The sequence below is a fragment of the Crinia signifera genome, chromosome 9, assembly GCF_055691185.1.
Source record: "Crinia signifera chromosome 9, ASM5569118v1, whole genome shotgun sequence".
Classification (NCBI taxonomy): Eukaryota; Metazoa; Chordata; class Amphibia; order Anura; family Myobatrachidae; genus Crinia; species Crinia signifera.
The window spans coordinates 34,455,497-34,527,585 of record NC_139225.1 but is presented as its reverse complement, the minus strand read 5'-3'; the positions used below and the strand labels follow the sequence as shown (position 1 = coordinate 34,527,585).

The window sequence follows — 72,089 nt, the reverse complement described above, 5'->3', positions numbered from 1 at the left end:
GTAAACACCTAGCAAACGGACCCAAACCTATCAGAGAGGACCAATTTGCATACTACCTCCCTCTGAAACACAGGACCAATACCTTCATGGGAAAAGCAACCAATCAACTGCAACCAGAGCCTTAAAACCCAGACCAGCAATCACTGACATTATCCTTGAAAAAGGCCTACTGGCCGAAACGCGTTGGGCACAAGGCATTCAGCGAAAAAGATAGAATTATCTCCCAGCACCTAAGCGCCTCAACCTTTCCACATGTATTATGCACACAAAGATAATGCAGAAATTCTTATCTTAATATGTTCAAATTGATGGGGCAAGGTTCCTCCTTCAAATCTCTCCAATTAAGGCTTTAGAACATTCCTAAAGCCTTGAAAAAGACCACGGACGTGGTCGAAACGCGTTGGCCCTTGAAGGAGATTCGGAGGAAGCCCACCCTGGATGTAGAAGTGAAGGAAGAGATTTGCTGCCCGGTGACCAGCTGCAGAGGTCCAGGATCAGCACAGAGTCGTGCATATTGCTCATGTGAGATTTCAGTGGCCCACTGAGTCTCCACACCATCTGGTAACTTGCATTTGACTTTACCTTCTCTTTATGGGATATATCTGGAGTGGATTTCCTTTTATGTTTCATGCTTTTATGAGAACTGTTTGAGTATAGTTCTCTATCTTTTATGGTACTTGTAAAATCCTATGTTAAGGATTCTTTTTTAAAGTGTGCATTGTATGTGAATAAATTTGTTTGCGCTATGATGGTTTCTTTGTATCTCCCATTCGCATGATACTAATTGGAGAGATTTGAAGGAGGAACCTTGCCCCATCAATTTGAACATATTAAGATAAGAATTTCTGCATTATCTTTGTGTGCATAATACATGTGGAAAGGTTGAGGCGCTTAGGTGCTGGGAGATAATTCTATCTTTTTCACTGCATTCTGGGAGGATTGTGGAATACCTCCAATTTATCTCACTAGCAGACTTGCTGCCCACCTGAGAGCGCACTATCTGTGATTCTGAAACCTTTTGAAATACAAGGCATTCAGCACCTCACATCAAGCGACATCCCCTGCAGACCAAAGAACGACGGCGAAGTCTCCTCCGGCGTGAGTCGAGCGCACTGGAACTGTCTGACGTCACTCTGGGGATCAACGCTGATCTCGTGAGATCTGAGACCCGGAAGTCGCGTCCAGACTGACGCCAGTGGAGCCGGGCAGGCACACATCAACAAACGGGGACCTGAGCGCTGCGGCTGCAGCGTCGCCCCAGACCCACAGACAGGCTCCCCCATCTAGCGTGGCTGCGCATACAGAGGGGTAGAGCCCAACTCAGCAGGAGCTACAGGACACACAGGGTAAGAAGCGAGCAAGCGGGACGCCGCACCTCGCTGAATCCCAGTACGTACCTACCCCACACTCCTGCATACCCAAAGCACTTTGTGTAAGACTATACCACACTTCTGCAAACTTAAGCAACTTTGTGCCAGACTATACCACCTTTGACCCAGAAAACTGTTATTACTTAACTGCCTAAAGAGACATAAGCCCAGTTGGGCTTATGTTTTAAAGGGGTCCATTGACACCCTCATTCCCCTCGGGGCTCTTAAACAGTGACAGACGGACGGGTATTCACCTTGGAGAAAAGACATTCCAGTTACGACTGGGAACAGCCTTTTCCCATCACACATGCCATTTTTACAGTGATTATTTGCACATTTTCAAATAAAAGCATTTATTTATCTTACAAATCACCTCTCCTCATTATTACACTATTATACATAGAGGCAGCGCTTCAGCCCAACCCATCTTTGTTTCCATTTATGACCCACAGGGGAAGCGGGTAACCCCTGAGGCTAAGCAGCGCCCAAAACATCAGCCATTCTAAGCGAGCGCAGTGTACACCCCCAAACCAATACATAAAAAAATGTTTAAACACATTTTAAACATGCCAAGTGCCCACTTTCCTGTAAAGAATGATGGCTTAGCAGCACAGGGATTAAACCTTTCAGTGCCGTGACGTCCATGTAGGACGGGGCTCCGGCCACAATCGGCAAAGGGGGGGGGGGGGATCGGCAACAGGGGGGATGATGGTGCGCCAGTGTGTTACTGCTGGAGGCGCCACTGGCGCACCCTTTCTTCTGCAGCACGGGTCAGCATATGAAATTTCCGGCCATACCACCAAAGGGGTTAAAGACCCTTAAGGGTCCATTAAATGAAAACATTTTCACTTTACAAAACTTTTGAGAAATGCATAAGCATACACTTTCGCCCATCCGTCAGACAGTCCTTAAGACTAGTCATTATCACAGACAATTTTTCTTATGTCAACAACATTTGCCACGCCCCAATTGTATGACTAGAGCATAAAACTCTGGGAATTGACGTCTGCGATATGTAATTGTTCTTGTCTTGGAATTCCTGATGTGCTGTGCATGACTTTGCTGCACTGTGTTACTGATAAGCTGATTATTATTATACATTTATTGACTACATGACTTAGGGGCGCATTTATCATTAGAGAGAGATGCCGGCATAGTGACATCGCTGGACATCGCATTGCGGTACCCTGCAATACCGCTGGGATTTATCAACTGGCAGGCACAGGGACAGGGCTCCGAAAAGAGCCCGTCACTGCGATGCCCAGAGCCGGAAGCCGGGGGGTCTGCGCATGCTGACCCCCTCGCAACCCCGCTGACCGCACTGCCGCTCAGGCAGTGCAATGTGTAGCCATAGGCTACAATGGGCTATCACCATATCAGAATGGCGATAGCCCAGGGGTGCGAAGCCGGCCTGCCCGATGTTGATACATCGGGCAGCTTCGCATCCCCCATAGAAACCTATGGGGGATGTGGCCGGCGGCGCTGCAGGGGGGGATCGCAGCAGGGATCGGAGATTCCTGCTGCAGTCCCCTTTTAAAACATTTAGGTGATACTTAATATTTGTGGTTAACCCCCGAAAACACCCGATTTAGCCACATATATTACTTGATAAATGGGCCACAATGCACTTATACCTGGACCAAGCTCACGTGTGGTGTAATTCGGCTGCAGTGCACCAGGGGGCACCCTTGTTTCATTGTTGTATTTCAAAATCATTTCTGATCTCACCAGCTTTCCTTCAAAGGTCGACATTAACTAGCTCAACGGTGACAAAAGGTTGATGCAGGCAAATTGTGGACATGAAAAATGTTGCCATGAGGAGGTGGGAGGAGCACTGTGATTTATGGTCCGGCTCTGGGGACTGGTGGGGTAAATATGGGGTAAGCAGGAAAGGTGCTGGCTGCAGACCCTGCACATCGGGCGAAATGTAATAGGGGCAAATTTTTTTTTTTGCGTTTTTTTTTTGCAAAAACTTCCGTTTTCGGGAATTTCCCGAAAATTGCATATTTTATAGGGTGCTATTCACGGTAAAAAATTGGCGATTTTAAGTCACACTTCAATTCACATCCAGATGTTTTCCCATTGGAAAGCATCTAACTCGCACATGTAATAGGGTGCAAATTTTGGTAAAGGTTACCAAAAATCGCAAAAAAATTAGACCAGGTTCTGGCTGGCGAATTTGACAGAACCATGCACAGATCATTGTGATCTGTGCATGGTTCTGTCCAAAAAAAGGGTTAAAAAAAAACGGGGAAAAAACGGCGTGGGGTCCCCCCTCCTGAGCATAACCAGCCCTGGGCTCAAAGAGCCGGTCCTGGTTTCATAAAATCACAGGAACGAACAAGTTGGGGTTCCCTGGATTTTATAAAAATTAAGTTAAAAAAAATTAAGTTAAATAAATACACATACACACACACACACACACACGTACAGTACAACTTTATTACACACGGAGCCCATTCATCCTTACTCACCTACTGTATGTTGATAGTAGATCGGTCCCCTTGTCCTGTAGAATCAATAGAAGGGTACCTGTGGAGATAAAACATACTTACCAGACGTCTTCAGCACTTCTCCAGGTGCCCAGCAGCACTGTAATCACGGTCCGGTCTTATGTTTACACCTGGGGCTCCGCCCCCAGACCGGGACTTAGGCCCGCCCACCAGCCAATGATGGTCCAGCATGGGGGTTTTCCCGGACCATCATTGGCTGGTGGGGGGCCTAAGTCCCGGTCTGTATAGGTGCCCACACACTAGAAAGATCTGCGATCATAAGATGTGTGCATAAATTAGCCTTCAAATCTTTTGTCCGATCTGGACAAAAGATTTCAGGCAAGTGCACATCTTTACCAAAGATTTTTCTTAAGATCCCGTGTGCGTTCCTATGGATCTTTTGTTAAATCTTCTGATCTTTTGTGCAGCACGTAAGATCAGAAGATTTAGCAAAAGATCCACGGGAGCGAGCATCGGCCGATTTTCGACCGATTATCGGTAAATATATTGTGGAAGAGCATACCATTTCATCTCGGATGTTATCAATCTTGACCTTAAAGTAAGAGGCAAGTTCTTGAGCACTGATGGTAGCCGGTGGGGGAGGAGGGGGAGGGTACAGAAGATACTTAAATGTGTTAAAAAGTCGCTTAGGGTTGATGGCATGAGAAGAGATGAGAGATTGGTAGTATGTTTGTTTGGCAGTGTTTGGCAGTGTCCAAAGCATTGCAGTAGGAGTGGTAGCTAGTCTTATATGTGAAGAAATCAGTCATAATACGAGATTTATGCCATTGGCGTTCTACTTTACGAGACTGATTTAATAGTTGTCGTGTTGTTTTGGTGTGCCACGGTTGGCATCTAAGCCTACGTGGGGTGTAATGGGTAGCTGGAGCCACTTCATCAAGGGCTGTTTTAAGACTCTGGTAGAGGTGGGAAACAGCAGAGTCAGGAGAGGTAATTGTAGAAATTAGTGAGAGCTGTTGTTTCAGGGAGGTGGAAAATTTATATCATTAGTATTTGTGCGGGTTAGAGTAGGCTTGCATGATTTCAGTGTCAGTGAGCTTGGGGTTATGGAGGATAGCGAAAAGGTAATGAGATTGTGATCAGAAAAAGGGAAAGGGAGTGTTATAAAATCAGTGACTGAGCACAGCCTGGTGAAAACAAGGTCAAGGCAGTGGCCTTCCTCATGAGTAGAGGCGTCGGACCACTGAGAGAGGAGGTTAGAGAGAGGAGTTTGGAAGTATGCAAAGATGGTGGACTGTCAATAGCAATCTTGAAGTCACCCAGGATGACAGTGGAGATCACAACACACAAGTGGTGAATACAGACAAAAGCGCACAGTATATAACCTTTAGAAATAAAAAAGATTTATATCACCTTTTCAAATATTTTCCAGTGAGTAGCAGACTCATATGTCTTAGCAGTCAGGCAGGCTTGAGATACACCTGTAAAAATATCCTCCGGTTCTCACAATATGTGTGATATGGGGAGATATAACAGAAAATACAAATAGTGCAAAATTATCTTTGATAAAATATCAGATTTAATACATGTCCACACTTACAATATGTAGACGATAAAAACAGCATTTGGTTAAGTTCCAACAGTGGCAAAGCAGCAAGCTCAGATGGAAAAGAGCAGTCAGGCCGCAGGTCCAAATACCCGTCCGGAACAGGGCAAGGGATCAGCACCAGGATACCTTCCTCCAGGAACCGTCCAAATAAACACTCAACGCGTTTCAAATAATCCTTCCTCAGGAGTGTTTAGTCCACAATGATAAAACGTCCGTTTATATACCTAAAAGTCAATTAGGCACACCTGTGCATAATGCGCTCCATGCACAGTATGTTGCGGCTGCCGGATATCCAGATGTCGTGAGCGGAAACAAGATGGCCGTGCGTGTCACAGTTCTTTCCGTGTTTGGAACGCAAAGGTGAAATCCGCCATGCGTATCACGGCGACTTCACCTAATAATCGGCAAAGTACTTGTTCATGTGCCGACAATATTAGTTACCGCAGAAATTGCTATGCCCATCCTGTTTCTGCCCTTACAATACTTTTATAAGCATATGCAATTCAATAAGACAATTTAAAAAAAAATCCAATTGGATAATGATCTAGAAAAAACACAACAATGTAAATATATAAAACAGCAAAATGATGTCAAAACATTTAAAAAAATAGGAAATAAGCAAGAATAGATGAGAAGTGATACAACCAGATCTATGTAAGGAATGGTTTGAGTTCGAATTCACCGTTGAGTCCCTGTGGAACCAGGGTCCTCAAACGATGAATCCACCTCATTTCAGTCCTTGACAATTTCATATCTAAATCAATGGAACGACAATTTGGGGATATCTGTTCGATTCCCCAAAAGTTAATTCATTTGTCTTAAAGTGAGAGGATACGGTGTGAGTGAGTAAACCTTTCTTTATATTATATACTGTATATGCTCTGCAGTCTGATCTTCAATTGGCGGGATGTCTTTCCGACACATGCCAACCCGCATTCACATTGCAGAACATAAATAATATTTTTTGAATGACACTTTATGAAATGTTGTATTTGAAATGATTTTCCACCAATTGTAAAGTCCACTAATTTTCTAACATCAGATTTGACAGTTCTGCACATTAAACATGTGCCGCATCGGTGGAAACCATTAGTCCGTGTGCTTTTACGTGTGGCTATTTCTGCAGAGCTTTTGACTAGATGGTTACGAAGAGACATTGCTCTCCTCTATATGAAGTTGGTTACTTCTGGCAGTAATTTACCAATAATCAGATCTTTTTGCAATAATTTCCAATTTGATTTAAAAACACCTTCCATTTCCTTATGTCTAGAATTGCAATGACTTACAAAAGCCCGCTTAAATTTATCCTCATTTTCTTTAATATTTTCACAGGTTTTTGCTTTTAAAAGATCAGATCTTTCTATTTGTGTTAATCTTAATCTAGATTCTTTTAAGGATTTTTCAGAGTAGCCTTTAGTAGTTAGCCGCTCTGTTACTTCCTCTAGTTGAAGTTCACATACTTCTACATCTGTACAATTACGCTTCACTCGAGTAAATTGGCCAAAAGGGATCACATTTAACCAATTACGATGATGTTCACTGTTGACATCAATAAAACTACTGGAGTCTGTTAATTTCCGATATGTTTTAGTTTTTATGATGTTATTCTGTATATAAATAACCAGATCAAGAAAAGATATCGATGTTTGGTCCCAAGTGAAACTAAAACTAATGGAAAATGTATTTAAGTTAGTGCTAAAAGAAACTAAATTAGATACATCCCCTCGCCAAATAAAGAAAATATCGTCAATAAAACAATGCTAGGACACCAGATCTGCCACCAGCTCGCCTCCCGGCCATATAGATTTGCGATGCTGAGGGGCGAATCTGGTGCCCATAGCTGTACCTACACACTGTAAATAATAAGCACCCTCGTGAAAAAAAAATAATTATTGGTAAGAATAAATAGAATACTGTCCAGGATGAATTCTTTCAAAAGTTCATCTAAATTACTTTTATTCAAAAAGAAAGATACTGCTTCCAAACCTTTATCATTAGTTATCACAGTATATAGGGTACTTACATCAGCTGTACCCAATATATAGTCATCCCGCCATACAATACCAGACGTTTTTCTTAAGATGTCACTTGTGTCTTTTAAATATGCCCTAGTTTCACTAACTAACGGTTGCAAAAAAAAAATCGACAAACGCTGAAAGATTACTGGTTATGCTGTTAATTGGGTGCCCTGGGGGATGGAGGGGGTCCTTATGAACCTTCGGTTATATATATAAAAGGGGTCAAAGGGTTTTTAATATTTAGAAATTCATGTTCTTTCTCAGTTATAATGTTATTTCTCAAAGCTTTGTTTGATAAATCCAATATTGCTTTCTTTATTTTTTTCCTGAGGGATCAGTTTTTTATTTTTCTTCCTCTTTATCTTATCTTACTATCCTTCTAAAATATTTCCGTGATCCAACAAAATTCTGTTAAATATAGGAACACAAAACTTGACACCAATATGGTCCTCACTATGACCAGGAAATAAATAAAGGATAGCTTTTAATTAACTGGCGTTAATGCCCCTTAAAGCCTGATAACATCCATCTCTGAACTATGGTTTGTCCTGCTGTTATCTGTGACACATACTTTTGTCAGGATAAAGTAATAATTTAATGTATTCACCAATAAGTTCACCACTGATATAGCGGTGGCATGTTCTCTCTCTCTCTAGAATATATATTAACACAGTACACAAGATTAATATCACTCCGTGACACTGAATATACACTGAATATTAAAACCCACATCACACAATATGTATTTAAAGTAATTTGTACCAGATGTTTATGTGATTTGATTATAAGTACTGTCTATACATTGATTTATTTGCCATTTCCAATCAGTCCGATCCCCGGAGCCGCCGGGTGATGAATGCCGGACATAGTTACCATAGGAAAGGCTAAACAGCTTGCGTTCCAACAAGTGAGGGGGACAGACTTCCGCCCCACAGACTGGCACTGGACTTCCGGTGACATCGCTTCCGGTACATGTCTCCCAGAGCCAGATTAAGGTCTAAATGGGCCTGGAGCTGAAAATGATCAAGGGCCTATTATGCACAATAATAGGGGTGGTGGCCAGCACCAGAACCAGTGTTCTGGTTGGGTGGTCTGCTCATGGGTGTGTCTCTATTTGTGTAAATACTTTCAACTAATTATATATGCCTGGAAAAGGAAGGGGGCTGGCATAGGAAAAATGCAGGGAGATATATTGGCGGGTGCCCTCCAAAGGTGCACCCACAGGATGCCAATGTCCTAAGATACTTGCGGGGTGAGGCGGCATTCAAGTCATAAAAAAAATACTGAAAGATAAAACTTGGTAGACAACATTTCAGCACCTTTTATATGGTCACCTAAGTTTACCACACCATATACCCCTTATACAAATCATCCAACACAATCGTAACCCCCTTATACTGTACTTGCCTCTTACACATTATGCCACATGGAATGAGCCAAAATTCACACCGATTGAGCCAAAATTCACATTATGCCACACAGATTAAGGCAAAATTCACATTTTGCCACATGGATCAAGCCAAAATACACACTATACGAGGCATGTCCAAACAGTGGCCCTCCAGCTGTTGTGAAACTACGTGTCCCAGCATGCCTTGACATAGTTTTAGCAATCCTTAATAGCAAAACTGTGGCAATGCATGATGAGACTTGTAGTTTCACAACAGCTTGAGGGACATCATTTGGACATGCCTGCACTATACTAAACAGATTGAGCAGTAATGCACAATATGCTTCATAAATAGGGGCATTGCGCGCCAAAGGCGCGCATTAAAAATTTACACCATAATGCCCATTACATGACAAGCCTCACACCATAATCTCCAATACATATTATGCCAAATACCATAATGCCTATTAAAAATTATGCTACATACAGTAAGGGTGGGATGTACTAAAGGGAAAATGCGGTAAAACCCCCATTTTACCGCATTTTTCTATGTACTATTACCCGGTCGCATCGTTATCGCAGGGCAAGGTATCGCCAACCTTGGGTGGCGATACCCTATAGAAAACTATGGGCTTCTTTTCGCCGCAACCCCACCACCTCGCCGACCCCCCCTCTCCCCCTCCCTTGGGCTTACCTACTTGCAGGTCCTCCTGGACCCCGGAAGGTAAGCCCTTCCTCCTCCTATCAATGCAGACGGACGTCCTTCCGGCTGCAGGGGGGAGGAGGAGGCGCCGGGGACAGCCTGCTTATCTGTCCCCGGCGTGTAGGCATCAGGAGCCGGCTGGGAGGTGACGGAGACCCCCCGCAGACCACAGTACAGGTATCGCGGGGGGTCTCCGTTACCGCACCGCGATGCCAGACGCATATGTTAGTACATATGCGCTGGCATCGCGGCGGACAGCCGGCGAAGGGCGGCGATGTATATTAATACATCCCGCCCTAAGTATTGCTTACCTACATGTTCATTGCCAGGGGTTCCATGCACATTGCCAGGGTTTCCATGATTGTTGCTATGTGGGATTACAAGCTCATTGCCAAGGGGAATAGATGCTCGCGGTAACTGGGGGACAGCCGCTGCAGGGCAGAAATGACAGCCATTGACAGCCGGGCAGAGAGCAGGGGGCTACCTGACTGTATTCAGAGCACTGCATGTCCTGGGTATTTTAAATAATACCCCTTTCACACCAGAAAATGCAGGGACTTACCTGGGAATATGGTCCCAGGATCATGCAGGGACTTTCCCGGTATGGCCGCTTTTACGCCAGCCTAGTCCCTGCATTTTCTGGTGTGAAGGGGAGAGAAAACTGCCCCCCTTTAAACAACCAGCTATATCTTCAGAACCAACTGACCCATTTACATGTAGGCTTTGAATGATTTTGGTCCCTTGAAACTGGGCCGTTTGGTTCCAGAGAAATCTCTCCTCAAACAACATGAACTGCCATGAAATTACATTTCAGAAATGCAAAAAAAAAAAATTGGTTTACCCGCAATATCTCTAGAACCAATGAACCCATATGGACCAGCCTGGTATTAGATTAAAGGCCCAGCGATATGGGTTAGACTGAGATCAACCTCGAGCTTCTGTGATGCCGGCGGAGGAACTGGCAGCCGTTGGAATCGGGTGGAGGTCTGAATTAGCGGGGCCCATGTTATCCTATGGGGAAAACGTTCCAGCTTTGCCTGGTGGTATCTCTTGTTCCCGAGGGGCTTGCGACGCGGGGCCGGGCTCGTTGGAAAGCCCTGGCCCTCAGCTACAAAATGGGCCTATTTGGGGAGTGGGCCTGGAGCTGTAGCTCCATCAGGCCCATTGTTAATCCGGCCCTGATGTCTCCCCGGCATAATTAATTTTATTGTTTCTTTCTCTCTTTTTTTCTTATTATTTTTATTAGATGTATTAGTTTGTTTTGGTTTATGTTGCTGTCCTAACATTTCCCAGTGTGCCAGTAGTGTGATGGTGGTTGAGACACACCATTATTACATGCTGCAGTGGTACACTGCTGACACCTTGTGGCGGATCCTATTAGTGCACCAAAGTTATATGAACACACTGCTAAATTGTCTATATTATACTGCTATGTAGAGGGGTGCATGGTGCGCCATATAGCATACCTCCCAACTGTCCCGCTTACCGCAGGAACGTCCCAATTACCGCGGGAACATCCCGATATTCGACCTACAACCCATTAATTGTCCCGCCATTGTCCCGCGGTAACAAAGGTGGGAGCCCCCCAGCCTGCCAAGAATAGACACTGTGCGCGACGAGCGTTGAAAATGGGGGCGTGGCCAGAGGACGCATCATCCTGCGAGGCCGCGCCCCCTTTTCAGGAGAAAAGTCCCGACCTCCCAGCTACAGAAGTTGGGAGGTATGATATAGGTGTACTGAGCATTTGTTTCAACTGGTTAGCTTTCAGATATAGTGGACGGTTCTGGAGGTTACTCCTTTCTTTAACTAGTGTATAGGTCTACCTTATTCAGAGAGTGACATCACTCAATTACATCCGTTCTGTTACTGCTATATCTACTGAGTTTTATTTGCATTGAGGGTCTCACGGACAGCGGTTCGTGAACTAGCAACCCATTAGCATCTTAGTTGGCTACAAGCACGCGGCCATTACTGTTATAACCTTGCTACTCTCTCTCATTGTCTGCATTAATAACATTGCACTCGAATAGTCACAACTGCACCAGCATATATCTCTCTACTTATCCCAAAATATCTCCCATCTCGGCCACTCTGCTCTGCACAAGATTTGCGTCTCTCTTCTGCACGGATCACTAGCTCCCATTCACTATTACAGGACTTTCATTGGGCTGCTCCCATCCTATGGAATGCCCTTCCACGCACAATAAGACTCTCCGCTAGCCTCCAGACTTTCAAGCGTTCCCTGAAAACTCACCTCCTCAGACAAGCCTATCATATTTAAGTTCTACACGCATAACCCTCTGACGCACTTATGTATTATATAGCTTCCCTTCTGGACTTGTAACTTGGTGGGACTGCTATGCTATTACTGGTGCCTGTCCTTGTGTTTCCCTCCTATAACCCTATAGATTGTAAGCTTGCAGCAGGGCCCTCTTACCTCCAAGTCTGTAAATGCCCCCACAGTGCCAAGTACATACAGTAAATGCCCCACAATGCCAATTACATAAATGCCCCCCACAGTGCCAAATACATAAATGCCCCCACAGTGCAGGTACATAAATGCTACTCAGTTGCACAGCATGCCCTACTCAGCCGCACAGCACACCCAGAGCATGCACATGCTGTCTGGCCCCAGTCCGCATATTACTCCGCGGATGGAATACACTCTTGCCGCCATCCTGGCATACTATTTGCCAGGTGGCGGGTCCGGCGATGCGAGTGCTGCAGCCGCAAATTACCAAGTTAATATGGCGGCCCAGCAGCAGGGCTCGGACCCGTGGGTGCTCATCAATTTCCATGGGTGCTCAGGCCCTTGAGCACCCACAGAATCAGGACCTATGGGGGCAGACATATGCCGGTTTAATGGGAATCGGGTATGATAGACTATTTGGGAATACGCCTTCCAAAGCATCCCTCCGACCTGTCCAGGGCCAACATCTCAGAGGCGGTGAATGCTACATCTAGGGAACACCTAAGACTTTCTTATGTTGGCAGGGCCAACCTCATTAAGATGGTGACCAATCAGAATAGAATCAGGCCCATCATTCCATACCATTGCCTTAGCCAAATCATTATGGACACCAGATACCAGGGGCGTATAACCAAAGGCTCATGTGCAACCTCCTCCTTATGGGACCCTCCTCTGTAGTCAGCACTTGGAAGCACAATACAGTCTTAGCTCTTACAGAGTGTATTGTGCTTGCGCAAATCTCTGAGGAAATAAAGCAGTGCAGGGAACAATTTTCTGCAGATTTCCTTGCTGAGCATTTACAAAATTCTGACAAAATCGCTACTGCACCATTTACACAGAGATTTGTGCAGAAATGCTGCTGCCATCAGGAAACTGCAGGGAAGATGAGTATTGAAAAAATTCGTCAAGGGTGTGCAGTGTGGGGCCCCTTAGACTCAGGGCTTATGTTCACAACACAGGCTGCAACTATTCTAGATACGCCAATACCGGATACTCTAATTAAAGAAAAAACAAAAACTCATAGCCTAAGTCAATAGCAGCAGCATGCTATGGATGAGAGCACACCAGCACAGATAAGAAGACCCTGTGTTTTATTATGTGCTGCTGTGTCACAATCCTGTCAGGAGTTCCTACAAGGGAATAAAATTAGAGGATCCAACTCGCCATTGATGGCAACCATTGATGGAGAGCACACCACTGGCCCTCCGGAGCTCCTATATATCTACTAGTTACATTAGTATGTGGCGCCACTCACTGGCTGAGAATAACACATATGTGGAATCTCTGTATGTTCTATGTATTTATCACGTGACCTTCTCATGAGTTCTCTTGGTTTTTTTCATCCTTAGCATCCAGATACAATGGCCACGATATCAAAGAAGAACCTGAAATATATATCTGTCTTACTGACTGCTTCCATTCTCCTGAGATTCTTCGCGGGCCCTTTGAACCTTATGTTGGATCGCCAGAGAACTCCATGTACCTGCTGTCATCGTAGACTAACCACAGATTCTATTACACCACTAGAAGACAACCGGACATTTATCATAGCTCCATATTTCGAACACCCAATACACAATAACCTTGCAGTCCGTATCATCAGCATTATTCACCATACAGAGGTGAAGGAGCTGTACTGCTGGTTTTGTTGTACATTATCTAAATCAGTGGAGGTATCCCAGGCTCATATAGACATACTTAGTGATCGGTTCGGCTTTCCCTATGGTACTACGAACCTTGTCTGCATGGAGCCACCAGGTTGCTATGCCAAGTACCTATCTGTCCATACGTCTTCTACGGGGAACATGATGCAGTTACCCCTGTTCCAAATACAAAATCAGGAAATTAAACCGTTCTCCGCCAACTTCACGGTCTGCATTTCCACCATGTATGGGAATTACAGTAACGTCTTACAGTTCATACAGGCGGTGGAGATGTACCGGATACTGGGTGCCCAACGGGTCATGATCTACCTTAATAACTGCAGCACCCATGTGGAAAAAGTTGTGCAATACTATGTAGCAGAAGGTATCATAGAACTGGTACCATGGCCAATCCAACGTTACTTGAACATATAAAAAAGATGGCACTATCGCTTTGAAGCCAAGGATATTGGGTATTACGGTCAAATGACAACACTCAATGACTGCATCTATCGGAACATGTACAGGAGTAAGTTTGTGATGCTTAATGATATTGATGAAATCATTCTGCCAATCAAACACCAGACATGGGACAGCCTAATGGAAAGTCTCCAGCAACAGCACCCAGGAGTTGGGGTTTTTATCATTCAAAATTTCATTTTACCTCGAACTGTCACCATTAACGGAAACTTCCCCAATGTTTCATCTTGGAAGAGCTTGCCAGGAATCGATATACTGGAGCACGTTCTTCGTGAGCCTGAAAAACTGGGCTATGTCAGTCCTAAAATTATTATGGATCCTAGGAAGGTCTATCAAACATGTGTACACAAAGTTCCAAAATTAATTGGGGGCCATAAAAAAGTCTCTGCGGAGACAGCCCTTCTTTACCATTGCAGAGACCCTCGCCAGAACAATTTACCCAAGACATCTCTAATAGAAGATACAACTATTTGGAGATATAATGCTTCGTTGATTCGAAATGTTAATAAGGTCCTGAGCCTAGTAGATTTATAGTCATAAGAACCCAAGAAACTGGTCATTAAAGTCAGATTTTTCTTTTGGGATCAGACAGATTTGGCATTGTCACCTTTTTTATAAAGGGATTAATTAAACGGATTTCAGGCATTACATTCTCAGATTTTCTATGAGGGCAAATACAATGGCCCTTATTCTGAATCGTGCGGTACGGCCCGCGTGCGGCCGTACCGCCGATGTTTTCAGTCTGCACATGCGCAGAGGTCAATCTGCGCATGTGCAGCCCAATTCGCCGCAGACGTAGTTCGTCCGCCGCAAAGGGGGCGTATAGGGGCGTGAGGGGCTTCATACCCTCATTTCCCTATGCATACGCCCCGCGTTTCATGGGCGTTCCCATGCAAACGCGGGGCGTATGCATGCTAATGAGGGTATGACGCCAGTGATGGGGGCGGGAAGCTGACGTCGCCGGATGTCAGCTCTCAGCCCCCATACAAGCTATCACACGGACGATTGTCCGTGTGGTCTCAGCTTGCGGGACCTGGTGGGGCGTGCGGCCCTGCCTTCGATGGTCGCCGACCATCGAATGCAGGGGGCAGCTCCCACCATGGTGGAGGCGTACGCCCCACCATTTTCTTGCGGATCGCCAGCCGTCCGTGTACGGACGGCCGTGGCGATCCGTATCGTGGGCGGGGATTGGTTTGTGCGGCCGGAGCACCGTGTGCGGCTCCGGCCGCACAGATCTGAATAAGGGCCAAAGTTCTGATTGTGGCCTTTAAGGGGTCTATCTACTAATGGGGCATACACATGTAACAATGGCCCTTATTCTGGTTGACTAGCTCGGATGTGAATTTGCATCCTTGCAAGTCACCCTAACCCCGCCTTGCAAATGGTTAGCCGGCGCCACCCATTCGCAAGCGGGATTCATTCGCAAGGCTTGCGAATGGATGTTTAACATGAACATCCATTTGCATGCCAGAGGGAACCTCCCCCATCTTTCGATGGCCGCCGACCATCGAATGATGGTGAAGGCACACAATATGTAAGGGTGGTCCAGAGCACCATTAAACATGCGTGTAGAATTCCAGGGATTTGGGTGGGCAACTGACACCTGGTTATGTCAGCTGTCCGCCTCATGCACGTAGCATGTGTATGCCCAGTGTTTTCATGGGAATGCCGGGCATTCACATATGCTAATGGTCCAGCCCTGCACCCCATGCCCTTCTCAATCCCCACATTCGCACGGCTGGGAACGTGCACCCGGGGAACAGACTTTAGCCAAGTTCGCAGGCACCCAGCATATACACGTGCACAGAAATGCTGCTGTGCATGCACATACCCAAAACATCGGTCCCCGTGTGAACGAACGGCCGCTGCGAATGAACCTAATAAGGGCCAATCTATGTAGATGAGCATTCTGAGCGATACTAGAATGCTCGGCACACTGCGCTGCACAGCGCTGTGTGCTGAGCGACCTCCGGTGAGAACACTGGCCCTGACACCCGGCAATTATAGATTTATCCAGCATGCTGGATATGAATTGCCGGGCAAGAAACATGCGGGCCACACATCACTATGGCCCCTACAGACATAGCGATGTAGGGGCATCAGAAAATGGCCAGATTTGGTGTAGGCCCCATATGCCTTGTAGAGAGATAAATTAGACAGAGATAAACTACAAACCAACCTGCTCCTGTCATTTTTGAAACCTGGCAGCTAGCACATGATTGGATGGTACTTTGGGCCTGATTCAGACCAGGTAACACTACCATTGAATGATCTCTCTCACTTTCGGTAATAAAAGTCAGTCTAGGTCAGAGCTGGCCAAATCAGTCCTCGAGATCTACCAACGGTCCATGTTTTCCAAATTACCTAGCTGGTGCACAGCTGTAGTCCAGGGTTGCTGACTTTTAAATGCTCCTCTCCGGGAGAAGCCCGGAGAGGAGACTTACCATACCCGAGGGGGGGGGGGCTTGACTGTGACGTCATTAAGCCCCGCCCCCATTACGGGAAATAGGAGAAATAACGGTACTCGCTCGCCCACGCTGCGGGCTCGGTGGCTCGCTACGCTCGCCACGCTATTTAAAATCAACTCCATGCCAACATGGATAGTGGAGGTATGAACTATCCATGTTGGCATGGAGTTAAGTTACTTCTTTTAACATAGTTTGTGGCGAGCGTAGAACCCGGAAGTAGCACGGAGCCATGCTGGCGCCGTGAAACTACACAAGTACCGAAATAACTTATCTCCATGGAGGGGGCGGGGCTAAAATGACATAATTGTGCCATTTTAGCTCCGCCCCCTCCTCTGAGACCCCCGGATTGCGGCATTTACATACCGCGATTCGGGGGGCTCAGGGTTGCCCACCCTTCCGGGGGGCCGGGTGGGGGACCCGATTTTCGGGAGACTCCCGGGAATTCCGGGAGGGTCGGCAACCCTGCTATAGTCAGGGCCCCCACTAGGAATCACAGGGCCCGGGACTGACCCTCAGTCTGGGTTCCAGCCCCCCCCCCCCCCCTCCCCCTTATTACTATTACTGCATGGATTAACCCATTCTCCGGCACTTCCGTTTCTCCCTCTCTTTCCCTCCACCCATTATTATACTCCTACATAATTATGGTAAAATATGAAACATCCCCCCATAAACCATCCAATGTGCGTTTTCTTTTATCTGGGCTTTTCCTATTTGTATGATCCATTTCTTACATGTAATAAATAAATAAATCGTGTTGTCCCAGCCCAATCAATAGAAGCTGCCATGTTTCTCCTCTCTAGGAATGTGCAATATTCAATATGGAATAACATATTGTGCTCGCTGTGTTACAATGCTAGTCGGTGCAGGGCTCAGTCATTCATAGTAATCAATAAACTAATCAAAAATGTATTATATAGAACATCAATACATTCAATAAATATTTTTAATACATTTTATGTGTGTGTGTATATAGATATATATATATATATATATATATATATATATATATATATATATATATATATAGCCACAAACTTTATCCAAGCCAGGACAAACGAACCAGCACACCACCGTTTTGTAAATATCAAAAAAATTTCTTTAGTGAGAAGAAGACATCAATTGGTCACAGGTTTAGCATATTCAAAAAAGTAATTCATGGATACTCATCAGAATTTTTCAGAGGGAGCTGTAAATGGAAGTCCAAGCAGCATATCCCTATCCATGAGCTAGATCCGCCTGACAGCTGTTTCGGAGTGCTACCTCCTTCATCAAGGGCATGCAGCATACTAAGCTGACCTGCGTATATGTAGGGGATGGGATGCCCGCCAAAATTAAACTACACCTTACCTCACCTGTGATCACCTGCGATGCCCAGCTCCCGATTCCCGGCTGTCCGTCTCCATACCCGGAGGTCGCGGCGTGACACGCACGCGTCATATCCTGTAGTGCGCTTCCGCTTTTACCTGGGTCTTACGGCGTCTCAGGATTGCCATAGCAACTGTCGGAGTGGACGGAGTCACCGCCCACCCGACGTCACTCGGCTCCGGGCAAAGCTGTAGCTGCAGCAAATGACAGACGAGTCACGTCTTAACAGTGCTGGCCGCTCGCCTGCTCCGGGTGTCCTATTAGCCAATACCCTTAATCAATATATTATACAAGCTAATGACAGCTAACTATTTGCGTTACCGCACTGTCTGCAGGACTATATGGCTGGAGTACGTGTAGCACACGGTAAGAAAGGGGATAATGCTGTTGGCATGCAGTTAGTGAATTTCTCTGGTGGGCATAGAAATGCAGTATGCCATCTGACAGGCACCCACATTCCCCTATCCAAATTAAATAAAAAGAAAAGATACAAGTGAACCCATAAGGGTATACAAAAAGACTAACAAACAACACGCTAGAGTAAGACAACTAGTGTCGCTAGACTATTCTGGTCAAAATAAGGAATACTGACCTCAACTTCCCCACAGCTCCCTCTTGTAACATAATATCATTCATATAAATAATAAGGCACATATATTATGCTGATCAGTTCAAGACCTATGGGAGAACTACTTTACATATGATACAGTTATGGGGGTCCGCCGATTATAGGTATTACCAAGGTAAGTAAACGAACTCAATGTCAGCAGCCCTCATTTCCCCTATCAAAATTACAAGAAAACGTTCATATTTAATTCTTCATTTAGGCCTGTTGGAAAAAGAGAGTTCAATTTGTAAATATATTCGCTCTCCTTTCTCAATAACAAAAGATGGCGATCACCACCTCTTTTGAGTGGTTTAATGGTGTCCAGTGGCATGAATTTAAAGTCCCGTACATTATGGCCTGCCTCAAAAAAGTGTCGGGCTACTGGTGGTGTGCTGGCATCCCTGGTGGTCAGGGCCTTTTTAATGCTGGAACGATGCATGGCTACTCTCTCCTTCACCATCCTTATCGTTTTGCCGACATATAGTTTTTGACACGGGCAAAGTAAAACATAAACGACGTACTTGCTCTCGCAGTTCAGCCTGTGCTTGATGGGGTATCTGGTACCAGTGATTGGATGCGTGAAATGCTCCCCTGTGATGATGTGGGAACAGTTTACACAACCGCTGCATCTGAAAGCTCCCGTTCTCATGGATAGCCAGTTCGCACTACTGCCTATAGGGCTAATGTCCGCAGTGGTAACTCGGTCCTTAAGGTTACTACTTCTCTTGTATGCGAACATAGGTCTTTCCTTGCAGAACTTCCCGATGATTGGATCAGACTCCAGGATATACCAATTTTTATTGATTACCTCCCTTAATTTAGGTGAGGAAATCGAAAATGTAGTCGGGAAGATTAAGCGTTCTTGTGAGTTAGTATCAATGGCTTTGGACAAAGTGCTCTCTCTCTCTAGGGTCAAGCATCTGTTAATTGACTCCTCTATTTCACCCTTGTGGTACCCTCTTTGTATGAAGTCCAGTCCCATTTTTTGTAGTGCTGGCATAAGATCTTCTTTATCTGAGGTAATTCTCACAATTCTAACCATCTGAGAAAATGGTAAACCCCGCTTGAGGGGTTTTGGGTGAAAGCTCTCTGCCAGTAAGACAGAGTTCTGGTCCGTAGGCTTTTTATAAATGGTTGTTTGAAAATGTCCATTATTAATAGATACACACACATCTAGGAAATTAACCGATATAGGGCTGCTGACAGATGTGAATCTAATGGTTCCTGTGATGCTGTTAAGCTGTTCTATAAATATATCAAGCTGCTGAACCACACCGGTCCACACAAAAAATAAATCATCGATAAATCGAACATAAAGAGAAATACTTTTTGAAAATCGTAAATTATGCAGAATATTGGTCAACTCATAATCATACATAAATAAATTAGCGTACGATGGGGCCATGTTCGACCCCATCGCCGTCCCTTGTAACTGTAAATAAAAAGAATTTTCAAATAAAAAATAATTTTTGTGTAAAATAAAGCTCATAAGTAAAAGAAGAAACTCAATTGGTGGGCCTGTATTCACTGTACTGTTACAAATCACTCTTTTAATCGCATCCAGGCCTGCCTGGTGTTGTATATTGGTGTAAAGACTTGTAATGTCACAGGTTACTAGTATACAACCTGTGGGGGGAGTACCATATTGCTTAATACGAGAAAATCTGTGGTATCCTTCAATACAGTGGGTACCTCACTGACAATAGTTTGTAAAAAGTAGTCTGCGTACTGAGAGAGAGTCTGACATAATGAACCCCTAGAGGAAATTATAGGCCTACCCGGGGCCTGTCTAAAGTTTTATGTATCTTGGGGAGGATGTAGAGCAATGGGGTGATAGGATGCTCCTGCGTAAGAAATTCCACAGTAGCCTCATCTATCCACCCATTGCTCCAGCCCATCTGCAAGATACCGTCAATCTCCTTTTTGTAGGGCATGGTGGGATCATAACGGAGCTGTTTGTAACAGTCGACATCTGCCAGTTGTCTTTGAACCTCCATTATATAATCTGCTCTATTAAGAACCACCACACCGCCCCCTTTGTCTGCTGCACGTATAATAATAGCTTTATTATTTTTAAGCTCTTGTATGGCAATTTTTTCTGCATTACTAACATTGGAGTATGACATTTTTTGTCTGCGCATAAAAGGAACGATCTCATTGCGTACCAGTCTCATGAATGTGGCGATTGATGGGTTCAAGCATTGGGGGTCAAACTCACTTTTTTTCTTAAAGGGATGTTTTTTAGGTATGAAAAAGTTGTTACACCTGCGCTGCTGAATAAATGTTGTTATGCCTATGAGCTTTGCTGAACAAATGGACAACCGGAGACACTCATTAATAATGTAGCAAAATTTTATGTATATAAAAAAAGGTTTGTAAAAAGATATATAATCTTAAATTCATACAAATAGATAATTAAAATCAAATACAATAAAGCATGCTCAATAGATATATAGGGCAGAAAACGCTCTCCACTTGGATCACAGATAAATGCTTAATAGCAAGGAGCAGAGGTTAATACAAGAATTGCAGCCAGTCTTGTTAGTTAGCAGAAATAAGCTGTTAAATAGCAGGGGGAGAAGATTGCGGGAAACACAAGCCAATGTCGATGGAAGCAGGCAGATAGATTATGCACAGAGGACAAGTAGCGTAGCACCTTTTTAGCGTGTGTAGCGCAGATGGAATATTCAGGAGACGCACTTGTGTCCTGGACCGTATGCTTACCCTCCTTGAGATGGATGGCTGGAGGGGCCGGGGAGCACGATGGTAAGTGCGGCTCAACCCGGTGTCCGTGATGGTACTGTGTCTGCAGCTCTGACGGGGAACCCGGAGGTGTCGAGGGCTCGACCCGGAGTGAAGGCTTCGTGACGTCCGCCGGAGAGGGGAGGGGGGGACTCCGATAGGCTGCCGGCTAAGATGGAGAGCCGTGGGCAGTGATGAACGGTGGGAAATGTAGTCTGCTGGTTTGTAGATTGGCTCAAATAGGTAGCGTGAGCCGGCTCCAAGATGGCGAGACTGTGATCTCAATCAGTGGGAGGTTTCTGCCGAGTAGCGGAAGTAGGCGTCAGTGGGAGGTTTCTGCCGAGTAGCGGAAGTACTTCCGCTACTCGGCAGAAACCTCCCACTGATTGAGATCACAGTCTCGCCATCTTGGAGCCGGCTCACGCTACCTATTTGAGCCAATCTACAAACCAGCAGACTACATTTCCCACCGTTCATCACTGCCCACGGCTCTCCATCTTAGCCGGCAGCCTATCGGAGTCCCCCCCTCCCCTCTTCGGCGGACGTCACGAAGCCTTCGCTCCGGGTCGAGCCCTCGACACCTCCGGGTTCCCCGTCAGAGCTGCAGACACAGTACCATCACGGACACCGGGTTGAGCCGCACTTACCATCGTGCTCCCCGGCCCCTCCAGCCATCCATCTCAAGGAGGGTGAGCATACGGTCCAGGACACAAGTGCGTCTCCTGAATATTCCATCTGCGCTACACACGCTCGTGAGTCCATGGAGATTTAGCTCAACCAATCGCTTTTTCATTTTAAGTAAATCATTGTGTATTTCAATTGGGGTGTCGATGTCAAATTTTAAACTTTCTGTGCCAGAGAATAGAATTTTGTTCACATCCAAACGGTTCCTGGATAAGGATGTGAACAAAATTCTATTCTCTGCCACAGAAAGTTTAAAATTTGACACCGACACCCCAATTGAAATACACAATGATTTACTTAAAATGAAAAAGCGATTGGTTGAGCTAAATCTCCATGGACTCACGTTATCCCAGTACCATCGGGAGAAGCTCATACCGAGGGGCTTTAGAATAAAAAATCAACCCACACTTGGGAGAAATAGTAAAGAATTTTGTAAACAGTGGTGTCAAATTTTGAATCAATGTAGCCTTGATCTAATGGTTCTTGTGGTGCAACAGGTTAATTATGACATCTCCACTCTAGAGAAGGAGATTTTGGATTGTGAGAGAGCAGGACTAGAGATTTTGAGGCTGGATACCTCTAATGAATGGTTATCTAAACTTGAGAACAGTGTTAGCACATTTAAAACCGAATTATTTGCATTCAAAAAAGACAAATACAAAAAAGTATGCGAAGATTATAAAGACTTGAGAGTGTACCCATGGGTCTTTTTTCAGGGAAAACCTAGGCCCTGGAGAACTAATCAAAGTGGGAGGAGACGCCCTTTCAGGACATATACTGACGTCGAGTCTCTTACATCTGACTCCAACCAGTCTAATTCTAGCAAAAATACCTCTTTTTTGCGGGACCCCGCACAGACAAGGGCCCGAAATAAAAAAGACATGGGGGCTGCAGGAGGGGAGGGGAGAAAAATAGGCGGAAAACAGAGGGGAGGCAAAAACTGGAGGGAATAACTGTATATAACCTTTCCAACTACAAATTGTCTGAGACAGAGACCGGAGTCCTTTCTAAGGGCCTATCTTTTGTCCAGACCTTTCGCCAAAAGGACTTTGACTGTGAGATCGAACTCCACAAATTTCACAGACAATTAAAACTTAAAGACTACTTTTCTAGACAACCCCCGACCGCCATACTTAAAAAACATCCCTTTAAGAAAAAAAGTGAGTTTGACCCCCAATGCTTGAACCCATCAATCGCCACATTCATGAGACTGGTACGCAATGAGATCGTTCCTTTTATGCGCAGACAAAAAATGTCATACTACAATGTCAGTAATGCAGAAAAAATTGCCATACAAGAGCTTAAAAATAATAAAGCTATTATTATACGTGCAGCAGACAAAGGGGGCGGTGTGGTGGTTCTCAATAGAGCAGATTATATAATGGAGGTTCAAAGACAACTGGCAGATGTCGACTGCTACAAACAGCTCCGTTATGATCCCACCATGCCCTACAAAAAGGAGATTGACGGTATCTTGCAGATGGGCTGGAGCAATGGGTGGATAGATGAGGCTACTGTGGAATTTCTTACGCAGGAGCATCACCCCATTGCTCTACATCCTCCCCAAGATACATAAAACTTTAGACAGGCCCCCGGGTAGGCCTATAATTTCCTCTAGGGGTTCATTATGTCAGACTCTCTCTCAGTACGCAGACTACTTTTTACAAACTATTGTCAGTGAGGTACCCACTGTATTGAAGGATACCACAGATTTTCTCAAACGTATTAAGGAATATGGTACTCCCCCCACAGGTTGTATACTAGTAACCTGTGCATTACAAGTCTTTACACCAATATTCAACACCAGGCAGGCCTGGATGCGATTAAAAGAGTGTTTTGTAACAGTACAGTGTATACAGGCCCACCCATTGAGTTTCTTCTTTTACTTATGAGCTTTATTTTACACAAAAATTATTTTTTATTTGAAAATTCTTTTTATTTACAGTTACAAGGGACGGCGATGGGGTCGAACATGGCCCCATCGTACGCAAATTTATTTATGTATGATTATGAGTTGACCAATATTCTGCATAATTTAGGTTTTTCAAAATTTATTTCTCTTTATGTTCGATTTATCGATGATTTACTTTTTGTGTGGACCGGTGGGGTTCAGCAGCTTGATATATTTATAGAACAGCTTAAGAGCATCACAGGAACCATTAGATTCACATCTGTCAGCAGCCCTATATCGGTTAATTTCCTAGATGTGTGTGTATCTATTAATAATGAACATTTTCAAACAACCATTTATAAAAAGCCTACGGACCAGAACTCTGTCTTACTGGCAGAGAGCTTTCACCCAAAACCCCTCAAGCGGGGTTTACCATTTTCTCAGATGGTTAGAATTGTGAGAATTACCTCAGATAAAGAAGATCTTATGCCAGCACTACAAAAAATGGAACTGGACTTCATACAAAGAGGGTACCACAAGGGTGAAATAGAGGAGTCAATTAACAGATGCTTGACCCTAGAGAGAGAGAGCACTTTGTCCAAATCCATTGATACTAACTCACAAGAACGCTTAATCTTCCCGACTACATTTTCGATTTCCTCACCTAAATTAAGGGAGGTAATCAATAAAAATTGGTATATACTGGAGTCTGATCCAATCATCGGGAAGTTCTGCAAGGAAAGACCTATGTTCGCATACAAGAGAAGTAGTAACCTTAAGGACCGAGTTTCCACTGCGGACATTAGCCCTATAGGCAGTAGTGCGAACTGGCTATCCATGAGAATGGGAGCTTTCAGATGCAGCGGTTGTGTAAACTGTTCCCACATCATCACAGGGGAGCATTTCACGCATCCAATCACTGGTACCAGATACCCCATCAAGCACAGGCTGAACTGCGAGAGCAAGTACGTTGTTTATGTTTTAGTTTGCCCGTGTCAAAAACTATATGTCGGCAAAACGATAAGGATGGTGAAGGAGAGAGTAGCCATGCATCGTTCCAGCATTAAAAAGGCCCTGACCACCAGGGATGCCAGCACACCACCAGTAGCCCGACACTTTTTTGAGGCAGGCCATAATGTACGGGACTTTAAATTCATGCCACTGGACACCATTAAACCACTCAAAAGAGGTGGTGATCGCCATCTTTTGTTATTGAGAAAGGAGAGCGAATATATTTACAAATTGAACTCTCTTTTTCCAACAGGCCTAAATGAAGAATTAAATATGAACGTTTTCTTGTAATTTTGATAGGGGAAATGAGGGCTGCTGACATTGAGTTTGTTTACTTACCTTGGTAATACCTATAATCGGCGGACCCCCATAACTGTATCATATGTAAAGTAGTTCTCCCATAGGTCTTGAACTGATCAGCATAATATATGTGCCTTATTATTTATATGAATGATATTATGTTACAAGAGGGAGCTGTGGGGAAGTTGAGGTCAGTATTCCTTATTTTGACCAGAATAGTCTAGCGACACTAGTTGTCTTACTCTAGCGTGTTGTTTGTTAGTCTTTTTGTATACCCTTATGGGTTCACTTGTATCTTTTCTTTTTATTTAATTTGGATAGGGGAATGTGGGTGCCTGTCAGACGGCATACTGCATTTCTATGCCCACCAGAGAAATTCACTAACTGCATGCCAACAGCATTATCCCCTTTCTTACCGTGTGCTACACGTACTCCAGCCATATAGTCCTGCAGACAGTGCGGTAACGCAAATATTTAGCTGTCATTAGCTTGTATAATATATTGATTAAGGGTATTGGCTAATAGGACACCCGGAGCAGGCGAGCGGCCAGCAGTGTTAAGACGTGACTCGTCTGTCATTTGCTGCAGCTACAGCTGTGCCCTGAGCCGAGTGACGTCGGGTGGGCGGTGACTCCGTCCACTCCGACGGTTGCTATGGCAATCCTGAGACGCCGTAAGACCCAGGTAATAGCGGAAGCGCACTACAGGATATGACGCGTGCGTGTCACGCCGCGACTTCCGGGTATGGAGACGGACAGCCGGGAATCAGGAGCTGGGCATCGCAGGTGATTCACAGGTGAGGTAAGGTGTAGTTTAATTTTGGCGGGCATCCCATCCCCTACATATACGCAGGTCACCTTAGTATGCTGCATGCCCTTGAGGAAGGAGGTAGCACTCCGATACAGCTGTCGGGCGGATCTAGCTCATGGATAGGGATATGCTGCTTGGACTTCCATTTACAGCTCCCTCTGAAAAATTCTGATGAGTATCCATGAATTACATTTTTGAATATGCTAAACCTGTGACCAGGGCTATTTTTGTGCCGGAACGGTCCGGAACGCCGTTCCTGAAGCTGACCTGAAAAATGAGGTCACCAGGAACGGCGTTCCGGAACCTCCTGGCCTAGCCCTCGCAGCCCCCGCGGCGGTACGGCGTACCGCCATAAGTAAAAACCTGAGCGCATCCACTGCGCATGCCGGGGACTGGTGCTCCTATCGCCTCTTGTACTTATGCACAAGAGGCGTCGCCTGCCCGGGAGAGTGCGTGGTGCGGGAAGGAAGCCAGAGACGCCGCTGTACAATGTTGCTGCTCTTCCAGGTCAGTGCCAGCTCCATGTATGGGCTGTACTATGCCAGCTAGGTGGTCTCATCATGCTATCTCTGCGCCCTCATGCCAGTAGCAGCTGCAGCTTCCGCACACCTCTTCCGCCCCCTGCTGCTCGTATGTGCTTTCATGTCTGTCCTAGGATAACCAACTAGCTGGGTACTGCAGTGCTTTCAAATGGGGTTCAATCTTTAATGCTTCTATACAGTATTTGTTAATGCATGGGCATGGCCTAACGTCACGATAGCCAGACACTGTATATGCACTGTGGGGGGCATTTGTGGATCTGCACTGTGGGGGGGTATGTGTGTATCTGCACTGTGGGGGGCATTTGTGTATCTGCACTGTGGGGGGGGGGTATGTGTGTATCTGCACTGTGGAGGTCATTTATGTATCTGCACTGTGGGGGGTATGTGTGTATCTGCACTGTGGGGTCATTTGTGTATCTGCACTGTGGGGGGTATTTGTGTATCTGCACTGTGGTGGTCATTTATGTATCTGCACTGTGGGGGGTATGTGTGTATCTGCACTGTGGGTGGTATGTGTGTATCTGCACATTGGGGGGCATTTGTGTATCTGCACTGTGGGGGGCATTTGTGTATCTGCACTGTGGGGGGCATTTGTGTATCTGCACTGTGGGGGGCATTTGTGTATCTGCACTGTGGTGGGCATTTGTGTATCTGCACTGTGGGCAGTAGCGCACGCAGGGGGGGGTTTCCGAGTACCCAGAAACCCCCCCAGGAGTCTAAGGGACCTAGGCTAAAAGCTGAGGGTCCCCTCTTTCCAGGAGTACAAGAATTTTTTAAATCGGACCTTGGGAACCGGAGATATCTGACTTCAAAGCAGTGGTCCCCATCCAAGCCTGTTAATTGCTCTTCCCAGTCAGATATTTCAGGGTCTGTCTGACCTAGAGTTTTTCTGAGGGTATATTCCAAAAGCTGGGACTCTCCCCCTTTAAAGGTCACTAGAAGCTTGTCTCTACTCTTCCCAGAACCAGAGATATCAGCCTTCAAGCAGCTGGTTACTGCTCCAGCTCCACACACCTGGTATGTAGTTTTATATACTCGTTGGCAGATTGCTTTGCCTCCTGAACTCTGATCCCCTAGTCCCCAATACCATTTGGTAGGTGGGATTCTCTAGTTTTTAATTCCATTAAAATCTAAGAAATCTATTTCCGGGAACTGGAGATATCTGCAGTCAAGCAAGCTGTGCTCCCACCAGAAAATTATGAATAATAAACCCACTCCACTATACACCCCTCCTCTGCATATTAAACATCCTCTACCTCCCTGGAAGTTATGTATCAGGACCCCTTCATTCAGCCCAATGCCCCCTTCTCCCACCCCATCTCCCACCATCTGTGCAGTAAAGGGGTAATTAGTGGAAATTACTGATCCAGGCCCTACATGCTGAGCGGTTGATATAATACCCCCTACCACCTGTGGGACATCAAAGCATATACAGGGTCACCTAAGTGTCCATCTCCGTGCTTTGCTCCGCCCCTCTGGAAACCCCTTTCTGAAAATCCTGCGTTTGCCACTGGTGGGGGGGTATGTGTGTATCTGCACTGTGGGTGGTATGTGTGTATCTGCACATTGGGGGGCATTTGTGTATCTGCACTGTGGGGGGCATTTGTGTATCTGCACTGTGGGGGGCATTTGTGTACCTGCACTGTGGGGGGCATTTGTGTATCTGCACTGTGGTGGGCATTTGTGTATCTGCACTGTGGTGGGCATTTGTGTATCTGCACTGTGGTGGGCATTTGTGTATCTGCACTGTGGTGGGCATTTGTGTATCTGCACTGTGGTGGGCATTTGTGTATCTGCACTGTGGTGGGCATTTGTGTATCTGCACTGTGGGGGGCATTTGTGTATCTGCACTGTGTGGCATAACATGTACTGGACTTTACGAAGTGTGGCATAACATGTAATGGACCCATGAATTTTGGGAATTCTCCACTTTGCTGCTGGGGATTGTTATGTAACTGGCATTGTTTGGAGGAAAAATTATTATTTTTTTAAAATGTAATGCACCGATTGATGCCCAGCCCTTTTGTAGCTCCTCCCACATCACCGCCCACTTTCTGTCCCCGCCCACAGTTCCTGAACCTACAAAAATAGCACTGTCTGTGACCAATTGATGTCTTCTTCTCACTAAAGAAATTTTTTTGATATTTACAAAACGGTGGTGTGCTGGTTCGTTTGTCCTGGCTTGGATAAAGTTTGTGGCTATATATATATATATATATATATATATATATATATATATATATATATATATATATATATATATATATATATGTATATATATATATATATATATATATATACACACACACACAAAATGTATTAAAAATATTTATTGAATGTATTGATGTTCTATATAATACATTTTTGATTAGTTTATTGATTACTATGAATGACTGAGCCCTGCACCGACTAGCATTGTAACACAGCGAGCACAATATGTTATTCCATATTGAATATTGCACATTCCTAGAGAGGAGAAACATGGCAGCTTCTATTGATTGGGCTGGGACAACACGATTTATTTATTTATTACATGTCAGAAATGGATCATACAAATAGGAAAAGCCCAGATAAAAGAAAACGCACATTGGATGGTTTATGGGGGGATGTTTCATATTTTACCATAATTATGTAGGAGTATAATAATGGGTGGAGGGAAAGAGAGGGAGAAACGGAAATGCCGGAGAATGGGTTAATCCATGCAGTAATAGTAATAAGGGGGAGGGGAACCCGGACTGAGGGTCAGTCCCGGGCCCTGTGATTCCTAGTGGGGGCCCTGACTACAGCAGGGTTGCCGACCCTCCCGGAATTCCCGGGAGTCTCCCGAAAATCGGGTCCCCCACCCGGCCCCCCAGAAGGGTGGGCAACCCTCCCGGAATCTGGGGGACCCCCCTGAGCCCCCTGAATCGCGGCATGTAAATGCCGCAATCCGGGGGTCTCAGAGGAGGGGGCGGAGCTAAAATGGCACAATCGTGTCATTTTAGCCCCGCCCCCTCCATGGAGATAAGTTATTTCGGTACTTCTGTAGTTTCACGGCGCCAGCATGGCTCCGTGCTACTTCCGGGTTCTACGCTCGCCACAAACTATGTTAAAAGAAGTAACTTAACTCCATGCCAACATGGATAGTTCATACCTCCACTATCCATGTTGGCATGGAGTTGATTGTAAATAGCGTGGCGAGCCCGCAGCGTGGGCGAGCGAGTACCGTTATTTCTCCTATTTCCCATAATGGGGGCGGGGCTTAATGACATCACAGTCAAGCCACCCCTCCCCCCCCCCCTCGGGTAAGGAAAGTCTCCTCTCCGGGCTTCTCCCGGAGAGGAGCATTTCAAAGTCGGCAACCCTGGACTACAGCTGTGCACCAGCTAGGTAATTTGGAAAACATGACACAAACAGAGAAAGAAAGTATAATGTAGGTGCACTGGAAGTCCTTTTTATGTTACATAAAATATAACTTTTAATATTTTTGCATTAAAATTCGGTGAAATATTAAAACAATAGAAAGAAATAAAGAGCAGAAATAAGATTAAAAATGTAATGGCCGCCACTCGACTCTTATCTTTTATTTTCAGGTTTATTGTATCCCTGTATGTCCCTAATATGGGCTGACAGTATTTATAATTCTCCAATGACTGTCACTTAGGCTCAAAATGCCTCCCTAAAAAGGGGAAAATTCTTTTAAAGTGTCTTGTCAAGGTTCGTTGTAGCACAGATGTGTCTTCAATTATAAGTGATCTTTCACTAATGTGGTGTGGTTGTGGATAATTTTAAGGGCAAGGATGTCAGTCTTTCTGTGTGGGTGATAGTCGCGCTATCAGGGTGATTGGACAGTGTGTACACGTACCACCAATCGTCCAAAGTATAATTCCAATAGTTATTAGAGTCTATACACCGTCCTGTGTATTATAACACATGTTAGGAGCACATAGTTTCACTCAACTTTAAATAGTATGGGCTGAGGATACAGTATTCTGGTTATACCATATGTAACCCTGTTTGAGCTGGGGGAATTTAAAGATAATCCGCCGCTTTTTACTGTTCGGCTTTCACCCTCCTCAAACCAAAGTTATCAGTATATGTCTATCTCTGATATCTACACTGTGTGTGAGGCAAACGGGTTAATGCCTTGAGAAAGCTTAGGTGAAACGGCCGTTGGTAGCGAGTGGCCGCAGCTCCTCTGTCTTATATGTTCCTAAAAAGTGTCAAAATGTATATAATTGCTTTTGTAGCGAATATGTGGTAATAATTACTTGTGGTGATAAACAAATAGGTAGTTAGTGGAAGCGCAGCCAAGCACGGAGTACTGCTTGCAGCAGACAGCCGGCTGCTGCCACACTACAAGCCGCTTATATTCTATTAACGGGCGAGCAGCTAGCAGTATAGCCGCTTCACAACATTGTCAGTGCGGACTATAACATTCGCTGCGTGTCCGTCAAAACGGACAGGGATAAATAACAGCCAGCACGGCTACAGTATAAGGACTATGCGGGGGTAAAAGCCGATACATATTAGCGGCTATTATACATGTATAACTAAACCCCATTTAAAGCAGCCCAACCAAACTTTCCAACAGCCAGCACGGCTACAGCATAAGGGCTATGCGGGGGTAAAAGCCGGTACACATTAGCGGCTATTATATATTATATATGTATATGTATAACTAAACCCCATTTAAAGCAGCCCAATTAAAATCTTCCAAGCCGTTATTTTATCCCTTATAATCCCTTATAATAACTCTGATTTGATGTAATAGAATCAATATAAATATGTGGGAAATGCGCTAAGAGGACAAGGTAAAAAATAATAAACTCCCTCTGACTGTGCCACACAATAAATTGCAGCAGTCTCTAAAAGAGGTTATATGTGGGACTAATAGCCTAGCAATAATAAAGTGGTTATAACATGTCAGATTTGTGAGAAGAAATATACTGTGTGCTAAGCCACCAACATATTTGTACCTGCTTTTGTACCTAGAAATCTCTGAATTTTGAATAAAGCAGAGATTGGAATATTGGTACCTTCCATACACACTGTCCAATATTAAGAGCAACAAGTTTAATAGGAAGCTGTTTTGAGTGGGGTAAAAGCCTATAAATATAAGGCTGAGATATATTTCCCCTAGCTCAACAGCAACAATAAATTCTGCAGTAAAAACAATAAAAATCTATCTGAAGGTGCGATACTATCTAGACACCTTTAAACACTGTGGGAGTGGGGTAACAGCTCATTAATTTTAAAGCAGCTGATATTCAAATATCCCTAAACTCACACACAGTGTAGATATCAGAGATAGACATATACTGATAACTTTGGTTTGAGGAGGGTGAAAGCCGAACAGTAAAAAGCGGCGGATTATCTTTAAATTCCCCCAGCTCAAACAGGGTTACATATGGTATAACCAGAATACTGTATCCTCAGCCCATACTATTTAAAGTTGAGTGAAACTATGTGCTCCTAACATGTGTTATAATACACAGGACGGTGTATAGACTCTAATAACTATTGGAATTATACTTTGGACAATTGGTGGTACGTGTACACACTGTCCAATCACCCTGATAGCGTGACTATCACCCACACAGAAAGACTGACATCCTTGCCCTTAAAATTATCCACAACCACACCACATTAGTGAAAGATCACTTATAATTGAAGACACATCTGTGCTACAACGAACCTTGACAAGACACTTTAAAAGAATTTTCCCCTTTTTAGGGAGGCATTTTGAGCCTAAGTGACAGTCATTGGAGAATTATAAATACTGTCAGCCCATATTAGGGACATACAGGGATACAATAAACCTGAAAATAAAAGATAAGAGTCGAGTGGCGGCCATTACATTTTTAATCTTATTTCTGCTCTTTATTTCTTTCTATTGTTTTAATATTTCACCGAATTTTAATGCAAAAATATTAAAAGTTATATTTTATGTAACATAAAAAGGACTTCCAGTGCACCTACATTATACTTTCTTTCTCTGTTTGTGTTGTGTATATATATACAAGTAGTAGGTAGCACCTCCAACTGTTAAAACAATAAGGATATTATCCCTATCAAATATCAGTACAGTATTTGAGGAGATACGAAAGTCCCACAATTTGAAAGACTGGTGCGGGTATCACCCTCCCCCCTTTTCTCTAAAATTTGGAAAACATGGACCGTTGGTAGATCTCGAGGACTGATTTGGCCAGCCCTGACCTAGACTGACTTTTATTACCGAAAGTGAGAGAGATCATTCAATGGTCAGTGTTACCTGGTCTGAATCAGGCCCAAAGTACCATCCAATCATGTGCTAGCTGCCAGGTTTCAAAAATGACAGGAGCAGGTTGGTTTGTAGTTTATCTCTGTCTAATTTATCTCTCTACAAGGCATATGGGGCCTACACCAAATCTGGCCATTTTCTGATGCCCCTACATTGCTATGTCTGTAGGGGCCATAGTGATGTGTGGCCCGCATGTTTCTTGCCCGCCAATTCATATCCAGCATCCTGGATAAATCTATAATTGACGGGTGTCAGGGCCAGTGTTCTCACCGGAGGTCGCTCAGCACACAGCGCTGTGCAGCGCTGTGTGCTGAGCATTCTAGTATCGCTCAGAATGCTCATCTACCTAGATTGGCCCTTATTAGGTTCATTCTCAGCGGCCGTTCGTTCGCACGGGGACCGATGTTTTGGGTATGTGCATGCACAGCAGCATTTCTGCGCACGTGTATACGCTGGGTGCCTGCGAACTTGGCTAAAGTCTGTTCCCCGGGTGCACGTTCCCAGCCGTGCGAATGTGGGGATTGAGAAGGGCATGGGGTGCAGGGCTGGACCATTAGCATATGTGAATGCCCAGCATTCCCATGAAAACACTGGGCATACACATGCTACGTGCATGAGGCGGACAGCTGACATAACCAGGTGTCAGTTGCCCACCCAAATCCCTGGAATTCTACACGCATGTTTAATGGTGCTCTGGACCACCCTTACATATTGTGTGCCTTCGCCATCATTCGATGGTCGGCGGCCATCGAAAGATGGGGGAGGTTCCCTCTGGCATGCAAATGGATGTTCATGTTAAACATCCATTCGCAAGCCTTGCGAATGAATCCCGCTTGCGAATGGGTGGCGCCGGCTAACCATTCGCAAGGCGGGGTTAGGGTGACTTGCAAGGATGCAAATTCACATCCGAGCTAGTCAACCAGAATAAGGGCCATTGTTACATGTTTATGCCCCATTAGTAGATAGACCCCTTAATGGCCATAATCAGAACTTTGTATTTGCCCTCATAGAAAACCTGAGAATGTAATGCCTGAAATCCGTTTAATTAATCCCTATATAAAAAAGGTGACAATGCCAAATCTGGCTGATCCCAAAAGAAAAATCTGACTTTAATGACCAGTTTCTTGGGTTCTTATGACTATAAATCTACTTGGCTCAGGACCTTATTAACATTTCGAATCAACGAAGCATTGTATCTCCAAAGAGTTGTATCTTCTATTAGAGATGTCTTCGGTAAATTTTTCTGGTGTGGGTCTCTGCAATGGTAAAGCAGGGCTGTCTCCGCAGAGACTTTGTTATGGCCCCCAATCAATTTTAGAACGTTGTGTACAGACGTTTGATTGCCCTTCCTAGGATCCATAATAATTTTATCGGGACTGAAATAGCCCAGTTTTTCAGGCTCACGAAGAACGTGCTCCAGTATATTGATTCCTGGCAAACTCTTCCAAGATGAAATGTTGGAGAAGTTTCCGTTAATGGTGACAGTTCGAGGTAAAATGAAATTTTGAATGATAAAAACCCCAACTCCTGGGTGCTGTTGCTGGAGACTTTCCATTAGGCCGTCCCATGTCTGGTGTTTGATTGGCAGAATGATTTAATCAATATCATTAAGCATCACAAACTTACTCCTATACATGTTTCAATAGATGCAGTCATTGAGTGTTGTCATTTGACCATAATACCCAATATCCTTGGCTTCAAAAATATAATGCCATCTTTTTTATGTGTTCAAGTAACGTTGGATTAGCCATGGTGCCAGTTCTATGATACCTTCTGCTACATAGTATTGCACAACTTTTTCCAAATGGGTGCTGCAGTTATTAAGGTAGATCATGACCCGTTGGGCACCCAGTATCCGGTACATCTCCACCGCCTGTATGAACTGTAAGACGTTACTGTAATTCCCATACATGGTGGAAATGCAGACCGTGAAGTTGGCGGAGAACGGTTTAATTTCCTGATTTTGTATTTGGAACAGGGGTAACTGCATCATGTTCCCCGTAGGAGACGTATGGACAGATAGGTACTTGGCATAGCAACCTAGTGGCTCCATGCAGACAAGGTTCGTAGTACCATAGGGAAAGCCGAACCGATCACTAAGTATATCTATCTGAGCCTGGGATACCTCCACTGATTTAGATAATGTACAACAAAACCAGCAGAACAGCTCCTTCACCTCTGTATGGTCAATAATGCTGATGATACGGACTGCACGGTTATTGTGTATTCGGTGTTCGAAATATGGAGCTATGATAAATATCCGGTTGTCTTCTAGTGGTGTAATAGAATCTGTGGTTAGTCTACGATGACAGCAGGTACATGGAGTTCTCTTGCGATCTAACATAAGGTTCAAAGGGCCCGCAAAGAATCTCAGGAGAATGGAAGCAGTCAGTAAGACAGATATATATTTCAGGTTCTTCTTTGATATCGTGGCCATTGTATCTGGATGCTAAGGATAAAAAAAACCAAGAGAACTCATGAGAAGGTCAAGTGATAAATACATAGAACATACAGAGATTCCACATATGTGTTATTCTCAGCCAGTGAGTGGCGCAACATACTAATGTAACTAGTACATATATAGGAGCTCCGGAGGGCCAGTGGTGTGCTCTCCATCAATGGCGAGTTGGATCCTCTCATTTTACTCTCTTGTAGGAACTCCTGACAGGATTGTGACACAGCAGCACATAATAACACACAGGGTCTTCTTATCTGTGCTGGTGTGCTCTCATCCATAGCATGCTGCTGCTAGTGACTTAGGCTATGAGTTTTTGTTTTTTCTTTAATTAGAGTATCCGGTATTGGCGTATCTAGAATAGTTGCAGCCTGTGTTGTGAACATAAATCTGCAGAAAATTGTTCCCTGCACTGCTTTATTTCCTCAGAGATTTGCGCAAGCACAATACACTCTGTAAGAGCTAAGACTGTATTGTGCTTCCAAGTGCTGACTACAGAGTAGGGTCCCATAAGGAGGAGGTTGCACATGAGCCTTTGGTTATACTGGTATCTGGTGTCCATAATGATTTGGCTAAGGCAATGGTATGGAATGATGGGCCTGATTCTATTATGATTGGTCACCATCTTAATGAGGTTGGCCCTGCCAACATAAGAAAGTCTTAGGTGTTCCCTAGATGTAGCATTCACCGCCTCTGAGATGTTGGCCCTGGACAGGTCGGAGGGATGCTTTGGAAGGCGTATTCCCAAATAGTCTATCATACCCGATTCCCATTAAACCGGCATATGTCTGCCCCCATAGGTCCTGATTCTGTGGGTGCTCAAGGGCCTGAGCACCCATGGAAATTGATGAGCACCCACGGGTGCGAGTCCTGCTGCTGGGCCGCCATATTAACTTGGTAATTTGCGGCTGCAGCACTCGCATCGCCGGACCCGCCACCTGGCTAATAATATGCCAGGATGGCGGGAAGAGTGTATTCCATCCGCGGAGTAATATGCAGACTGGGGCCAGACAGCATGTGCATGCTCTGGGTGTGCTGTGCGGCTGAGTAGGGCATGCTGTGCAACTGAGTAGCATTTATGTACCTGCACTGTGGGGGCATTTATGTATTTGGCACTGTGGGGGGCATTTATGTAATTGGCACTGTGGGAGCATTTATGTAATTGGCAATGTGTGGGCATTTACTGAATGTACTTGGCACTGTGGGGGCATTTATGTATTTGGCCGTAATGTGCAAAAAGGGGGACTCTGTAATGTGTAAAAAGGGGAACTCTGCTGCCGTAATTTGAATATTGGAGGCAACTGTGCTGCGTAATATGAATTGGTATTATTTTGAGGCCGCACCCCTTCCCCATGAAGCTACTCCCCTATATTTTTTGCTTGAGCACCCACCAGCAAAAACATAAATCGGCACCTATGTCTGCTCCAATTTGGTATTGACACATGAGGGTGCAGCAATAGTCCTGAAGATTTGGATAAATGAACTGTGTAGCCCGATATCTCCCCAAAGTCATCGAGTCTGCCCAAGATTTGTTCCAGTGCCTGCTCTGGGTTTCCAATGTATAAAAGTAAATCGTCCGCAAATGCCGACAATTTTAACTCTGACAATTATGCTCTCAAAGGATGCCAAAGATTGTAAAATCCGAAATAATACATATATTAAACAACAGAGGGGAGAGAGGGCAACCTTGGCGGGTGCCTCTGAACATCTGAATTTGCATCCCTCTCTGTCCGTTTATTAATAAGGTTGTTGAAGGCATGGAATAAAAATATTTAATTACATCTACAATTAAAGGAGTCATCAAAGTTTCTCTTCTCCAAAACTGCAAAAGAGGTAAGGCCAGGCAACGGAATCGAAAGCTTTATTTGTGTCTAAGCTCAATAACATTCCCCATAGGGTGCGTCTTTTGAGCCTCTGCTATTACAGTTGCTATAGCCAGTCGTATGGCTTTTACTGAATGGCGACCTCTGACAAATCCAGTTTGATGAGACGTGAGCAAAGCTGGTGCCAGTGACTGTCATATATTAGCTATGATTTTGGTGAGCATTTTAAAATCAACGTTCAATAGAGAAATCGGTCTATACGATTCCACCAGCTGGGGGTCTTTGCCTGGTTTGGGGATCAGAGAAGTATACACCTCAGTGAAAGATGGAAAGAGGGGCCTGTCTTTCAGTATAGTATTATACATTTCCAACAATGTTGGGGTGACCTCTGTCTCCAACATCCTAAAATATACTCCAGAGAACCCATCCGGGCCAGGAGCCTTGTGGGAATGTAAATCTTTTATGACAGCTTTAAGAGCCTTATTCTAGTTCACTCTTTCTGACAAAATCCTTTTTAGATGGACAAAACCATATGCACTGCGGGTGGGGCAGATGTTACTTGTGCAGAGAGAGAGTTAGATTTGTGTGGGGTTTTACTTCAGAGTGAGATCTGTGTTGCAGTGTAAAAATAAAGCAGACAGAATTTACCCTGCACAGAAACAAAATAACTCTCCCAAATCTAATTCTCTCTGCACATTTTACATCTGCCCCCCTGCAGTGCATATGGTTTTGTCTAAGAAGGATTTTGTCAGAAAGAGTGAACTAGAATAAGGCCCTAAGTTATTTGCCGGTTATTTCCGTCATAAGGCTATTCCTTTGTTCCTAACTTAGGGGAGGCAGGTTAGCAGAGTTTAGGAGAGATTCCTGTTTGGCCCCCTGTACCGGGAAGTCCTTATAAAGGCATCTGTAGTATTCCTCAAAGTATGATAATATTTCTTTAGTAGTAAAATAAGTCTTATAGGTGGTAGGGTCTTTAATAGAAGTGATAAAAGAATATTTTCTGTAGGGTTTAGACATAAGGGCCAATAATTTACCCCCGACTTATTACCCCATTTCTAGTATTTTTGTTTTGAAAAATCTAATTTAAGCCGGGCCTGCGCTGTTAGAAAAGGTTCTAGTAGGTTTTTTATTATTCAAGTAAGCTTCTAAATTAGTTTGTGTTTGAGTGGACTGGTGCAACCTGAAAGATTGCGACACCGAGAGGTGCAATTCTCTATAATGTTTTGCCTGTTCCCTCCCCCGCTGAGAAATGTATTTGACTATGTGGCCCCGCAACACCGCCTTGGACGCTCTCCAGAACAACACAATATCCTCCCAATGTTCCAAATTATCATCATGATAATTGTTCCATGAGTTAATCAAAAAAACTGTTTGAAATCATGAGATTTGCCTAAATAGTCCGGAAAGCGCCAAAGGCGGTCCGCCCTGTTATTGGAATCAAGCCACACACTCAAAGATATAGGGGCGTGGTCAGATATCAAAATATCGAAGAGGTTAGCCTGCTTCACCTGTGACATCAGACTACTGGAAGCCAAAAAGTAGTCTATTCTGGATAATGTTTGGTGTGCCCTAGAAAGGTGTGTGTATGTCCTGTCCCGGTCATGTAAGAGTCGCCAAGGGTCGCTCAATTGCAAATTTGTTTTTAATGTTTGTATATGGTACTGGGGAGGGAGTATATGTCTGAGCAGAGGTGGAGACTTGTCCACTTTAGGGTCATCAACTGAATTGAAATCCCCTCCTTTAATCAATGTATGGACATTGCGACCAGCAAGGAACTGGGAGATCCTGGACAAGAATCTATCCGGAGAGATATTCGGAGAATACACATTCAAAAGAGTGAACAACATCCCCTCGATTTCAACATCCATGAGAAGAAATCGACCCTCCAAGTCCTCCACCCTATCCAGGACCTGATACCTGAGAAGACTATGAAATAGGATAGCTACCCCTCTAGATTTTGTTCGATATGAGGCTGAAAAGCACTCCCCAATCCATTGTGCTCTAAATCCCGAATTGATATTATCAGGGGCGGATTAAGGTCTGTGGGGGCCCTGGACAATAAAATTGTGGGGGCCCACGCAGACACATTCCCCCCCACCCCTGCGCACACATCCCCCCCCCTCCACCCACCACAGACACATCCCCCCTCTGGGGAGGCTGGTACCTGGGCAGCACTGGGGGTCCCTGCAGTGGTCTGAGCAGTCAGCGCCGTGGTCCCTGCAGTGTATGGGAAGTTAGCGGTGGGGTCCCGGTAGCAGATGGGAACTAGTAGCGGTATTGGCTACTAGTTCCAATCAGCTGCAGGGACCCCGCCGCTGACTTCTCATCTGCGACAGGGACACTGTCGCTGATCGCCCAGACCGCTGCAGGGACCCCCTGTCCATCTGCGCTGCGCCAGCCCGCCTGCGCTCCCCGATCCCACTGCTCAAGCACGGGGTGACAGGAGCCCCACACCAGCAGCAGTAACGGTGTGGGGGCCCCTTATGTGTGGGGCCCCGTGCTTAATCCGCCACTGGTTATTATGTAGACAGTGGGTCTCCTGCAGCATGACAATATCTTTCAGATGAGTAAGTACCTTTTTTCGTTTGATAGGGGTGTTCAAACCAGCCACGTTCCGCAAAACCAAATTTAGATGAGGGGGTATCGGGGGCAAATCACTCGTATTCAGACTTGCAGACATGGATTGATGCCAAAGGGGTGAAAGCTGCTCTGACACATGTGAGACATGAAGCATAAAAATAGACTTGTAATCAGTTTCATGACAATATGAGGTGCATTCAAAATACCATAAAGACCAAACAATCTCTGCAATCAATGTAACATGTAAAGAACAATGCAGAAAAACACTGCCTATCAAAAATCTTGATGGTTTCTGATAAAACCCCAACCCCTCACAATGTCTCCGTTCTTCCTCTGTACATTCAGAATAAATTGACATGCGCAAATAGTAAATGGGGTATCACCTGGTGGTACAACCTACTGCTAGAACCAGCGAGCTTTGTAAAATTTCCCTCTTTATTGAAATGGGAATGGGACTTGGGCGAATCAATTAGTGAAGAAGAGTGGCACCAAATATTTCAATTTGGTTTCAAAGTTTCTAAATGTATTTCCCACACCGAACAATATTATAAATTACACAACAAGAAGTGGATCCCCACAGCGCTAATTCACAGGATTTTTCTCAATATATTTTCTTTCTGTTCGGCCTCTAACATCCAAGGTATTCAGGACACCGGGAAAAAAGAGAGAGAAGTCTCTTGATTACCGTCAGTCTGTATTACTTAATATAGATGACTTGGTCAACCACCACTATAACTCACCTAGACTGGCTAGGAGAGGTTTACATCAAGGTTTCTTTCAGTAGGACATCCAAAAATAAGGCACATATGGAAGTAAACTCACCGAGGGTCAAAGCCCTATGTACATCAAAAGGTTTCTTTGGTAGATTGAGGTATACACCGGGACTCACGACTCATTCAAGGTAAAAAGTTCACAATTTATTGTTAAAACAGGAAATTCCAAAACAGCCATTTTTTTTTTTTAATTATACTACAAACTGTATCAGTCCTTCCTCAGGGTGTAGTATAATTAAAACATGATACTGGGAGGGGGGTTATACCCTAAAGCCTCCAGGAGTACAGACGCTATAGTGCAAAATTACATATGTTAAAACATTCTGGTTGTAAAACGCTGTATTCCGTAAGTCCAGATCTTTAATATCACTTCTGCACTCCTGTTTTAGGTATATATAAGAATGTATTTTAGGATTACTTTAGGAATCTTTATGTTGGAAATAGGTTTTAGTGAGGATTATGTTTATGTGGAAGGTGCTGGGTTTTAGATATATCCTGGAGGCTTTAGGGTATAAAAACCCCCCAGGATCATGTTTTAATTATACTACACCCTGAGGAAGGACTGATACAGTTCGAAACGCATTGGTGTCTGCAAAGGATTTTATTCAGGACTCTAAAACACCTATCCTTTAAACATCTGTGGATCTACTGCCTCGGACTAGCCCCCATTCCGGGTGAGGGTTGATGACGTGGCTGTAAACGGTTGTTTTGGAGTTTCCAGTTTTAACAATAAATTGTGAACTTTTTACCTTGAATGAGTCGTGAGTCCCGGTGTATACCTCAATCTACCAAAGAAACCTTTTGATGTACATAGGGCTTTGACCCTAGGTGAGTTTACTTCCATATGTGCCTTATTTTTGGATGTCCTACTGAAAGAAACCTTGATGTGAACCTCTCCTAGCCAGTCTAGGTGAGTTATAGTGGTGGTTGACCAAGTCATCTATATTAAGTAATACAGACTGACGGTAATCAAGAGACTTCTCTTTCTTTTTTCCCGGTGTCCTGAATACCTTGGATGTTAGAGGCCGAACAGAAAGAAAATATATTGAGAAAAATCCTGTGAATTAGCGCTGTGGGGATCCACTTCTTGTTGTGTATTATATGTTTTTCTGGGTTTGGTAGCCCTATTTGGTGTGATTCTATAGCTGCTTGTTCCGTGTGAGCGCAGGTTGTTGTCCATGTTCTCTGTACCAATATTATAAATTACTCCACCGTTTATATATGACTCCAGTATTGCTGCATAAATTCAGCCCAGCTAATTTCAATCTCTGTTGGCGGGGCTGCGGATATGTGGGCTCCCTATTCCATATATTCTGGGAATGCCCATATATCTCCAATTTCTGGACTGCAGTGTTTGTACTAATCTCAACAGTTTTAAAAATCCATATTCCCCTGACTCCAAAATTGGCTATTTTTCACATATCTAACAGTCTATCTAGTAATGAAAGATATATCTTAGGCCATATTTTGATCACATCTAAAACCTTGATTGTACAGTATTGGCGCTCCACCCGAATCCCAATCATCCCCCAAATCGAACAAGCTGTTCAAAGCCACTGCGAATATGAGACCGCTGGAGTGCGCTAGTCTTCCTCGACCTCCAACCCATTAATTAAGTGGCTTGGTTGGTCCGAGTACTGGACCACTAGAACATAACTCATACGTAAATATCACGGGAATGGACTCTGAGTTCTTCCATAGCTTAGCCTCTCTACGCTACTTAGTACTTTCTGAGCGCCTTCTGATTGGCCTCTATAGTGATGTTGATCTATAAATGTATGTATGTATGTATATGATTATATATATGTGACTTTATCAATGTGTGTTCTTCCTTGTTTGACCCTCCCCTATTTTATTTTATTTTCTGTACGCTATTATTTGTTCAGTAACGTGAAAAACTAATAAAAACTAATGTTTAAAAAAAAAATCCTGATGGTTTGAAGTAATGGTGTTCTAAAAAAATTTTTGGGTATTTTTATCCCAAAGAGTGGTAACCACTCTGTATCTGTGTCTGAGGACCCCATCATATTTCAGAAGGGGTGCTCCGGCGAGAATGGTCAAGTAAATATAAAAAGGTTAAGGGAAAGATGGGGGTAGTCGGCTCCCATCCTCTCTATGTGTAACAAAGCTATTTGTGTATTAAAACGACTTAAAAGTTAGCATTAACAGGCAGTAGTGTTGGAGATAATTGCATCTCTCAAACAGTGAACCTAACAAACTCAACCAAGTAACTGTAAAAACCTTGGGGGAGATTCTCTAAGCTAAAAATGCGGTAAAAAAACAGTTATCGAGGTTTTTACCGCATTTTGGGATGCCGCAGCGTTACCGCGGCGGGGGGCACCGCCAGAAAAATCTGGTGATGCCCCATAGAAGCCAGTGGGCTTCTACCGCATCCCACCGCTGCCCCGCAACGACCCCCCACCGTTTGAGCCTAACCAAGGCCAATGATCAGCCACTGAAACTCTCGAAAGTATCATTCATCTTGTCTATCTGGAGAATGAGGGGGAGCTTTTTCTATAGAATCCCTTGCCTGTTTCGGGTCTGTGAAGAACAGTGTATGGCCATTATCCACAATTCTCAGCTTCGCTGGGTACATTAAAGCGAAGCGTTTATTTTTTCCACCAGCATTTTACGTATTCCAGAGAACTCTTTCCGCTTGTGGGAAACCAGGGTGGAGAAATCCTGGAATATTAGGATCTTTTGACCTTCTACCATGAAATATATATATATATATATATAGTACACTTACCCCCCCGCAGAAGGATGAAGACCAGCACTCAGACGGTTTTAGATGAAGAAAAAGATGTCGTTTATTCCATGTGCAAGTGAAAAGCAACACGGGCTGTCCCGACAGCCGTTTCAACTGGGCATCAGCCAGTTGTCATCAGGGGAACAGAGCACACAGCAGCCCCAGTTTAAATAAGGTGAAATTGCGCCAAAAACAATGTAAATTAAGGTCCTTTGACCTCACTTATCAGACCTGACATCATCGGTGCCCCGTCAGATGGGGGCGCGGGTGGCGCTGGAGTGAGTGACAGCGGGATTCCCCGTGCTGTAATCCTGTGATAGGCTCGCTGCGGGGATCCCGCTATCAGCTGTGTGTACGCCGGAGGTTGCTAAGGAACGGACGCTAAGACAGTGGCAGTGTCCTTGCATAGAGGGAAGCAGTGATGTGTGCAAGAAACGGGGATCGGGGTAACGAAGCTGTGTCCGTGATGTCCAGTGGTTAGAGCACATAATGTGTAAGGTCTGTCAATGTCTAGTTTTATACACACCATTTTAGGATAGTATGGCCGCCATTTTGGTTCGCAGAGTTGCGCAAATAAAGTATACATACCCGAGTCTGTGTGACAAAGTGGACCAGAAGCGCAGCCATACTATTACACATAAATTCATAATACCATACTTACACCAAAGAAAATATAGTTTATTAAAGGTTTAGAACACTACACATAGTTTAGTCAGCTTTACATACTTCTGTCTGTATAATGTTTGGTACCGTTCCGTTCCGTTTCCCATGCGCAGTATTCCGGTCATTGCGAATAATTCGCAATACATACGGTCCGATAATTACGGACAAAATCCATATTCCCAAGACTGTTTCTGTTAAAATGTGTGTTACAAAAGAATCTAGTTATAACCGGTTCTTGCTGCTATTTACGACCCCTGACGACGATGCCAACAGACAAAGGACTCCAAAGTTCACTCCCCCTGCACCTATCCAAACCAGGTGTAATACTTTGCCCCAATCACAGAGGACTTGACATCCGAACCCTGACCAATAGGAATGGCCTTTGACCTCCCCCTTCTGACCCTATAAGTTAGGTGACCCTGGGCGGCCTCGGTCACTTCGGCACTGCTTCTTTTCCCTGACCATTGACCGGGCTATAGTTCAATCTGAATATAGCGAGCTCCGACCGGACTGCGCTGCGCATATTAGAGACGGTAAACGGTTGCATTCACTGTACTTACTTTTATTGTATTGTTGGCTGATTGTATTCTGTGCATGTTTTCTTTCCCTAGTAGAGCCTGATTTGTATATTCATTGTTAGACAATTGCATTACGTGTTACACTGTGTTTTTCCTATTTCTGTAATCCCCTTTTGTCCATTAGGGACTAAATACACTATTTACGGAGTTTCTATCTCCTCACCTTTATACTGTGGTCTCGTCTATTATTCGCATCTAGCGATAAGGTGTATTACGGACATTGTCCTTAAAAGTGTATTCGCAGATTAGAAACAAAGTACTGCGAAGGGAAGTCCTATTAATGCATTGGTTCTTCCGTGTATAATACACGATAAAGGTATGCTACGCTGCGCTACGTTTTGTTCGCACGTAGCCAGGGATAAAGGGTACACAGGTTACGGACATAATACGTAACCTACGCTTTTCACTTATTGTTCTTTGATCATATAAATATCGGTATTGATAATTGGGGGCTGGCGTCCGGCCGTTTCACACTCTAGAACTCGGTACCAAACACGCGGCTTGACCTATACCAGCAAAAGGGTGGAAGTATTTATTATCCATTGCTGGATAGGCCAGGTCCGCGGCGGCGCAGGGTTCGAGAGGTGCTAGCGTTTGAACTCGAAGTACAATAAGTGAAATCCAAGGAAACATTAAGCCACGTGTTTTAAAGTATATTTAAGTGTTTAGTAAACTGTACTTCTGCCTGCCACAAGTAGTTTAACGGGGTATAGTGTCTTGAGTTGCTTGTTCATTACAGTATATGTGCCACGTGCGATAAGGTTCGCACACAGAAGAGAAGCGATAGTGAAACGGTCGTTGGTAGTCAGACTAGAATGATACGTGTGTGTAGTCAGTCAGCATAGTTGTTTCACTTAGGGTTTATTTAAATGAGCATTAAGTAATACTGTTAACACTGTCTGTAATATGTACCCAGCCTGACACTGAAGCCGACAGCGGCACGAACGTATAGTAACGCCGGGAGCACATTCACTGTGCTACCCGGGACCTGTACTATTAGGCAGCCTGTTGCACAAGCCGACAGCGGCACAAACGTACAGTAACGCCGGGAGCATATCCTAAGTGCTACCCGGGATCTGTACTACTATACAACCTGTAATTAAAACAGCGGCATGAATGTTCAGTAACGCCGGGAGCACACTCTCAGCGCTACCCGGGACCTGCACTATCAGGCAGCAGCGCAGCATACCTTGTGCGACCGCAGAGCAGGGAGCAGACAGAGAGTGCCGGGAGCAGACACACGGTGCTACCCGCAATAAGAAAACTGACAGGCGGCGACGCAACAGTGTATGCGACCGCTGATCACTGTATGACATTGATACTTAATACTATTTCACTGGGAACTTGCGCATAGCGCTTTCCATATTGGCACAGTTATTGTCATGACCCTTGCAGCACTGGGGTGAATAAAGGGAATTGTGCGTATGAACGCATAGACCCCAATATCCCAACGTGAATAAAAGTATTAAAAGAAATATAAAACAGTAGTTACTGCTCAATATGTGTGATGCTTATGTATGTATATAAAAAAGACATGACAGGGTATTGTCTAATCGCTGTGCCCAATTATCCCCCCACAAATGACATAACTCTCTTGTTGGATAAAATTGGCCACAGCAGCCATCTTTATTGAAACAATACAAAATTAACAATAATCAAAAACATTCCCCACGGAAGGTGGTCCCCGAGGCCCTCAATAAATCAATCCACACCTCTAAGCACTTCCAGGAGTTGTTACCCCCAGCCGATAGCGATTGGCTCGAGGGCACCAATTGTCAACACCCAGTGCTCATTAATTAGCCTCACCCAGGGGAGTCCAGCCCCCTCATGGGGCCCTCCCCGCCGCATAATTAAGCCTCAATGCCACCAACCTCGAGGACCCCCCTCCGCACAGGCCACTGTGACAAAAGACAACCTATCAATAATTCTTCCTAAAATTTATAAAATTAGGGAGGGTGGGTGGGAGCTGTTCAGAAAAATCTCCCAGTGACCCCTATTTCCTGCCTGCACTCTGCTTATATACCCTTACTACACCCCGTTAAGCCCCTCCCCCTATGACCCTCTCCTTAGACACCCCTTCTATGACTGTCCAGCTAGTCAGCTCCCTACAAACCCTGTCAGGGGAGCCTACCCCCAGGCTTTGCCTCCAGTCCGGCTCCTACATGACAGGGTATTGTCTAATCGCTGTGCCCAATTATCCCCCCACAAATGACATAACTCTCTTGTTGGATAAAATTGGCCACAGCAGCCATCTTTATTGAAACAATACAAAATTAACAATAATCAAAAACATTCCCCACGGAAGGTGGTCCCCGAGGCCCTCAATAAATCAATCCACACCTCTAAGCACTTCCAGGAGTTGTTACCCCCAGCCGATAGCGATTGGCTCGAGGGCACCAATTGTCAACACCCAGTGCTCATTAATTAGCCTCACCCAGGGGAGTCCAGCCCCCGCATGGGGCCCTCCCCGCCGCATAATTAAGCCTCAATGCCACCAACCTCGAGGACCCCCCTCCGCCACCAAGCACGGGGTTAAGCCCTTGACCCCGGGCGACCCCCCCCACATCCGGAACGCTGTTTCTATTCCTTCCTGTAGTCCCAAGGACCAAACATCGATCCCTACAGCGTTCAAATGCACACCGTCTCCTCTCCAAAAAGCACCGGCACCAGACTCAAGTTCCTTGTGCCTCACCACCACCGCGCCGTTTCTAGCCATAAAACGCCCAATTGCCCTGTTGACTTTTATCCGTGCCTTATTGATCTTGTCAGCCGACCTTGCATCCCTCCAATAACGGCGCGGCACAATATCCGACCAAACTGTGATCACCTCTGGAAACATTGCCCATAACCGTAAGAGATCAAACTTGATATCCCGTATCAACTCCCTAAATGGTCTGCTCCCAAGGTCATTCCCTCCTCTTTTTCACTCCATACCATACCGCGCTTCCCCAGCCAGCGAACCACTGCCTCCTCTCTATCCAAACCTAGCTGGGGGCCGTTCGGTCTGACATCAGCCCGCAAAGCTCCCCAAAAGACATATGAATGTCCTAAAATCCAAATCAGGCACGGGGGATGCCCTAAAATTAGAAAGAACACAATCAGTCTCAACAATCCCCTAAACGAACATATGAACGAAAACGAGATGATTCCCATCGCCCAATGCGCTTAATCAGCTCATCTCCCAAACCCATCCTAGCAGCCTCAGTTGCGGCCCCGATGCGGAAAGAGTGACCCGCGTATTCCTCCCCCTTGAGGCCCAACGTCCGCAGGACTGCTCTAAACACGCTTGTGAACTGGAACCGTGATAAAAAGGACCCATTCGCATGCATCAGCAAAGGATCCCTTTCTCTGCCCACTCTGACTTCCTTAAATAACCTTAGCCGTGCCACCGGGCACATATCCGAGCCTAGTACAGAGAAAAGAACCACCTTCTTCCCCCTCCCTAATTGATCCGTCTTAGACCTCCTCACCACTAGCTCCACCCTATCCGAGTATAAATCCACATCCTCCCCTAACAAACCTCCCGGCCTGGAGACGCTTGGACTCACGAGTTCACCAATCCGCAGTGCCCCGAAGAAGGCAAGCGAAAAGGCTACCCCGAACAACCTTTCCTCGAAATTGGAACTACAGACCTCACCCAACTTCCTGCCCATATTCTGCAACAACTGGAAGGACACCGGCCTTCTCTGATCCTGTACTACATGTCCTTTTCTCCAGCCTTTTAAAGCCTGCGCAATCAGGAAATTCTTTGTGACATCAGGCCTCCCACCTGCACGAAACCCAAAAGCTAAGCCCGCCATACAGCGCGTGATCTTAGCCACTGACCAACCAATCTCCTTACAATGGCCTATGTATAGCAAGACAGCCAACTCGTCATCATCCTCTTTCAAACCTACTACCTCACGCCATTCTAACCAGCTCCGCCATTCCTGATTGTATGCCGACCATGTATTTGGGGCCAAGGATTCCCTGATGAGCTGATCGACTACCCGTCCAGCAGAGCCCAGAGCCGACTCGGGAACCCGGTCCCCTCCCTGTCCGCCTCTGGCGCCAACTCCCGGAATCGTTCCCACTGTGAACGAGATAAAGAATCCGCAATGCCGTTAGAGACACCGGGAACGTGCCTAGCCACAACCCACAAATTCAAAGCCAGACATTCCAATACCAACTGCTGCAAAATAGTAACCACCGGCGGTGAAGATGCCGACAATTGATTAATAGCCATGACCACCCCCAAATTATCGCAGTAAAAACAAATCTTCCTATCGCGGAACAGCTCACCCCAAACAACAACTGCAACCAAAATAGGAAACAATTCCAACAATGCTAAATTTTTAACCAAGCCTCTCTGCACCCAAGACTCCGGCCACCGGCCCACACACCAATGTCCCTGGCAATAAGCCCCAAAACCGCCACTCCCAGCGGCGTCTGTGAAAAGGTCTAGCTCTGTAGCCACGCACGTGTCTGACATCCACAACGCCCTGCCATTAAAGGTTTCCAGAAAAGATGCCCACACCCGCAAGTCCCCTTTCAACTCACTACCTAATCTGACAAAATGATGAGGAAGAACCACCCCTGCTGTCGCTGCTGCCAGCCTCCTGCTGAAAATGCGGCCATCGGCATAATGCGACACGCAAAATTCAACTTACCCAGCAAGGACTGTAATTCCCTCAATCTGATTTTCTTCAACAGCAACGCCCTCCCTACCTCGGCCTTCAAACCCAGTAACTTTTCTTCAGGCAAGCGACACTCCATATTCACAGTCTCAATGACAATACCCAAAAAACTGATCACAGTCGCAGGGCCCTCCGTCTTTCCCGGAGCAAGCGGGACCCCAAAGTCTGCCGACACCCTTTCAACAGTCCTCAACAATAAATCACATACACCGGTCCCCCCGGGACCAATACATAAAAAATCATCTAGGTAATGAATAACTGAACTGCACCCAGAGACATCCTTAACCACCCACTCCAAAAAGGAACTAAAGGCCTCAAAATAAGCACACGACAAGGAGCACCCCATCGGTAAACAACGATCAACAAAAAACTCCCCATCCCAACAACATCCCAACAAGCGCAAACTGGTTGGATGAACAGGCAGCAACCGGAATGCCGATTCAATATCAGTCTTTGCCAACATGGCCCCTTTCCCAAACCGCTTCACCCACTTAACAGCCGCATCAAAGGATGTATAAACCACCGAGCAGATGTCGGGGTCAATGCCATCATTGACCGACGCCCCTTTTGGGAAGGATAAATGGTGTATCAGACGAAACTTGTTCGCCTCCTTTTTTGGCACCACCCCCAACGGAGAGACTATCAAATCTGGCCACGGTGCCGCCCTAAACGGTCCAGCCATACGACCCAGCTGCACCTCCTTAAACAGTTTTTCCTGCACCACTTCAGGATGCTCCCTAGCAGACTTCAAATTCCTCCTAAAACTTCCTGACACCTGCACGTCAGAAGGTATCTTAAAACCTTCCCTAAACCCCTCCTCCAACAAGGCGGCTGTCCGCTGGTCAGGATACCTACGCAGATAACCCAGCATCCTTTCCAGCCAAACTGGTGTCGCCCCCTTTTGAACTACTGTCTCGGGACTTCCCTCTGAAGCATTTATTTGCCCCATGGTTCCCTCCACATGATGAACATTCATGCTTGAATTTGCATTTTGCTCCAAACCGGCATGACCCGTCGTTGAAGGCAAAGCAGAGTCCCTTCTGCATGGCCGTCCCGCTTGTGGCCTCTCTCGGCCCCCCCCCATCCCCACGAAAGGGCTGCCCACTTTTTATGGGGGCCGTTACCTTTAACCATAAAGCAATATCCTTATGATCCCAACGAATGTTGGGGCGAACCGCCTTCCTCTGCCTAAACTGCTCATCATACCTGAGCCAGGCCATGCCCCCGTACACACAGTATGCCTCTCCTATCGCATCCATGTAACAGAATAAGCCTGAACAATTGTCAGGTGCCTTCTCCCCAATCACACTAGCTAAAATAGCAAATGCCTGTAACCAATTTGTGAATGACCGCGGTATCAGCCGATACCGCCGCCGTTCCTCCTCCTCCTTTTTCTCCTCCTTGCGGGGCCTATCCAGGTTAAAACGCTCTAAGGGTAGTAATGAAAATATATCCACACATTCCCCTTTCCAAATCTTCTCCCTCACCTCCTGCTTCAGGTGGGCCCCCAATGGCCCCTCAAAACATACATACACCTCCCCTTTCGCAGTGTCACTAAGCCTCCCACTCTCATCCTGCGTCACCACACTGCCCCCTTCAGCCCCTGCCCTGCTGCTGCTTTGCTCCCCGCCGGATACCAGCACCACGCTGCTCCCCGGCACCCCACTGCTAACCGGCACCCCACTGCTAACCGTCACCCCACTGCTAACCGGCACCCCACTGCTAACAGGCACACTATTACTGACCGGCACACTATTACTGACCGGCACACTAATGCTAGCTGGTGTGCCCGAATTCTGCGGTGCCCATGCTGCCGCCGGGGACGGCCCCGCCCCCTGCCGCAAACCCACCAGCCAATCTGCAAAACCACTCAATAATTCGGTAAAGCCCCTACTCATTTCCCCCTGGGGGGCTAACCCTCCCCCCCCCTGACTTTGTGCTAAAGCATTAATAGACATAGAGACAGACTCACCAGGCTGCCTGGGGGCTGTGAACCCAGCAGCCGCAGGTCCAGTGTCCTGACGGGTCCCAGATGAAGAAGGACCAGGTATCTCTCCATCGTCTGCTGACGCTGCCATCTCTCTTCTCCTGTCCTCCCGACCTTCAGGTATAGCACCAGCCGGCGTGACCGCGTTGGAGGCGGAGCCAGCTGTGCGTCTCTCGCTCCGTGTACCAGGCCTGCGGTCCGCAGCCTGTACTTCTGCCCCCCTGGCACGACTCACCCCGCGCTGGGCAGCAGCATGCCCCGCATGCCCCGCCGCTCCAGGTCCAGACCCACGTGACGCCGGATCTTCTTGCACGTGGGGGGGGGTTCCCCCCGCGCGGAGGGTTCCGCCTGCATGTTGGATTCCTCCCAGACCTGGTCCTGCGGGCGGAAGGTGCCCGGCCCGCAGCCTGGCCTGGAGGGTCCCTGACGGGGCTCCTAGAACGGCGCTGAACCCTGGGGGACACGGATGGGCTGAAGCGCTCCGGAGGCCTGGACCTCCGAGGCCGTGCGCCCGCTGGAGCAGCCTCCTGCGTTGCTGCTCCCAGTCCCCCCAGCAGACCTGACATCTGCTGCTGCAGCCACTCTGTCCATCTGGTGCCTGCTGCCTCCCTGAGGGCAGCCAGCGCTGCAGATACCTCAGCATCAGCGTTTGGGGAAGCCATGGGAGATGCAGTGCTGCTTAGCTGTTCAGAAAAATCTCCCAGTGACCCCTATTTCCTGCCTGCACTCTGCTTATATACCCTTACTACACCCCGTTAAGCCCCTCCCCCTATGACCCTCTCCTTAGACACCCCTTCTATGACTGTCCAGCTAGTCAGCTCCCTACAAACCCTGTCAGGGGAGCCTACCCCCAGGCTTTGCCTCCAGTCCGGCTCCTACATTAAATGCTGTATGTCCAATTGAGGCACGTCTAATAAAAACTGAGTACATGTGAAACATTTAATTTAACAGACTTGTCACTGCACTTCCAGGCGGTAAACCGCTTAGTACCGGGATTGAGAAGAGGTGGGGAGCATTACAAGGGGTGTTAATATAAACCACCCTAGGACCAAGAAGTACTATCTAATTATCAGACCGTCGATGACTGTCACATACCTACACAGCCATTCTAAACCCAGCGAGGACATCGCTTAATTTTGGGTAATAGAGATCCTATTGATACATATAGGCTGTATTATATTAACTAACTCCATTTTAAGGAGAGGTGTGACAATAAAACTATACGGTCCGACTGCACCCGAACTGGCGGTTAGTCCGCTTAAATACGGATACAGGGACATGCAGAATGGACAATAAATAATGAAGTGACATGTCATTGTCAACCTGATCTATAAAGGTTCCCCCCCCACGCACCTCTATAGTGCAGACGTGTATAAAATCACTACTCAGTTGGGAGAAAAATCACATATTACTGAGCAGCATAAAATATTGCTCATATGAGGAAAAATTAACATTGCAATGTAATACAGTGCTCCCTCATTAAATATATAATTTAATAAACCCTGGTGGCAACACTACTGTTTGCTCAGCTGCAGCATAATAGCAGCAGCAAGCAGAAACTTATTATAAAGGCAATCTAAGCCAAGAAATATATAAGTAACTGACACACACACACACGTTCATCCTTTTCTTCTCATTTTTTAATTCTTTCACATTTTTTCAATCTTTATCACATTGTTCTATCTTTTAATATTTCACTCTGAGACAAGGTCATGTGGTCTCCGTCTGATTAAGAGACCTTTTTATAGGAACTATTAAAAGTTACATTTTATAATAAATATTTTGATTCTCAGTGCACCCAATAAGATACTTCTTTTTCTGTGGGTGTATAGGTTTAACTTTAAGTAGTGGGCAGCACCCCCCGGACATTTTTAGAGGAAGATTGGATCTCCACTAAATTTTGAAAATAACTGGGGGAGGAGAATCCAAAGAAAAGATACTGGTGCGGGAATTCCTTCTTTTTTGTGTCTTCCACGTGGAGACAAAGGCCTGTGTTTATTATAGTACATAGAAGATCCCTTCTGTGCAAAACTATAACTTTTATTGTGAGTTACTGCAGGGCCAGGGACTCCGCCACGTGGCGATAAGTTCTGGGCCTTTTTACAGTAACGTGAAGCGTCTATTGTGTATTACGCAAGGTGCACGCGCACGTGCTTGCATTGGGAAATTTTCGCATCTTTGTACGTAATTTACGGATTGAGTGCGGGATTTATTTCGCATCTTTGTACGTAACTTACGGACGGAGTTAAGGGATTTATTCCATATTTATGCGCAATTACTGCGTATAGCGAAACCCGAACGCAACCTTGCGAATACACTATAGAACACGTGGGTGGCCGATTCATCGGCGGCCTGTGAACAGGTTTAATAAACACACGTATACACGTGGCTGTTCACTGGCACTGCACATGCAGCACACATAGGAACCCAAAGGTGAACAGTATTTAATCACTAGCTTTATTTAAAACAGTATAGTAACATACTGTGGATAAAGCGGTAATTAATAAGAGAAAATAAGTTTTTCTTTTATTGTTCATTTTTCCCCAAAGCAAACAACTCAAGCATTATTTTAATAGATTCCTATAGCCATTTAAAAGGGATTTATACCTGCATAAGTATCTAGTGAGAAACTACCAACCTGAAAAGATTTTTCTGTACAGAAATATTACAAGTATTAAGCGTAAGACCAAGGTGTAAATAGCGCCCAGTGTGAAACAATCATTGGGTGAACGGGTGTGTGACGACACGACTCAGCGCAGTTAGCGCAGTCCGGTGTAGGACGGTTCATAGTCCGGTGTAGGACAGTCCGGTGTAGGACAAGGTGCACGTGACGACGTGCCCATAGGAACTGCCCCTTCCGTGGACCTACCTATTTTGATCCACCGGGAGGGTACAAGAAGCTAAATCGGAACCCAGTGATCCGATCAGCTGCTTTAGAAATACCGGGTTTTGGGATACAGGAAAAACAAGTTTTCTTGTGTTCTGCAAAATTTGGCCGCACCCTGCAAGTTGACTAGCAGTTCGCTGCTAGCCGAGAGACTGTGGTGATTGAGTATTATTACCTCGTAGCCTTCGCGTTACGCTTAAGTGCGGAAGCGTTCTAGGTCGCTGAGGAGGAGTGTTTTGGGAGCTACTCACGAAATAAACGACCCACCGGTGTCTACTAGCTGTGAACGTTTATTCCTGTAACCATGGGTAATAACGGGTCGCACAGGGATGCCGTGCTAGTTAGGGAGGAATCTAGTCAACCCAATGGGTCGGCAGCTTTCATAATGTGCAGTAAGCACGGTGAACGAGCAGTTGTTTACCAAAAGAAATGGAAAAAGATGACACAGGGCAGCAAGTTAGAATTTCCCAGTGTTGGTAGCTTTGATCCAGAAATCTTATCAGCAGTAAAAGATGAGATATGTCTACTCTCCTGTCATAAGAAGAGAGTGAAGCACATTGAGATTCTTAAGTTGTGGCAGAAGGAAGGGCAGGAACAATGGGGAATTGGATGTCTAGCAATACCAGATACAATCAGCCGTAACAGGAATGCAACCGCAACCGCTCCCCCACCTCCATATGTGCCGGAGGGGTTAATAACTGCCAAACAAAACATAAATAAAGATTTAACCATTACTAACCTGTACCCTGTTTTATCCCCTTACAAGGAAACCAGAGAGGAAAACGATCAGCTGTTGACATTGGCCGTCTCCCATGCAACTAACATGCTTGAAGGAAAGGCTGAACCAGCAAAACCTGCTGCTGGGTCTCCAGCACAGGGAGAGGAGACGGCTGATGCCAACAGCGCAGTTGTGGATGTTACGGACTTGGGGGTTACCCACCGTGGAAATCCGGAGACAGTACGTGAGGATGCAGGAGGCAGGGAGCTGGAGATCAGGCGTGAGCCCGTAGCCGGGACCGCTGGTTAGAACGGCCACAGCGAAACCCTACACTGACTCTGTTGAGTCCCCCGGGCAGATGGAATACCCCTGCGGTAGTGCTAGGCTTCGCCTGTAGCCGCCGCGTTCGAAGGAGCCGGTTAAGCCTGCTCCGACCCCGATGCAGCCAGGTGTTATGTGGTGACAAGGGGTGAGCGATCGCCAGGGGGTATCTCAAAAGGCAGATCTAACTAACGGGCCTACCTGAAAAAACCCCTGACTAACCGGCACCAGGCCAAGGACGGGACAGCGCGACCGAGTCGCAAACACCAGAACAAAGCAACAATAGGGTGCCACCAAACCAAACACACGCCAACATAAAAATAGTACTCTTAAAGTGACGGTACCCCAAAACAGACGTAAACCCACAGTTGTGGGCCTCTCCGAACCACGGAGAGCAGAACCAGGATAATACTGATTATAACTAAGGAGGAAGGGCCGCTTGCCCGTAGGAATAAAGAATATGGAACCAGGCTCCACTGGAGCACTTACGTGACCGGCCCAAGACTGGACACTGACCGCGGCAATCGGGCGGCTGGATAACGGCTGGACTACGGCTGCACAGTGACCGCAGTGAGACGGCAGCTGGACAATGGCTGCACCACGGCTGGAGGTCCCTGGACTAGGACAGCAAGGGGACAATGATATTTGATCCAGACTGCAGCAGGATAGGACACTTGACTGGACCCAGACGACACAGGACAAGACTGTAAACAGGACCCAGACTGAAGTGAGAAGGACTCCGACAGAATCCAGACTGAATGGAACAGGAGCAGGACCTAGGACCAGAGAGCAGTATATCTGCAGCTACCAGCACAGAGAAACAACAAGCTATCACTGGCAGAGATCCCCAGGAGAGCATGGCTTATAAAGGCCTCAGGTGATTGAAACAGCTGGTGAATCTCCAGGCTGCTCCTGATTAACGAGCTAATACCTCACAGCCTGTGAATCATAGCTCAAAGAACACAGGGCTGTAATGGCAACAGACCTACCACTGGAGGTCACCAGTGAGTCAAAAGCCAAACAGAAACAAAACAGATTGAACCATAAAACCTGGCTCCTGACAGTACCCCCCCCTTGAGGAGGGGTCAACAGACCCCAAAATCCAGACCTCCAAAAAATAATGAGCATCTGGACCCTGGAAAACGGGGCAAAGGCAACAGAAAGGTGAACACAAGCTAAAACCACGGCTTGTCTCAGTGCCCCCCCTAGAGGGTGACCACAGGGCACAACCAAAAAGACAAACAAGATGATCCAGGAATGCGGAAAAAGATTAATGCTTCTTCTTTTTCTTTTTCCTAGATTTTGATGGAATCAGCAGTTTAAGGCCCCACACATTATCAGATCTGATGGTACCTTCTATCAAATCACAGCTATGGGTTACCAAATCAGAAACAGAGTTGAAGTCTCGATCTGAGGAGATCATGAGAGTCTTTTTAACAGATGGAATCTCAGAAAGGTAAGAATGTCTTAATTGGCCATAGGCAGAACTCTTATTGGATTCCCTAGACCCAGAATTACAGGTACCAGATGTGTCCAAAAATTTTTTGTCAGGAGTCAGTGAGACAAAACCAATAGCTAAACTCCTGGATTCCGGACCAAGCGATGAGGCAGAAGAATGAACAAACAGAGACTGTGAGTCTCCAGAAGCCAGGTCCTTAAGCCCCTGGCTTATGCTGGGCACCACATTTCCAGGAGCTGGTGGAACCCCATCCTTCTTTTTGGGACTGAACTTCTTAATAACAGCATCACAAAAAGAGGAGAGATCCTGAAGGCAAGGGTCACAACACCTGATCAGCTTGTAAGCCCATGTCTGAGGTCTACCCCTAAAGGCAGAAATGAGGAGGTATATAATATTAGTCCAAGTGACCCCTGAAGCTGGTCCTGATTCAAAAAGGGAAGTATAGTGTTTAACCAGGGCAATAAAATGGGCAAGATCTCCATCAAAAATGATGGACGTAGGGACATCCACCTCTGGGACCTCAGAACTGGAATTCTCTATGGGAACAACAACCTTTGGGTCTAAGATTTCTGAAGCCTCCCGAGAAGCTGGCAAGACAGAAATGCTCACTGGGTTTGCGGCCCTCAAGAGCCTCGCTGAGGCTGTGGTCTCTGGGACCTCAGACAAGGATATGGCCACCCCTTCCAGGGACACAGCTTCTATGATACCACTTGAGGCTAGATGGACTGAGCCCCCCTCAGGGCCCGGACTGACAGAGTCCCCTTCCGGGACCGGACTGGCAGAGTCCCCCTCAGGGACCGGACTGGCAGAGTCCCCCTCAGGGACCGGACTGGCAGAGTCCCCCTCAGGGACCGGACTGGCAGAGTCCCCCTCAGGGACCGGACTGGCAGAGTCCCCCTCAGGGACCGGACTGGCAGAGTCCCCCTCAGGGACCGGACTGGCAGAGTCCCCCTCAGGGACCGGACTGGCAGAGTCCCCCTCAGGGACCGGACTGACTTGCCCCCCTTCTGGGGCGAAACAGACTTGCCCCCCTTCTGGGGCGAAACAGACTTGCCCCCCTTCTGGGGCGAAACAGACTTGCCCCCCTTCTGGGGCGAAACAGACTTGCCCCCCTTCTGGGGCGAAACAGACTTGCCCACCTTCTGGGGCGAAACAGACTTGCCCACCTTCTGGGGCGAAACAGACTTGCCCACCTTCTGGGGCGAAACAGACTTGCCCACCTTCCGGGGCGAAACAGACTTGCCCACCTTCTGGGGCGAAACAGACTTGCCCACCTTCTGGGGCGAAACAGACTTGCCCACCTTCCGGGGCGAAACAGACTTTTGGGCCCCCACTCGGGGCTACGGCCTTTGGGCCCCCACTCGGGGCTACGGCCTTTGGGCCCCCACTCGGGGCTACGGCCTTTGGGCCCCCACTCGGGGCTACGGCCTTTGGGCCCCCACTCGGGGCTACGGCCTTTGGGCCCCCACTCGGGGCTACGGCCTTTGGGCCCCCACTCGGGGCTACGGCCTTTGGGCCCCCACTCGGGGCTACGGCCTTTGGGCCCCCACTCGGGGCTACGGCCTTTGGGCCCCCACTCGGGGCTACGGCCTTTGGGCCCCCACTCGGGGCTACGGCCTTTGAGCCCCCACTCGGGGCTACGGCCTTTGAGCCCCCACTCGGGGCTACGGCCTTTGGGCCCCCACTCGGGGCTACGGCCTTTGTGCCCCCACTCGGGGCTACGGCCTTTGGGCTGAACACTTTCCGCACGGTTTTTAGGAAACCCGGAAGATCCCTTAGGATGGGATCGTCAGCCTCTATGAGAGGTTTAACCCACTCCAAAGCTCTTCCTCTAAAGCATGATAAGAGATAACGGACAGCAGAAGAAGGAGTTATCTTCATATTATGTGAGAAGTCCATTTTAGCGAGGAATTGCTGAGCAATTGGTCGGAGCTGGGCCAAATCTCCATCGAAGTATGGAGTGTTAGGAGTATCATCAGACACGCCCGGCGGGCCTTGGGCATCAAATTGGCTCGACTGACCTCGAGCACCACAAACGTTCAATGAGCCCCAAGCGCCCTTGCCACTAGATGAGCCCCCGGCATCGGACTCGCCTAAGGAGACCGGGACTCCTGGATCCACAACCTCAGAGGCAACACCGAGAACCCCAAGATCGTGGAAGATGTCACTAGAAATCCCGGCTGAGACTGATGTCAGGGATTCTTTTTTCGGAGTTATGCCTCCCAAGGCCTCATCAGGAGCAATGACCTCCATAACTCCATGTGGGGTTAAGTTCCCCAAGACCCTCTTAGGGGCGACTGTTTCAAGGACCCCCTCTGGGATTATGCCACTTGAAGCCCCTTTTGAGGAAAAAACCTGAGACTCCTCTACAGGACTTAGCAACTCCAACATTGAAAGAACGTTGAGCTCCCTGACTGGAAGACTAGCATCCAACGTCTTTCTGTCTGGAATCTTTGTGGATGAATTCCACATTCCTGTCTGATTCCGTACCACAACATGGGGCGCTCTAGTCCTAGGACCCCAGTTGTAAGTCGGAGCGCTACGTATGTGGGGGGTGTGGTCAGGTTCCTCCTGCTTAGAGGAGACAGGTATAGATGTAACCTCCTGATACCACTTGGATTGGGGAAAATCCTTCCCGGTACCACCACCAGGTCTGCGTAATTCGCAATACTGGAGAAAGTGGCCTGATTCCCCACAATACAGACATAGGTTAAAGTTTTTACGCCGTCGCCGCTCTTCTGGTGTGAGCCTTGGCCTTAAAAAACTTCTATGTCCCTTCTGAATCTCCTGATCTGAAGTTTGACTGACTACCCCCTTAGCCAGGGTCTCCCTAGGAGCTGGTTGAGCCCCAAAAACCTCAGACAGATCCAGGAAAATTTGGGTTAACAGATCTTGCAATTGCAGAAATGACTGCTGCAGACCCTTAACCCGCTCAGGTTTTAATTCTGTAAAGGCCGTATTTAAGGCCATCAAGGAAGCTTGCAAGGCCTGCATGATAAGTACAGCAATGAAACAAACAGACAAGACCAACTGGGCAAGCTAAATAAAGCAAAACCCTGTAACGGGCAAAATGCGGGAAGAAAAAAAAATCTTAATATGGACTAATCTATAAGTCCTGCAACCAATCAAAAACACCCAAATCACCTTGAAACAAAATTTTATATATGCATGTATACCTATGACTACTGTGAACACATGCATATATCGGTATGGCCAGTGATAATGTTACGGACTTGGGGGTTACCCACCGTGGAAATCCGGAGACAGTACGTGAGGATGCAGGAGGCAGGGAGCTGGAGATCAGGCGTGAGCCCGTAGCCGGGACCGCTGGTTAGAACGGCCACAGCGAAACCCTACACTGACTCTGTTGAGTCCCCCGGGCAGATGGAATACCCCTGCGGTAGTGCTAGGCTTCGCCTGTAGCCGCCGCGTTCGAAGGAGCCGGTTAAGCCTGCTCCGACCCCGATGCAGCCAGGTGTTATGTGGTGACAAGGGGTGAGCGATCGCCAGGGGGTATCTCAAAAGGCAGATCTAACTAACGGGCCTACCTGAAAAAACCCCTGACTAACCGGCACCAGGCCAAGGACGGGACAGCGCGACCGAGTCGCAAACACCAGAACAAAGCAACAATAGGGTGCCACCAAACCAAACACACGCCAACATAAAAATAGTACTCTTAAAGTGACGGTACCCCAAAACAGACGTAAACCCACAGTTGTGGGCCTCTCCGAACCACGGAGAGCAGAACCAGGATAATACTGATTATAACTAAGGAGGAAGGGCCGCTTGCCCGTAGGAATAAAGAATATGGAACCAGGCTCCACTGGAGCACTTACGTGACCGGCCCAAGACTGGACACTGACCGCGGCAATCGGGCGGCTGGATAACGGCTGGACTACGGCTGCACAGTGACCGCAGTGAGACGGCAGCTGGACAATGGCTGCACCACGGCTGGAGGTCCCTGGACTAGGACAGCAAGGGGACAATGATATTTGATCCAGACTGCAGCAGGATAGGACACTTGACTGGACCCAGACGACACAGGACAAGACTGTAAACAGGACCCAGACTGAAGTGAGAAGGACTCCGACAGAATCCAGACTGAATGGAACAGGAGCAGGACCTAGGACCAGAGAGCAGTATATCTGCAGCTACCAGCACAGAGAAACAACAAGCTATCACTGGCAGAGATCCCCAGGAGAGCATGGCTTATAAAGGCCTCAGGTGATTGAAACAGCTGGTGAATCTCCAGGCTGCTCCTGATTAACGAGCTAATACCTCACAGCCTGTGAATCATAGCTCAAAGAACACAGGGCTGTAATGGCAACAGACCTACCACTGGAGGTCACCAGTGAGTCAAAAGCCAAACAGAAACAAAACAGATTGAACCATAAAACCTGGCTCCTGACAGTGGACACAGGTAAGATAGCACTACACAGCACAGACACAGACAACCCCATACCAGGTCCCAGTAATGCGGACGTGGTACAAACATACCCTGTACGCACGCTGGAGGTTCCTTATGGTAAGGCAGACAGAGAGGGTGTGATACCTACCAGAAAGATGACCATGCTAAACCCATGGACACGTTTAGAACTGCGGTCCATCATTTCAGATTTCCCTGATCCTAGGAAAGATCTGGCATTGAGCCAGAAATTTGTAAGGGATCTGGGAAACTCTGATGAACCCACCAATAAGGATTGGAGAATCATGTTGAGGGCCTGTCTCCCTACCCACATAGACATCCCGAAATTCATTCAGGATAGTGGGTTGAGAGGGGACAGGGAAATAAATGATGAGATCAACCAGGAAAATATACGCCTAATCAACTTACAATTAGGAGTGTATTTTCCTGCGGCAGTGGAATATAGCAAGATATTCACCATCAAACAAAAGGATGGTGAATCTGCTGCTGATTATTTCTCCAGGGCCTTGCAAACGGTATCAAAATACACTGGTGTCTCCGAGCCTAAGGACGACCCCCACCTGAGGGAGATGATTGTCTCTGTGCTAGTGGAAATTAGAGAAAATCTGAGAGCTAGAGTTCAGACATCTTTCCCAAATTGGCGTGGAATGACAGTAGATGCCCTACGGGAATCTGCCATGGACCACGACCGGAACATAAAGAAGCACAGAGAGCTGCAAACCAATAAATTTATGATGGTTAGCATCCAAGCTCTCAGTAAGGCCCCTAACAAGACCCCACACCATCAGAACATCAGAGACACAGATAGAAGGCCAATAGTATGCTACAAATGCAACAGGGAGGGACACTTTGCAAATCAATGCAAATCAGGAAACCCCAGGAGTTACAAAACACCTAGGCGAGACTGGGAATCTCACCAGGGTGAGACACGGAGATACCCAGCCGTTGGCGCGAATCGCGGGAGGGGGGGTCGCGGGGTACCACGAATCGCAGGAGGGGGGTGTCACGGGGTGGGGCCACGAATCACGGGAGTCACCGGGGGTGCCGCGAATTGCGGGGGGTCTGCTGCAAATCGCAGGAGGGGGGTTGCAGGGGGTGCCGCGAATCGCCACAAGAAAGGTCAACACATGTAATTGTTGACATAAGTGTGGCACTTGATTGGTGTCCATGTCGACACATGAGAATGAATATGAAAACATTGAAAAAGTGAAAAATAAATCTTGTCAACCTTTTTCATTGTCGACCATAGCCATTTCAGTGTTTTGCATGTGCCATTTAATCGTGGGGATGCCGTGAATTGCGGGAGGGGGGGTCACGGGGGGGGGGTGCCGTGAATCGCGGGAGGGGGGGTCGCCGGGGAGGGTGGTTGGCGCAATGACAGGAGGGGGGTCAGGGGTGGGGAATCGCGGTTGGGGGGGTCGTGGGGGGCACCGTGAACCTCGCGAGGGGGGCCCAGGGGGTTGGCGCGAATCGCGGGAGGGGGGGTCGCGGGGTGCCGCGAATCGCAGGAGGGGGGGTGTCACGGGGTGGGGCCACGAATCGCGGGAGTCACCGGGGGTGCCGCGAATTGCGGGGGGTGTGCTGCAAATCGCGGGAGGGGGGTTGCGGGGGGTGCCGCGAATCGCCACAAGAAAGGTCAACACATGTAATTGTTGACATAAGTGTGGCACTTGATTGGTGTCCATGTCGACACATGAGAATGAATATGAAAACATTGAAAAAGTGAAAAAAGGGGATTTTGGTCCTACCTGTAAAATCCTTTTTTCTGAATCCATGGTGGACACTGGGACAGTGGGGTGTGGGTGGAGCTTCAGCTACAGGCACCAAGTAGAATAGAGTTCTTCGAGTGCAGCCCAGGCTCCTCCTCCTCCACGCCCCTACAGGCTTCAGTTTGTTCAACAGCTTACCCGCAAGGTGCAGGAAAAGGAAGAGAAACAGGAAAGAAACCAGCAACCCGAAGGAAGAATAAGTTTCAGGAAGGTGTAAGCCGACCCCCATTACTGTAGATCAGTGGGCGAGGGCGGGCGCCCAGTGTCCACCATGGATTCAGAAAAAAGGATTTTACAGGTAGGACCAAAATCCCCTTTTTTCGTTCATGCCAATGGTGGTCACTGGGACAGTGGGACGTCCCAAAGCTGTCCCTTTTACGGGAGGGGACGCACCTGAGCTGCACTGATGACGCGTTGCCCAAAAGCAGCATCTGCCCTGGCGAACGTGTCAAATTGGTAACATTTTAGAAAAGTGTGCGGAGAGGACCAAGTGGCCGCACGACACAACTGTTCTGCCGAGGCTCCCTGATGAGCCGCCCAAGAGGCCGCTACCGAACGCGTGGAGTGGGCTCTAATAGAAGATGGGACTGGCTTATTGGAAGACCTAGGTGACAGCCTCGAAAAAGCTACTGAGCGAAATGCGCATCGGCATTCACTCTGTGACCTAGTAGCAATAATTCTGTGTTAACATGTATGTCTGTTTGGTGTATAATTATTCTGTGATTTATCTAGATTAATGTACCTGATGCTGCGGGCAGATAGCACGCCAGCTTAAGAGACTCACTCTCTGGCGTGGAGCGGCTGTCAGCATATGTAGCTGATACCGCCGAGGCAATACAAGCCGGCTTAGGAGACTTATTCTCCAGCTTGGAGCGATTGCTACTTTGAACACTAGATATATATCATCCCATGCGAAAAATTCTGACCCAGTAAATGTACTAGTTACTATTGTGGCAATACAAGCCAATAGAACAGAAACTTAGTCTCTGCTTTGAAATTTCAGAGACACTGAAAGCCGTTATTTGCGACCACATGTAATGCAGACAACCGCTGATACAACACGCGGTGTGACTGCATATAAGGCACAATATAACGTGAACAGTACATGGTGTAATAATATATATGTGTACATATGTCTAATAAATGAGTACTGGTTATAGTCTCAAACGTGCATAAACTAATGGGATTAATAGATCTATGTTACACACACTTCTACTAAGTGATTCAAATAGCCGCAGCCCTCAGCACATTATTTGGAGATAAAAAGATAAACTTCTCTCTAGAGATTAATTATTTTATTTTTGTAATGAACAGAGTTGTATCGATTGTCATCCATGTATCACCTCATGCATGAGTAGTAGCATAACTACACTGCATGAACAGATCCAATCCAATAATTAAATCTGTGGATTGCCACATGTGTATGCAGCAATAAAATATAAACTCAACAGATCCAACTTTCAAATCTGTGGATTGCCACATGTGTATGCAGTAATAAAATATAAATTACCTGCTGCACAGTGCTTAAGGGGATTGATTAAAACTCATGCCTATATCTGATAATAAAAATCAGCAAGTGAATACCAATATCACCCTGATGTGCGCAAAATAAATTGCGATTCAATTTTGTGATCTCCCGATGTGTATGCCACTTTCGCGGCAATACAAGCCAGCGGAAAAAGAGACTCAGTCTGTGACATGAGACGATAGAAATATCAATAACTGCCATCGAGACAGCGGACTGTGGCAGACAACCGCGGGTATAACACGCGGTGTGACTGCATACATAATACATGGTATACAAACATCGTTGCGGTCACACAAATCCCACTGTGATCTGTGCGAAATAAATTGCGGTCCAATCTTGTGATCTCCCGGTGTGTACGCAGGGACAATACACTATGGGGGACATTTACCAAAATGGATTCGTAGAAAAAAGGTGTATTCGTAGGGAGAAATACACCTTTTTTTTACGAATTTGTATTTTCGGGATTTACAATCCCAAAAATACAACAATTCGTAGTCCTAAAGATGGAACATTCGTATTTGTAGTTACAAATACGAATGTCTACACCATCGATAGAATACGACAGAAATCACCATTCAAAAGAATGGTGGTTTCTGATTTACTAAGCAGCCGTACTGACAATACGGCTGCTTAGTGGTGTGAAACACCCACGCAAATACGACAGGAAAATAGAACACCATTTTCCTGTTCTATTTGCGTTTTAGCCTGCACGGATCAGTCAGATCCGTGCAGGCTTCAGTGTAAAAAAAATAGAAAAATAAATAAATAAAAAAAAAAAACGGCGTGGGGTCCCCCCCACAGCCATAACCAGCACCAGGCTGAAGGAGCCGGGGCCGGTAATTAAAAATCAGGGAGCCCGACAAATAGGGGTTCCCCGATTTTTAACAACCAGCCCCAGGCTCCAGGTCCGGGGCTGGTTCCCAAAATACGGGGGACAAAATGAGTAGGGGTCCCCCGTATTTTAAGAACCAGCCCCAGGCACAACCAGCCGGCAGGGTAATGTCACAGCCGGGGGACACTTATAATATAAGGTCCCGCGGCCAAAACATTCTCCCTACCGACCAGTCAGCCTGGCCAGGGGCCCTGGGGGAGTGGGGACCCCCCCAATAAAGGGGTCCCCCCCCTCCAGGACTTACCTGACCAGGCTGAAGCCTGGTGCTGTCCTCGATGCCCCTGGGCGGTGGGCATCGAGCTGATAAATGTTGTAAAAAATAGATAAACCATTGTTTTTTACTGTGGCACTACAAGTGCCAGCAAGCCTCCCCAGCAAGCTGGGACTTGGAGAACCACAAGTCCCAGCCTGCTGGGCATTAAAGGGCCCGCTGGCACTTGTAGTTCTACAGTTAAAAAAATAGTGCACAAAACACACTGACACACTTTTAAAATAAAACTTTATTACACACAAAGCCCACACACACTAATACTTACCTATCTTCTCTCCGTAGGTAGCCCTGATGTCCTGTGTCGGCGTCTTCTGGTCCTGTGTCGTCTTCTTCCTCCATGTCGACGTCGCTGTCGGCGATGGTGTCCCCGTCCGGATCCGAAGAAATCCATTTGGGAAGCTGTGGAAGGAAACCATACTCACCTGTCCCAGCGCGACGTAGTCCAGGTAAGGGTCTTTGCAAAAAAATAAACCGAAAACCCCGAAACCAAACCGGACACGACGGAGACGCACGGTGTGTTTGTTTACATCGTGCGGCTCCGCCTCCCGAATGCCGCTATTGGCCGCTAGGCCGCAAGCCGCCTCCCGAATGCCGCTATTGGCCGCTAGGCCGCAAGGCGGCCAATAGCGGCATTCGGGAGGCGGAGCCGCACGATGTAAACAAACACACGTGCGTCTCCGTCGTGTCCGGTTTGGTTTCGGGGTTTTCGGTTTATTTTTTTGCAAAGACCCTTACCTGGACTACGTCGCGCTGGGACAGGTGAGTATGGTTTCCTTCCACAGCTTCCCAAATGGATTTCTTCGGATCCAGACGGGGACACCATCGCCGACAGCGACGTCGACATGGAGGAAGAAGACGACACAGGACCAGAAGACGCCGACACAGGACATCAGGGCTACCTACGGAGAGAAGATAGGTAAGTAATAGTATGTGTGGGCTTTGTGTGTAATAAAGTTTTATTTTAAAAGTGTGTCAGTGTGTTTTGTGCACTATTTTTTTAACTGTAGAACTACAAGTGCCAGCGGGCCCTTTAATGCCCAGCAGGCTGGGACTTGTGGTTCTCCAAGTCCCAGCTTGCTGGGGAGGCTTGCTGGCACTTGTAGTGCCACAGTAAAAAACAATGGTTTATCTATTTTTTACAACATTTATCAGCTCGATGCCCACCGCCCAGGGGCATCGAGGACAGCACCAGGCTTCAGCCTGGTCAGGTAAGTCCTGGAGGGGGGGGACCCCTTTATTGGGGGGGTCCCCACTCCCCCAGGGCCCCTGGCCAGGCTGACTGGTCGGTAGGGAGAATGTTTTGGCCGCGGGACCTTATATTATAAGTGTCCCCCGGCTGTGACATTACCCTGCCGGCTGGTTGTGCCTGGGGCTGGTTCTTAAAATACGGGGGACCCCTACTCATTTTGTCCCCCGTATTTTGGGAACCAGCCCCGGACCTGGAGCCTGGGGCTGGTTGTTAAAAATCGGGGAACCCCTATTTGTCGGGCTCCCTGATTTTTAATTGCCGGCCCCGGCTCCTTCAGCCTGGTGCTGGTTATGGCTGTGGGGGGGACCCCACGCCGTTTTTTTTTTTTATTTATTTATTTTTCTATTTTTTTTACACCTTGCAGCCTGCACGGATCTGACTTGATCCGTGCAGACTGCTAGAAATAATTCGTATTAGCGGCCGTATATACGGCCGCTAATACAAATCATTACACCATCGGAGGGTTACAAAGCAGTCGTATCTGACTGCTTTGTAAATCCCCCTCCGGAACACGACTTTGCATACGACTTAAACAGTCGTATGCAGTCGTAGGGAAACAACCAATACGAAAAACTAGGTTTTTCATATTGGTAAATTTCCCCCTTTATGTCAAGTAACTACAATATCTTAAATGGCAAAATGAGAATATAACTTAGCCATAAATCATTTACAACCTCTTGTGCACCTGCATGGGCACGCTTGACTATTATAACATCCAACCCAACAAATTGGACCAAGAAATATGCGCACCCAAGGAGAAGTGACAATATTATCACGATCAGAATCGTGTGGTCACCTAGCCTGAAGGCTAAGGCTCCACACAAAGCTCCTTGTTTAAATATCTTTCAACAAATCTATGCTATAACACGCACTCAGATACAGTGGTGAACTTCAGGGAATATCTCTCATGAACACATTTGTGTCATTTAATCACATTGGTATATCTTTTTGTACATGCATGAGTAACCGTGACCCCAATATATTGGTAAACACATATATGAGAATTGCTGCACAGCGATACGGAGACATCCTATACAAGGGAGTACCGGGCTGAACGGCAAGCACCCCCTTTTTTCTCGTGTTGTCTGAAAACAACCGTCACAATTTGAAATAGTGAGCAAACCGGTGAACTTTCCAAAGAAGTGATCCGTGATACATTGAGGTGAAGATTGGATGCATACTCTGGGACAGAATAATTTCACCAAAATCGTGTGTGAGTAAATATTATACCCACACATGTAAATGTACCAACTCTATTAATTGGACAATTACCTTATGACATCATAAGTCAAGTAAGGAGTGGTTATATAACTATAATCACACGTTGCATTTAATACACAAAATACAGTAGACGAGTGAGAAACTCTCTTTATTACAAATCACAGTGAACACAGATATTATACAGCTACTACAAGCAATTTCTATACAGCTACGAATAGGTCACAGAGACACTTTTTAAACTTCTATTTCTTTGTTTTTCTATATCTTTACTTGTTTTTAATAATTTCGCTATGTGTTATCCCTTGTAAAGGGAATATTATATAAAGGTTGAATACAATTAATAAAATTGAAAACCAGAAATATAAATGATGACCGGGTAGGTCAACGTGTTAATACACCCTAATAAAATATACACCTAAAAATACGTACGTTTTTATAAAAAAAAGTCTTTGAATTAAGACATTTTGGGTAAGGAGTGCGCCCCACTCAAAGCTGATTTCTTTTCTTCTTTTTTGTTCATACTGATCCAATGTTAAATCAGGGGGCTGCACCCTAGCAGGCCAGGAACCATATTTGATAAAAAAGTCCTGACAGGCGAGCATTGTTACCACCCAAAAATATAAAAAATTATATAAAACACTAAATATCACATTTATGGTGCGGGTCCTCCAAACCTTTTTTATCTTATTGGAAGACACATAAGCCTGCTTTATAGTTAACCGTAACCATCGAGCCAGTGTCTGCTTCGTTGCAGGCCAGCCTCTCTTGTTTGCATCATAGAGCATGAACAGGGCCTCTGTCTTGCGAATTGACTGAGTCCTAGTAACGTAAACCTTTAAAGCTCTTGTAACATCCAAAGAGCGTAACTCTGGGGAGTCCTCCAACTGGGAAAAAGCAGGAACAACGATATCCTGGTTTATGTGAAAACTGGAAATAACTTTGGGTAGGAACTCCTTTCTAGTTCTTAAGACTGCTCTGTCCGGGTGGAACACCAGATACGGAGAGACACTGGACAAGGCTGACAGGTCCGAAACTCTTCTGGCTGAGGAAATAGCCAGCAGGAACACTGTTTTCCATGTTAGCCATCTGAGCTCTGAGGATTCTAGAGGCTCAAACGGTGGTCTTTGCAGTGCTGAGAGCACCACTGTGAGGTCCCAAGGTTGGATTGGGGGTACAAAGGGAGGCTGTATGTGAAGGACGCCTTGCAAAAAGGTCTGTATAGCCATCCTCTTTGCTAACTTCCGCTGAAACAAAATAGAGAGTGCGGAAACTTGGACCTTTAAGGAGGACAACCTTAGGCCCAAATCCAGGCCCGCCTGCAAGAAGGCCAGGATCCTGGAAAGTCGAAACTCCCTAGGCGGAAGGTTCTTCTTCGCACACCAGGTGAAAAAAGCATTCCAGATTCGATAGTAGATCCGGGAAGAAGCAGGTTTCCTTGCTGCTATCATGGTCTTTATGACCGGTAATGAAAAACCCTTTTCTCTTAAAACTTCCGTTTCAAGAGCCACGCCGTCAAAGCTAGTCTGTCTAGATTCGGATGAAGGCATGGTCCTTGTACTAGCAAGTCCGGACGAGCTGGCAGCCGCCAAGGTGGCTGCAGAGACATCTCCCGAAGGTCTGTGTACCAGGCTCTGCGGGGCCAGTCTGGGGCCAGGAGGATTGCTGTGGTCCCTTCTTGTTTGAGGCGCCTGAGGACTCTTGGTAGCAGAGCCACTGGAGGGAAAATGTAGACCAGGGAGAATGGCCATGGAGCCGACAGGGCATCCACCAGATATGCTTGTGGGTCCCTGGAGCGAGCCCCGTAGCAGGGTAACTTTTTGTTTACGCTTGAGGCCATTAGGTCTATTTGCGGGAGTCCCCATCTGTTGACTAGTTCCTGGAACACGTCCTCGTGGAGCCCCCATTCGCCTGACTGTACCTCCTGGCGGCTCAGAAAATCGGCCTCCCAGTTCTGAACCCCTGGGATGTGAACCGCCGACAAAGCTAACAGGTGATGTTCTGCCCACTGCAGAATCGATGTTACCTCCCTCATGGCTGCTAGGCTCCTGGTCCCCCCCTGGTGGTTGACGTATGCCACCGCAGTGGCATTGTCTGATTGTATTTTCACCGGTTTGGAGTGAATCAGAGGGCCTGCCGACTTGAGGGCTAGCAGGATGGCTCTTAGCTCCAGTATGTTTATTGGGAGCAGCGCCTCCTCCCTTGACCAACGGCCTTGGAAGGAGTGTTCTGCCAGAACAGCTCCCCACCCTCGGAGGCTGGCGTCCGTTGTCAACATCACCCATTGAGGGATGACAAACTGGCGCCCTTTTTGAAGGTTTAGAGGACTGAGCCACCATGTGAGCGACAGACGTGTCTGCCTGGACAGAACAAAGGTCTGCGATTTCAGGCTTGGCTGGGAATGGTTCCAGTGACGCAGCATTTCCCTCTGCAGGGGCCTGGAATGGAACTGCGCAAATTCCGCCATGTCGTAACAAGAGACCATCTTGCCTAGGACTTTCATGCACAGGTGCACAGAGACCCTGTTTTGCTTCAGGAAGAACTTCAGGAGGTCTCTGAGGGGTATCCACTTGTCCTCTGGCAGGTAAACCCTGAGGGTTTTTGTGTCTATCAAGGCTCCTAGATCCACCATCCGCTGTGATGGGGTTGTTGAGGATTTCTTCCAATTTATGAGCCAGCCGTGGGTCTGCAGAAGGGATACCGTTAGCTCCAGATGCCTCTGGAGTGTCTGGGCGGATTGTGCCAATATCAAGAGGTCGTCTAGATATGGTAGCAGACGAATGCCCTGGGCCCTTAGGGCCGCCGCCATGGTGGCCATAATCTTTGTGAAGATTCGTGGCGCGGTCGACAGCCCGAAGGGGAGGGCTATGAACTGGTAGTGGTTGCTTCTGACTGCAAACCTGAGGTAGCACTGGCTGTCCGATCAAATTGGCACATGGAGGTAGGCATCCTGGATGTCCATGAAGTCCCCCGGTTCCAGAGTTTGCAGGATAGACCTGAGGGACTCCATCCTGAACTTGGGAACACAGAGATGTTTGTTCAGGCCCTTCAAATTGAGGATGGGTCGGTATGACCCGTCCGGCTTTGTCACCAGGAACAGGCTTGAGTAGAAACCTGCTCCTCGCTGAGAAAGTGGGACAGGTATTATGACCCCTGCTGCCAGCAGGGTGCGAATGGAGCTGGTCAGAGCAGCCGCTCTGTCCTTCTCCCGGGGCATGCTTGTTGTGAAAAACCGAGATGGCGGACGCCCCTGAAAGGAGAGGGAAGAACCCTGGGCCACTATGGTGTTTACCCACCTGTCGGTGGTAGTAGCCTGCCAAACCCCGGCAAATGACAACAGGCGACCGCCCACCTGATGTGGTTGGTGGGCCGCCTGATCCTCATGCTGAGGGCTTGTCGGCCTGTTTTGGGGCCTGACGGCGACCCGCCCAGGACTGTTTGGTCTTGGGAGCGGATGGACGCCTTGTGGAGACCTGCGCCCTTGAGGAAGGCTGACCTCTGGGTCTCCCCTGTGGGCGGAAGGTCCGAAAGGACTGAGATCTAGGTCTAGCCGGTGCCGAAGGCAGAAAGGCTGTTTTGGACGTTGCAATGGTGGCTACAATCTTGTCCAGCTCAGAGCCGAACAGTACCTCCCCTGAGAATGGAAGGGCCTCTAATGCTTTTTTGGAATCAGAATCTGAGTTCCAAGTACGCAACCACAGTGCACGCCGGGCAGCAATTGAAGATGCTGATATTTTTGAGGAGAGGGCCGCGGCATCTATCGCTGCCTCTTCCAGGTATGTGGCCCCTTCCCTAATGAGGTCCACTGTTGATAATAATTCAGAGCGACGTGTACCTGAGGTAATCTGCTCTTGCAGAGAGTCAGCCCAAGTTGCAATTGCCTTTGCTACCCAGGCTGAGGCCATAGCTGGTCTTGCTGACACGCCAGCATTGGAGAACACTGATTTTAGGCAGTGTTCAATCTTCCTATCAGTAGGATCCTTCAGAGAGGCCACTGTAGGAATGGGAAGGGTAGTAGCCTTAACTAGGCAGGCTACATGAGCATCAACCTGTGGAGGCTCCTCCCATTTCTTACGGTCCCCTGGAGCGAACGGGAAGAAGGAAATCAGGCGTTTAGACACTAAAAACTTTTTGTTAGGGTGTTGCCACGCTTCAGATAAGACCTCTTCTAAGTCTGAGTTTGAGGGAAAAAGAGCCAACTCCTTCTTTTTCTTTTTAAAAAGAAGTGTGTCAGGTGTTGTGGTCTGGG

General features: G+C 46.6%; 2 pseudogenes; one reads left to right on the top strand and one right to left on the bottom strand.

The window, feature by feature from the left end:
• The first annotated feature begins 13,374 nt into the window (after positions 1–13,374).
• LOC146036835 (beta-1,4-galactosyltransferase galt-1-like) lies at positions 13,375–14,670 on the top strand (annotated as a pseudogene).
• A 19,286-nt stretch (positions 14,671–33,956) lies between these two features.
• LOC146036834 (uncharacterized) lies at positions 33,957–69,291 on the bottom strand (annotated as a pseudogene).
• Between the last annotated feature and the right edge of the window lie 2,798 nt (positions 69,292–72,089).